This window comes from Lolium perenne, chromosome 3, assembly GCF_019359855.2.
Source record: "Lolium perenne isolate Kyuss_39 chromosome 3, Kyuss_2.0, whole genome shotgun sequence".
Classification (NCBI taxonomy): Eukaryota; Viridiplantae; Streptophyta; class Magnoliopsida; order Poales; family Poaceae; genus Lolium; species Lolium perenne.
The window spans coordinates 52,431,815-52,503,209 of record NC_067246.2 but is presented as its reverse complement, the minus strand read 5'-3'; the positions used below and the strand labels follow the sequence as shown (position 1 = coordinate 52,503,209).

The window sequence follows — 71,395 nt, the reverse complement described above, 5'->3', positions numbered from 1 at the left end:
TTTATATTTGAGTCTTGGAAGTTTTTTACTACTGTAGCAACCTCTCCTTATCTTAGTTTTATGTTTTGTTGTGCCAAGTAAAGTCTTTGATAGTAAAGTAAGTACTAGATTTGGATTACTGCGCAGTTCCAGATTTCTTTGCTGTCACGAATCTGGGTCTACCTCCCTGTAGGTAGCTCAGAAAATTAAGCCAATTTACGTGCATGATCCTCAGATATGTACGCAACTTTCATTCAATTTGAGCATTTTCATTTGAGCAAGTCTGGTGGCCTAATAAAATCCATCTTTACGGACTGTTCTGTTTTGACAGATTCTGCATTTTTATTTCGCATTGCCTCTTTTGCTATGTTGGATGAATTTTTTTGATCCACTAATGTCCAGTAGCTTTATGCAATGTCCAGAAGTGTTAAGAATGATTGTGTCACCTCTGAACATGTTAATTTTTATTGTCACTAACCCTCTAATGAGTTGTTCTAAGTTTGGTGTGGAGGAAGTTTTCAAGGATCAAGAGAGGAGTATGATGCAACATGATCAAGGAGAGTGAAAGCTCTAAGCTTGGGGATGCCCCAGTGGTTCACCCCTGCATATATCAAGAAGACTCAAGCGTCTAAGCTTGGGGATGCCCAAGGCATCCCCTTCTTCATCGACAACATTATCAGGTTCCTCCCCTGAAACTATATTTTTATTCCATCACATCTTATGTGCTTTGCTTGGAGCGTCGGTTTGTTTTTATTTTTTTGTTTTGTTTGAATAAAATGGATCCTAGCATTCACTTTATGGGAGAAAGACACGCTCCGCTGTAGCATATGGACAAGTATGTCCTTAGTTTCTACTCATAGTATTCATGGCGAAGTTTCTCCTTCGTTAAATTGTTATATGGTTGGAATTGGAAAATGATACATGTAGTAATTGCTATAAATGTCTTGGGTAATGTGATACTTGGCAATTGTTGTGCTCATGTTTAAGCTCTTGCATCATATACTTTGCACCCATTAATGAAGAAATACATAGAGCATGCTAAAATTTGGTTTGCATATTTGGTTTCTCTAAGGTCTAGATAATTTCTAGTATTGAGTTTGAACAACAAGGAAGACGGTGTAGAGTCTTATAATATTTTCAATATGTCTTTTATGTGAGTTTTGCTGCACCGGTTCATCCTTGTGTTTGTTTCAAATAAACCTTGCTAGCCTAAACCTTGTATCGAGAGGGAATACTTCTCATGCATCAAAATACTTGAGCCAACCACTATGCCATTTGTGTCCACCATACCTACCTACTACATGGTATTTTCCGCCATTCCAAAGTAAATTGCTTGAGTGCTACCTTTAAATATTTCAAAATTTATCACCTCTGATTTGTGTCAATGTTTTATAGCTCATGAGGAAGTATGTGGTGTTTATCTTTCATTCTTGTTGGGCAACTTTCACCAATGGACTAGTGGCTTCATCCGCTTATCCAATAATTTTGCAAAAAGAGCTGGCGCGGGGTTCCCAGCCCCCAATTAATCAACCTTCATTAATAATTCTCTTCACATGTTTTGCTCTGATTCGTCAGTAAGCAACTTAATTTTGCAAATAGACACTCCTTCATGGTACGTGAATGTTGGAAGGCACCCGAGGATTCGGTTAGCCATGGCTTGTGTAAGCAAAAGGTTGGGAGGAGTGTCATCCATAAATAAAACTAAAATACATGTGTAAACAAAAGAGAAGAGGGATGATCTACCTTGCTGGTAGAGATAACGTCCTTCATGGGAGCCGCTCTTTGAAGGTTTGTCTGGCAAGGGGGTTAGAGTGCCCACTACCATTCGTTGACAACAACAAACACCTCTCAAAATTTTACTTTTATGCTCTCTTTATGTTTTCAAAACCAAAGCTCTAGCACAAATATAGCAATCAATGCTTCCCTCTGCGAAGGGCCTTTCTTTTACTTTTATGTTGAGTCAGTTCACCTATTTCTCTCCATCTCAAGAAGCAAACACTTGCGTGAACTGTGCATTGATTCCTACATACTTGCATATTGCATTTGTTATATTACTCTATGTTGACAATTATCCATGAGATATACATGTTATAAGTTGAAAGCAACCGCTGAAACTTAATCTTCCTTTATGTTGCTTCAATACCCTTTACTTTGATTTATTGCTTTATGAGTTAATTCTTATGCAAGACTTATTGATGCTTGTCTTGAAAGTACTATTCATGAAAAGTCTTTGCTTTATGATTCAGTTGTTTACTCATATCATTACCATTGTTTTGATCGCTGCATTCATTACATATGCTTACAATAGTATGATCAAGGTTATGATGGCATGTCACTCCAGAAATTATCTTTGTTATCGTTTACCTGCTCGGGACGAGCAGAAACTAAGCTTGGGGATGCTGATACGTCTCCGACGTATCGATAATTTCTTATGTTCCATGCCACATTATTGATGATATCTATATGTTTTATGCATACTTTATGTCATTATTATGCGTTTTCCGGAACTAACCTATTGACGAGATGCCGAAGGGCCAGTTGCTGTTTTCTGCTGTTTTTGGTTTCAGAAATCCTAGTAAGGTAATATTCTCGGAATCGGACGAAATCAACGCCCAGGGTCCTATTTTTCCACGAAGCTTCCAGAAGTCCGAAGGGGAAACGAAGTGGGGCCACGAGGTGGGGACACAGTAGGGCGGCGCGGCCCAAGCCCTGGCCGCGCCGGCCTAGTGTGTGGCCACACCAGGACTCCACCGGCCTTGCCCTTCCGCCTACTTAAAGTCTCCGTCGCGAAAACCCTACCACGTTCGACGAAACCAGAGAAAACCTTCAAGAGCCACCGCCATCGCGAAGCCAAGATCTGGGGGACAGGAGTCTCTGTTCCGGCACGCCGCCGGGACGGGGAAGTGCCCCCGCAAGGCTTCTCCATCGACACCACCTCCATCTTCATCAACGCTGCTGTCTCCCATGAGGAGGGAGTAGTTCTCCCTCGAGGCTAAGGGCTGTACCGGTAGCTATGTGGTTAATCTCTCTCCTATGTACTTCAATACAATAATCTCATGAGCTGCCTTACATGATTGAGATTCATATGATGATGCTTGTAATCTAGATGTCATTATGCTAGTCAAGTGGATTTTTTACTTATGTGATCTCCGGAGACTCCTTGTCCCACGTGTGTAAAGGTGACAGTGTGTGCACCGTGTGGGTCTCTTAGGCTATATTTCACAGAATACTTATTCACTGTTATGAATGGCATAGTGAAGTGCTTATTTATATCTCTTTATGATTGCAATGTGTTTTGTATCACAATATATTTGTGTGCTACTCTAGTGATGTTATTAAAGTAGTTTATTCCTCCTGCACGGTGTAATGGTGACAGTGTGTGCATCGTGTAGTACTTGGCGTAGGCTTGATTGTAATCTCTTGTAGATTATGAAGTTAACTATTGCTATGATAGTATTGATGTGATCTATTCCTCCTTTCGTAGTGTGAAGGTGACAGTGTGCATGCTATGTTAGTACTTGGTTTGGTTATGTTGATCTGTTATGCACTCTAAGGTTATTTAAATATGAACATTGAATATTGTGGAGCTTGTTAACTCCGACATTGAGGGTTCGTGTAATCCTACACAGTTAGTGGTGTTCATCATCCAACAAGAGGGTGTAGAGTCTAGCATCTATTTATTTATTCTGTTATGTGATCAATGTTGAGAGTGTCCACTAGTGAAAGTATGATCCCTAGGCCTTGTTCCTAAATACTGCTATCGCTGCTTGTTTACTGTTTTACTGCATCTTTACTTCCTGCAATATTACTACCATCAACTGCACGCCAGCAAGCACTTTTCTGGCGCCGTTACTACTGCTCATATTCATTCATACCACTTGTATTTCACTATCTCTTCGCCGAACTAGTGCACCTATTAGGTGTGTTGGGGACACAAGAGACTTCTTGCTTTGTGGTTGCAGGGTTGCTTGAGAGGGATATCTTTGACCTCTTCCTCCCTGAGTTCGATAAACCTTGGGTGATCCACTTAAGGGAAACTTGCTGCTGTTCTACAAACCTCTGCTCTTGGAGGCCCAACACTGTCTACAAGAATAGAAGCACCCGTAGACATCAACGGGGAGCTTGTTTCAGTCCATAGAGTGCCTTATCAAGTCGACACAGATAACCAACACGTGTGGAGTCCTCAAAGCCAGGAGGTTGACGCATAAACACCTCCTCTTCAAGAACACCATGGAGGAAGGCATTTTGTATATCAAGCTGACGGAGATGCCATCCATGAGTGATAGCCATAGACAGCAGCAAACGGATGGTAGTAGGCTTCACCACAGGACTAAATGTATCCTCATAGTCAAGTCCATAGCGTTGCTTGAATCCTTTGGCTACTAACCGAGCCTTGTATCTGTCAATATTGCCATCAGCCTTCCTTTTTATTTTGAAGACCCATTTGCAGTCAATGATGTTGATGCCAGGACGAGGAGGTACCAAGTGCCAAGTCTGGTTACGCTGTAAAGCTAGGAACTCAGTCTCCATTGCGTCACGCCAATGCGGAGAAGAAAGAGCAACCCGGTAGTCAAGTGGTTCAGAGTGAACCATTGTTGGATCAGATGACCTGGATGTATTCCATGCAATGGTACCGTCAATGCGAACCTTTTTCTGGCGAATACCCCGCTGAAGCCGTGTAACAATGCCGAGCGGAGCAGCCGTAGGTTGAGCCGGCCCATCAGACGAAGACGATGGACCGGAAGCGGACGCCGCATCCGACGACGCAACAGAGGTAGGCGAGGGAGCCGAGCCAGGAGTAGGCGGGCCAGGCGACGACGAGCCAGAGGACGGCGAAGGAGACGGGCTAGGTGGAGCTCGATCAGCATGGGGCATGCGATCGACGTCGCCCGGTGCAGCGGCGTGATCGACGTGAGGAGAGCTCGGAGGCGAATCCACCGTATCATCCAGTAGTTCCAAGCGAGCACCACGACCCAAACCTGCACCATGATTAGCCAAAAGCAAAGTAGGATATGCAGCATCAACAAATTGGTCAGGTTGTGGTGGAGAGGTGGATGACGACGGTGGGGGAGTAGACGAGGAGATTTGAGAGAAGGGAAAGACAGTCTCGTCAAATACAACATCTCGTGATATGTAAACTCGGTTTGTGGGTATGTGGAGACACTTGTAACCCTTATGGAGAGAGCTATAGCTGAGGAACACGCATTGCTTGGAGCGAAACTGCAGCTTGCGATTATTATAGGGACGAAGGTGTGGCCAACAGGCGCAACCAAAAACCTTAAGAAAGGTATAATCAGGAAGTTCGCCGAGTAGTCGTTCTAGAGGTGTTTTCATATCAATGACACGACTAGGTAGACGATTGATGAGAAAACAAGCTGTAGTAAATGCATCACTCCAAAAACGAAAAGGTGCACTAGCATGAGCTAAAAGAGTAAGGCCAGTCTCGAAAATATGTCTATGTTTGCGTTCAGCAGTCCCGTTTTGTTGGTGAGTACCTGGGAAGGACACACGATGAGAGATGCCAATGTCAGCAAAAAACTTGTTTAAACGATGATATTCACCACCCCAGTCACTCTGAACATGTATAATTTTCCGACCAAGTAAGCATTCAACGTGTTGTTGAAACTGAAGGAAAACTTTGAAGACATCAGATTTATGTTTTAACAGGTAGAGCCAGGTAAACCGACTGTAAGCATCAACAAAACTCACATAAAACTGATGACCACTAACAGAAGTTTGGGCAGGACCCCACACATCGGAATATATAATCTCAAGTGGAGCAGTGGTTACACGAGTAGATAAAGAAAATGGCAACTGGTGACTTTTGCCTTGCTGACAGGCATCACAAACTACAGCTCTATTAACTGACATAGATGGAAGTTCATGGTGATGTAAAATATGCTGAACAATGGGAATAGCTGGGTGTCCTAGACGCGAGTGCCACTGATCTCGTGACACCCTGAGACTGCTGAAGACTTGCTTTATGGTTGACACATCAAGATTATAGAGGCCTCCACGACATCCCCCTCTAAGAAGAACCTCCCTGGAAGCCCGATCCTTAATAAAAAAATACCAAGGATGGAATTCAAAGAAAACGTTATTATCATAAGCAAAACGTTTAACGGCAAGGAGATTGCGAGTAACAGATGGGACATGGAGGACATCTTTAAGTTGTAAGGATTGTGTAGGTGTAGGAATTAGAGATTGACCAATATGTGTAATGCGCATACCTGTACCATTGGCAGTTTGGACATTGTCCTTGCCATGATATTGTTCCTTCACGGTGAGGTTGTTGAGGTCGTTGGTGAGGTGGTCCGTCGCTGCCATGTCTGCGTACTAGGTTGGGTCGATGGGGTATGTCGGTGTAGAGTGTGTCGGTGCAGAGCTCGTGTGTGTAGCGGAGAACGCAGCAAGTTGACGTTCCTTGTCGCGTCCATCATTGCCGGCACCGAGATAGTTCTTGTCATATCGCTTGAAGCAGCGAGATGCAACATGTCCAGCCTTGGTGCAGATTTGGCAGATGGGGCGAGAGCCACCTGTACTCGGAGGGCGTCCTTTACCTTGTGAACGACCGCCTCCGTTCTGTGTAGGAGGAGGGGCGGTATAGGACGACTGATGCTGCTATTGCTGGTGACCAGGAGGACGACTACCACCAGGACGAGCAGAGTAGTTGGCATGGTGATTTTCGAGGGTAACATCTGCGCGGCGTGCTTCAACGCGCTGTTCAGTATTTAGCAGCTGCGCGTACACATCGCGGATTGGCAGAGGATCATGAACAGGACGGGCACCGATGCGATCCGCCAGGGCATCATAATCGCTGTCCAAGCCAGCAACCAGGAAGGTATTGATCTCGTCAGGGCGTAGAGGCTGTCCGATGGAGGACAGTATATCCGTCAGGGACTTGATCTTGTTGAAGTATGCAGTCGCGTTTGGGAAGTCGTGCTTCTTGATCTTGCTCAGCTCGGTGCGGATAGCCATGACACGAGCCGTGGACTGCGATGCAAAGCTGGCCTCTAGGGTTTCCCACGCCTGTTGCGACGAAGGGACAAGCATCACCATACCGAGCACCCCCTCGGTAAGAGAGGAGACGATTGCGGACAGGATCGCCTGATCCTGCTGATGCCATGCGGCAAACTGAGGATTGGCGATGGTAGGGGTAGCAGCAGCCTCCGCCTCCATCGGATTAGCGATCTCGGCGGCGGGACAAGGGAGACTGCCATCCACGAAACTGAACAGCAGATTGCTACGCAGGATTGGATCCACCTGGGTGCGCCAATAGAGGTAATTGTCCCCTGTGAGGCGGATCGTGATCTTGTTGTCGAGGCTGATCGGCGACGGTGGAATTCTCGAGGCCATGGCCACCCCTCTGCTTGTCAATCCGCTAGCGGTGGACTTCTGCGAGGTAGTGAGGGAGGCGTTTGGGCCAGAGATCGAATTGCCGGAGGTAAACGACATCGATCTAGGGTAGGATGATGCGGAAGACGCGAGGGATCTACCTTCGCTCTGATACCATGAAAACTAGGGTAAACGTATGTGTGTAGGGTAAGAACCGTGCGTCTCATAGGGGCCGGTATGGTATTATATATAGGGGGTACAAGTACAAGCATACATGTATACGGTTTAGTTTATACAGTACCAAACCGTATATACAAGTTAGGGTATTAGACTAAATACATTGTTTATCAATGGCCTCCCATGGAGGTGCTGGCAGCCCAGCCGCGGGATTGGGCGGCGGGGACTCGCCGCCGCGTCCGCCCGTATTCCGCACGGGGGGGGGGGGGGGGGGGGCAAAGCTGCAAATTAACATAATTTTTTTCTTTGGACACCAAATTATATGAGCAACAACAAGATAGAATTAGTAGTATTTTCAGGAACCTATATAACTAGATTGATTTGTCCACAAAATGCATTTCTAGCAGCAATATATGCATAAACTACTCCTTTCCTCCAAAACAAAAGAACTAGATGATAGGAGATCATCTACAAACAAAAGAACTAGCATAGGATAATGATAGAATTACATAGTGTTGTAGTTAATCAGTACAAGCTACAGGTCAGATCTTCGTTTCTTTACGCCCGTGAAATGCTCAAGTATATCCTCGTAGCTGTATTTTTCAGCAATTTCCCTTTCTATGTTGACTAGCAAACTGTTGGCAAGAAACTTGTCCTCCATCTTATTGCGCAACCTTGTCTTAACAATCTTCAAAGCGGAAAATGCCCGTTCAGCACTTGCTGTAGAAACCGAGAGAGTCACAAGCAATCGCAACAATCTATCAATCAAATTGTAGATAGAATGTCGCCCACTCTCAACGAGGCAGCGACATAGCTTCGTTAATGTTGATACATTTTTCAACTCCTTGTCATTAGAAGCATCCACAACAAAGTGTTTGAGTTGTTGCTCTAGGCCATATATTTCTTGTTGAGTGAAATCAGCTGGGTAATATTTCTTTACCATCTCACAGATATATCATCAGCCTTGAAAGATTTAAATTTATTTGTAGGGATCAAAGTAGCACTAGTGGACATAAGATCCATTACCTTCTCATTGAACCATAATTCTAGTTCCTGGAGCTGAGTATCAATTGTTGAACGGAATACTTCCATTCAAAAATAATGCTCCTTAGTGAAACAATCAGGTTGGCGACCAGCACGACTACCGCGTAGAATATAAGTTTCCTCCAAATCCGGAATTTCAATGGAATGGTTTGCACAAAACTCAACAACTCGAAAAAAAGGCTTCCCAACCATCATCTGATCTCATCTCATCAAGGTGAACCTTTGTTGAGAAAACTAGGCGCATGGCATTTACAATGTCTTGTGACTTCTTTTGCAAAGCTTGGCCAAGATCCTCTGCAATCTCCAGTATTTCTTGCATCAAACATAAGACAAGTATGAACTCAAAAGAGGACAAGTAGATGAAAGAGGTATCCCCATCTGCACGGATTGAGCCAGCTGATCCATCCGAAGCTATTTTCTGAAGCACTGTACTTACTGCATTAAACATGCTCTTTAGGCTAGATATTGAACCCAAGTGTGAACCCCATCTTGTGTCACCGGAGCGTTTTAGTGCACGGATCTGGTTCGCACCTTGGCCAGTTTCAATGTCATCAATAGCCAGTACCCGAGCTAGCTCATTCAACTGAGCATCATGAAGCTCATCATGACGCTTCGCGGAAGAGTCAACGGTGTTAACAATAAATAGAAGTTTCTGGAAAAACTGAGCCACATGAATAACTTCCTTGGATGTACCAACTAGCGCAAGTTGCAAACGATGAGCATAGCAATGGACATAATATGTATATGGGCATTCTCTAAGAAAAAGAGCTTGCAATCCATTAAACTCTCCCCTCATATTACTAGCCCCATCATACCCCTGGCCACGAAGGTTTTGAACATCAAAAGCATTTGCAGATAACATAGAGCTCAGTACCTCTTTAAGTGTTGTAGCTTTGGTGCTTCTCACATGTATAAAGTCAAAGAACCGCTCTTGCAGTGAACTTCTCATTTACCTATTTTCATATTTGATGAGTTTTGAAAATATCTGGTGGGTATCATGCTACTGCAGTTCTAAAAATTTCATGTTATATTTATCTTAAACTCAAACAATATTCATAATTTAGTTGCAATTTCTCCAATTCTTATAAAAATATCTTTAAATAACCTCTATTTTTGTTGGATAGTGTACTAATTTTTTTATATTTCTCACAACTAAGAAGTGACTATATCCGAGATAGCCGTAAATTAGTAACTTAAATATCGTAAACATGTATGTGTCTTTTTGGTTCAGGCGAATTTTGTAGGAATTTTGGAATGTTCTATTTTTTATTGGGCTTGTTTGGGTTGTAGGATTGAAACCAATAGTGATTTTTTTTCCTATGGGCTACTTCTTGTGCAATTCGGTAATAAACCTCGCATATATTTTTCGTGTTCAATTGACAACTATTTTGTCTACTTATTTCTTCATAGAAAGTATTGTATTTTTTTTGTATTATCCATTCCCACGTTTTCAGTTATTGTAGGATGGAGCGTTGCTATGGCGTTCAATTCCGATATATATTTTTCTATTCATGTGTTTTCTAAATCATGCGAACCAAAAATGCCCCGAGAGTCCATTTATGCACACAAAGAAATCATGACTCATCCTAGATACTATTTTTGTGGATTTTTTTTAGATTTATGTAGATATCTCTGATGAACACCGTTTCCTAGAAATATCAAGATATTTGGCAAGTCATGTTCTCTTTGTTATCCGAGAAAGGTGCACCTCACGAATTCATTGTTCTGTCTAAATCTATGTCGACAGAGGATTTTCATGCCTTAGTTAATATCTGAAAAGCGCTATTTTACTTTAGAAAAGGGCATGCGTATCTTGGCTAATTAAATAAGAAAGTGGTTCAAACAATGTTTGTATGTGACACAGAATCTAACTATGGTTCCCGTGACATCGATTTTCACATAATTGTATATCGTTAGAGTAATTATTGGTAAAAAAGACTTGTCTTAACCAATCAAATACATGATATTTTTATATACTGCAATGATCGACTGTGCAATAATTACTAATCCGTCGCTAACAACCATCAAGCTTAAGATTGAGTTTCATGCAAATATATAATATAAAGTTAAAAGAATGGTTCTGATTATCGACTAAAATAATTATTTTTGAACCAATCAAGAAACAGAAATATCACTCTGAAAGAAAATGTTTACCGTCTCCAGTTCATTGGTAGTTTGGTACCATGTACACACATTGCTGCAACACCGTCGGAATGTAGCATTTGAGTGAGGGCTAGTCGGTGCATTTTTGCTTATCCGGCCTCAGATTGCCCATGGGAATTGAATGGCATCAGGAGTGCATGGGCTGATGGACGAGACGCATCGAAATGTTGTATGGCCCCAACCACATCTCGTTTCCTAAATGCATAAGCTAGGGCTCCCTTGTTTACTTACATGGGCTCCCTGGCTTGACCTGCATCCTGACCACCGATCAGGTTACCCTACTAGCTAGCGAGTAGCAATCCAAACGAAGCTTCCTCGACGGGCGACCATGGTTGTTTTCTGTCGTCAGAAATCGCATCACGACCCTGCCTTTCTCAGCGTCTTGCGTTGATAATCCTGAAACCTGATGATCCGCATCTAATCGAAGGACGGCGCTGTTTCTTCAGGAACCATTCTTCAGTCCTGACGAGACGTGCAGCTGCTCTTCTCTTCAGCTTAGCTAGTACTGCAGCCCGCGTCAAACATCGCCGACGCTAGCGACCGAGGCAAGCTACACGATGACGTTGCCGACCATCGATCGTCCTAGGAGCAGCCAACCGTGTTGTTCGTTTGACTTGTACAGAGGTCCGGCACATCATGCTGAGATACATATCCTTGTATATCCGGATGTGTATCTTCTGTAGTTATGTATAGCGATACATATTTTTGTATTGATTATTGGGCTCGCCTCCTTCCTTGTATAGTCGAGGACGTGGCCTATATATGTAACGATATGCACCCAATTAATATATTGTGAGTTGCATCCCTCTCTACATGGTATCAGACTCCTACCGTTCCTAACCTAGCCGTCACGCCCCTCTCTCTCCCTGCGCGCGCTGCCCCACCCTCCAACCCTAGCGCCGCCGCCCTTGTGCCGCCGCCGCATGTGCCCCTCCTCACGCCGCGCCGCCGCCGCACCTGCAGCCGCCGCCGCGCCTCCCTCCCCAACCCCGCGCCGTCGCCATCCCCCGCGCGCGCGTCATCATGTCGTCGGTCTCCAACGGCAGCAACCCCTTCGCCTACAACCCATGGACGGGGCTCATCCACGGCTACAACATGCCGGTGCCGCGCCCGCCGACTCACCAGGTGCACTTCACCGCGACACCGCCCTACGCCCCGGCCTTCACCGCCACGCCGCCGTCCTACGCCCCGGCCTACGACGCCGCGCCCGCACCTGGCTCTTACGCCGGTGGTGGCAACTGGTTTATGGACACGGGCGCCTCGTCTCACATGGCCGCTCACCCTGGTAACCTTTCCCATTCCTTTCCCACTTCCACCGAGTCTCGCATCATTGTCGGTAACGGCGCTGGTCTTCCTATTTCTCACCTTGGTTCTGCTAATTTTCCATCTACTTCTAAACCACTGTCTCTCAATAATGTCCTTGTGTCTTCCCAGCTTATTCAGAATTTAGTCTCTGTTAAAACTCTTTCTCGTGACAACTCTGTGACTGTTGAATTTGATGCTTTTGGTTTTTCTGTTAAGGACGCCCGCACCCGGATGGTCCTCCATCGATGTGAGAGCCCCGGCGATTTGTATCCGGTGATGTCACCTTCCACCCCCGGCACCGCACCTCGTGCTCTCTCCGCAGGCGTTGATCTTTGGCATGCTCGTCTTGGACATCCCAGTGCCAACACGCTTCACCAAATAATGAGGGGTTTTTCGTTTTCATCTACTAAACAGTCTTCACATAGTTGTGAAGCGTGTCGGCTTGGTAAACACGTTCGTCTTCCTTTTAGTCAGTCTTCCACTGTTGCGTCTTTTCCTTTTGAGTTAATTCATAGTGATGTATGGACCTCTCCAATTCTGAGTAATTCTGGTCTTCTTTATTACCTAGTTATTCTTGATGATTTTTCTCATTTTGTGTGGACGTTTCCCCTCCGTAAAAAGTCCGATGTCGCCACCACTCTCACAGCCTTCTACGCCTATGTTTCCACCCAGTTCGGTCGCCCCATCCACGCCCTACAAACTGACAACGGAAAAGAGTTTGACAATGTCGCCGTCCGCACCCTACTCTCCTCTCACGGCACTATTTTCCGTCTAACCTGTCCATACACGTCCCAACAAAACGGCCGCGCCGAGCGTATCCTCCGCACCCTCAACGACTGCGTCCGCGCACTCCTATTCCACAGCCATGTTCCCCCACCTTTTGGCATGACGCCTTAGCCACCGCCACCCTCCTTGTCAACATTCGTCCGTGTCGTCCCCGTTGGAACTATGCACCTCATCACCTCCTTTACGGTTCCCCTCCATCCTACGACGGTCTTCGGATTTTCGGTTGTCGTTGTTATCCTAGTATCGCCGCCACCACTCCTCATAAACTCGCCCCTCGTTCCGTTCCGTGTGTTTTCCTCGGTTACCCGGCTAACACCAAAGGATACCGCTGCTATGATCCGGTTTCTCACCGTGTCATCACTTCCCGGCACATGTACTTTGATGAGCATCGCTTTCCTTTTGCACAGAGACAGGTGGTCGCCACTCCTCCTTCGACTACTGATGGTTCCCGGCGTCGACCCCCTGCAGGTCCGCCGGCTGCAGTGCCCTCGAGCTCGGACTCGGGCAATGCCTCGTCGTTCTCCGCCGCGCCCTTGAGCTCTGCCTCGGGCGCTGCCTCGCCACCCTCTGGGTCACCCTCGAGCCATGTCTCGGGTTACCCCACGCCGACACCCGCGCCGACACATGCGCCGACGCCCGCCTCGACGCCGCCTGCGTCGCCCTCGATCCTCAGCTCGGGCGCCGCGCCATCTTCGCCGGGCGACGCCCCTTCGCCGGGTTCATCCGCCTCGACACCGCTTGCGTCGCCCTCGAGCCTCAGCTCAGGCGCCACACCGTCCTCGCCGGGCGACGCCTCGCCTCCGGCTTCGCCGCCGCCTCCTCCGCCGCCGACCACGGGGCCCCTCACATGCGCCCGTGCAGGGATTCGCGTCCCGAGCACGCGGTACCCCTCGGACGAGTACGTCTGCACCTCGTCGACTTCCGCGCCTTCAGCATCCACGCCATTGCCCCTACCCGCCTCTGCCCGGGCTGCTCTCCGCGACCCGCAGTGGCTTGCGGCCATGCAGGACGAGTTCGACGCCCTGCAGCGGAACCAGACATGGACGCTTGTTCCCCGACCCCCTCACGCCAACATCATCACCGGGAAGTGGGTCTTCAAGCACAAGTTCCATCCGGACGGTACTCTTGACCGTCACAAGGCGCGGTGGGTGGTTCGTGGCTTTCGCCAGCGTGCCGGCGTCAACTTCACCGACACCTTCGCCCCGGTTGTCAAGCCCGGGACGATCCGCACCGTCCTTCAGCTCGCGGTCTCCCGTGCGTGGCCCGTGCACCAGATGGACGTCTCCAACGCCTTTCTTCACGGTCATCTCGAGGAGCAGGTCTTCTGCCAGCAGCCCACGGGTTTCATCGACAGCGCCCACCTCGACCATGTGTGCCTGCTCTCGCGCTCGTTATACGGGCTCAAGCAGGCCCCACGCGCCTGGTACCAGCACATCGCAGCGTTTCTTCACCAACTCGGCTTCCGCTCCACCCGCTCCGATGCCTCGCTGTTTGTGTACAACAATGGTGCCACCACCGCGTACCTGCTGCTCTACGTCGACGACATCATCTTGACGGCCAGCTCCACGGACCTCCTGCGACAGATCACCGAGCGTCTTCGCGCTGAGTTTGCCCTCAAGGACTTGGGGCCCCTGCACTACTTCCTCGGCATCGAGGTCGTACGTCGCACCGACGGCTTCTTCCTTCATCAGCACAAGTACGCCCACGAGCTCCTGGACCGCGCCGGTATGCTTAATTGCAAACCCGCGGCCACACCTGTCGACACGAAGTCCAAGCTCTCCGCCACGGATGGTTCGTTGGCCACGGATGCGTCATTTTATCGCTCCATCGTCGGTGCCCTGCAGTACCTCACCTTGACCCGCCCCGAGCTGCAGTATGCTGTCCAGAAGGTGTGCCTTCACATGCATGCTCCGCGGGATCCTCATTGGGCTGCGGTCAAGCGGATCCTCCGCTACATTCATGACACCATGGACTTCGGCCTCTCCCTCCACGCCTCCACCGCCACGGACATCGTCGCCTACTCGGACGCCGATTGGGCAGGCTGCCCCGACACGCGTCGCTCCACGTCTGGCTACTGCGTCTACTTCGGACCTTCGCTCATCTCCTGGTCGTCTAAGTGACAACCCACTGTCTCTCGCTCCAGCGCCGAAGCGGAGTACCGGGCTGTTGCTAACGCGGTTGCCGAGGTCTCTTGGCTGCGGCAACTCCTCGTTGAGCTCTCATGCCCTGTTGCCAAAGCCACCGTGGTCTATTGCGACAATGTCTCCGCCGTCTACCTCTCCGCCAACCCGGTCCACCATCGCCGCACCAAGCATATTGAGCTGGACATCCACTTTGTTCGGGAACAGGTGGCCCTTGGACACATTCGAGTACTTCATGTGCCCACCTCCCAACAATTTGCGGATATCATGACCAAGGGTCTCCCTACGGCATCATTTGAGGAGTTCCGGTCCAGTCTATGCGTTCGACCAGGTGACGCTTCGACTGCGGGGAGGGGGGGGGGGGGGGGGTGTTGAGATACATATCCTTGTATATCCGGATGTGTATCTTCTGTAGTTATGTATAGCGATACATATCTTTGTATTGATTACTAGGAAAAGTGCCCGTGCGTTGCACAGGATCAAACTAAATGGAACATGAGAGGTTTGAAGTATCTGGATTTTTGGTTGTACAATTGTTTTAGATGTATGTTGTTTTCATCTAAATTTCAGCTCTCTCAAATATCCCACTACACAACAATCCAGACAAACTTCTATACCTAATATATTAATATTAATAGGAGGGAACTTTCTTCTCATATTGCTCCGTTATAATAAAAATAAAAATCCATCTCATCTACATTAGGCATAGAAAACGAAAGAATTTTTTTACATTTACACTGTTGGTATTATCACCATGAAGATGCATAGTGCTCTCTGATTGCACTCATGAATCCTCCAGTTTATATTAGGATGTTGCAAGTTTGTCTAAATTTAGATATACATAAACACTAAATTGCAACATCTTTTTATGAAGATAGAGGTAGTATCATTTTTCCACATTTTAATGGAATATAATTTTTCGAGATTATTACAAACATAGAACATGTCAAGAATTTTTAGTACTGTGTATGCTCATTAAGGCATTACTGCGCAATGCGCAGCCGCAGCCAATCTAGACAACATGAACCAATACGTAGGCAATAGCAGCTGTTATTTGTGTACTCCATTGTATTTACCGTACGTCATCACCTTCTCAAGTTCTAGTCCTGTAAAACGAATAGCAGAGAAAGGGGGACAGAGACGAAGCGTGCAGGGCATAAAAGGCTTGTAGGTTGCGGCCTTGGGGGTCGGAGATCGCTATAGAGGAGACGACCGCGGCCACGCGTGGCTACTCCTGGTCGGCTGGTCCTCCTCTTACCTCCCCGGCCCCCTTCACGCCGGCAGGGACGCCACCCCGGTGCTTCCACTCGCCGACCGGAAAAACTCATCCCTTGCAAAAATGACCTGTTCCACGACGAGTTCCCCGTCAGAAGAGGCTGGTTCCTTTACTTGCAATTTCCTCGCTCTCTTGATGAACGATGTGAATTTCATGCAATTTGTCTAACAGTTTATCCTTCAAAGTGTCGGCCTTGGCTTGCTCCGCTGCTCGGTAGTTTTGTTAGCTTCCAGTGAGGCACCTTGGGCGGAACATCCGGCGGAACTTTGAGCTGGGGTTTCGATTTCGATTTGGATGGAGGAAATCGAGGGACTGGAGTCCTAAACTTCCGGCGGAACTTGGAGCTGGGGTGATTTTGATTTCGATCAAGGGAATCGAGGGGCTGAAGTCCTTTATAGGAGAGAGCCCGATCCCCCATGGTCGCCTGGTCGAGCACAGTCCGCGCCGGACCAGTGTTTGCCTGAGGAGTCCCGTGCCGGAGCGTTCTTGTGCGTCAGCGGAGAAGTGGAACTGTTTGAAGCACACAGTGGGCCTGGCCACCAGCCGATGGGCCATAGGGCTTGACCGACTCAACCCGACGGGCCTTGACTCACCTACCTAGTGGCTGAAGCTCGACTCAATATTACAAACGAATCGTTTTTGTCACTTCGGGGTGGCAGCTGATGTAATTTAGACCAAATCTCAGGGGTAAATTTTGACGGACCAACAAGAAGCCTTATTTTCTTTATTATTAGGTATATAGATTGGGCCCGCCTCCTTCCTTGTATAGTCGAGGACGTGGCCTATATATGTAACGCCATATGCACCCGATCAATATATTGTGAGTTGCATCCCTCTCTGCACATCACAACCGTGCATGCCCCATCGCCACAAAACGTGATATGTTGCCGGGTATGTGTCAGGTCTATTGCATGAGCAATACGCTTTTGCTGGTCCTCAGTTGACCGATAATTAATTTAGAGCTTTACTCCAGCTTAGAGTATTGTGATTCATTTGTCTTAACAGTTGTAAGTGGATTGCAACTGATTTTTAATTGCAAGACTGGGTTGCAATGGAGAAAAAGTGTCCCCTAGCGGTAAGGCTGCTCAATTTATCGCGTGAGTCGTGATAGCTCGGAGTTGCAAGTAGGTGAAACTACCTGAGAACAAAGCTAATTCTCGATCAACCGAAAACTAATAGCTCCCCAAACAATAAGAGTACAATTCTCATATGACATTTATTTAGATTCATCACAACTAGCGGCTGTGACAGCGCAGCGCCTGTGAATTGGTTTGTGGGAACAGTTCTTAGATGTCGCGATGGAGTATCTTACATGGTCGCCGCCCGCCACTAGTGTCCATATGGCAGACTCTGAAGTTAATGTCGACATAGCAATGAAGCAATGGTTGCAAAATAGAGATGGGGGCGCACAAATAGTGAGAGAGGAGACTTACTAAGATCGATCCACTCATGTGATTGGTCTTTCTTCTCCTATAGGCCCTAGCCGCCAAATGGCACAACAAAATGGGAGTGAACCAGGCTAAGGGGAATCTTTAGGTAAACCCAATATGTCATCATGAGAAGAAGATAACTTGACCCTGAGCTAGCAATACAAACTGAAAACATAAATGGAAACATGCACGATGCCTCGTTTACCAAATTCTATCTATATACTATACAGCTATACTAGGTGCAACCCATTTGCAGAAAGACAGACAAAGCCATCATTGCTCGTGCCCTCCCGATTCATGGTCCACGTCAACAGTGACCCAGACCGGTGTGTGTCGGTCGCATCCACAACGTCAGTGACACAACAAAGGTTCATTTGGCAATTGTATGTTCAATTTAGATTTCTGAATGAAGCCGGGAATGCAATTTAATTATTAAATGCAGGTGCTTGAGATCTTGCCTGATGATTTGTCTGTCTCAGTTGGTGATGATGTAGAAATTGTAGATAACAATGGCCGTTGGGCATGGTTGGAATGATGGTGATGGCCTCCGGAGAGTTCTTCGGACACAGCCACTGACATGTACACATATCTCCGTCTCTACATCTTGAGATCCACTGCGGTTGTTGGCCTGCTTAATAGGCATAAAATGGATGGTGACACATGCAGTCTACTGGCGAGTAAAAAAATTAGTAGACTTAGTACATTATTGGAACTTGTGTGATTAATTTTGCTTCTTCTCTGCATCATCGTCCTTAGAGTATTACTAGCGAAGGCAGGCGCGGCGGCACGCCGCGCCCTTGCTGTAGCCAATAAATGAAAATTCTTTTGTAAGCGTGATTGGTTATTGCCGCCGCGCCCTTGCTGTGGCCAATAAATGAAAATTGCCCTTGCTGTGGCCAATAAATGAAAATTCTTTTGTAAGCGTGATTGGTTATTTTGGAACTGGTGGAACATGTTTTACTGGCCGGTAGAGTTGGGAAAGATGGTTTAAGTTCCGTGAGATGCTATGGGCATATTTTCTATAGCAAGGCATTGGTACAATTTGCATATAGGTCGAAATAGTTGCAGAGCTGACTGTGAACACTTCAGAGATGGAAAGTGACGGACAACATGGAAGCAGATAGTAGATGGTCATATAATGAACATGGTTTCACCAAGATGGTCCGATTAACAGAATTCAAATTCTAGTGGTGGTAATGCAGTCACCTTGCTGCTGAACCTTGTATGGCCCGTGGAGCAAAAGCAAGTAACTCCATCAATATGACATTCAGGAACACCATGATGCTAATCTTGGTATGGCACAGGGAGCAAAAGCAAATAACTTCAATGGCACGTAGCCACATATTGATGTCTAGGAAGACAAAATCAAATAGCTTGATGTTGACTAATTATACCAACAGGAGTTGCAATCCATTGCTTCGATGAAGTGGCTCACGGGATGTGGCCGATTTCTTAGATATAGGATATACATTTTAAGATTTCTGCAATTATTTTGTGTATAAGAGGACCACTTTTTTTCTGAAAAAAAAAAGTTGTTCACTTTTACCTATCATAGACTGTTAGAGAACATTCGACCACAACATGAAGCGGCACATGTTAGAAGTAAAGTTGGCTTTTCACCCTACTCCGAAGTCTAAACCGTAGTACATTGCATATTGTACCTTCATTGAGGAAAGAGTTCAGAGGCACAACACATCTAAACTTAAATAACTTCATTCAGTTAAACAACCAGTAGTATTTACAATGAAAATATGTAGCATCTAACTTGAACAAACAAAGTGCTTCAATAATCTCCAGCCATCAGTGCTCTCCACAAGAAAGCAACACTTAAACTTCTCGCGTAATTGACCGATTTCTGATACCTATTGACTAATATTCATCAGCGAATGCGACACCCTGCACATCTCAACCTACCTACAGTATAATCATGGTGTGGTAACACAGTCGCTAGCATCTACAACTAAGACTAAGCTGCTTATTTCGGATTCAGTTGCCCAAGAAATTTATGCACCAAGGTCCAGATAGAAAAGCTGCTTAGTCTTACTTATTGAGTAATTACAAATGGGGGTAGCAAACTAAAGACCAAGAAATCTCACCAATAGCAGCGCATGGCACACACATGCAAATGGTCTCTGATGACGGCAATGGCAAGGCCGGCCAACAGTATGTCCCAGTCTCCTTTTATAAGTTTTATCAGCTTGCAAGATAATTTCTTCCAAGAAGATAAAAACTGCAATGAATAGGGAGTGTTGTTGCCTGAATTGCTGGTGTTGTTATCTCCCATAGTCTTGATGACCCATTGCAACCTACTACAGAAAGGGCAGAATAGTTCAGAGTAAAATGTTCCTATGCACTGTTAGAAGAAAAACCATTCTAGGTTATAAGATAAGAGGTTAATAGCTGGGAGAAGGAAGCAAAGAAGCATGCGGAGCAGGCTATTTTATCAGGTGCAATAGATGGTCTGCTGGTGCAATGAAGGTATTTTAACTATCTGATGGACCCCACAAAATGAGAAAGTTACTGAAAAATGAAAGTTCCGAATCCATACCACTTACAGCTAGCATGCATTCATGATTCTCTACATATAAGAAGCGTGCATCTTCTGTGATGGCAGAATAGTGCAAGTACCCATTTTAAGCATAAGCACCAGGCTAGCTCTGGGGACTTATATGGGCATAACCAAATCCAGTATTTATTTGTCTTGTTAGCACAACAAAACAGCAAGTTCTAAATCTGCAAACTTACTGGACTGAAAACTTCATAACAAACATGTTTTGTATAGCTCATATATAATTTCTGTAAATATATCTAGTAGCTCGGCAGTGAGTGGGTACATGTATCAACCTAAACTACCCAAATATTTAGAAGTTGCAGTTAGTTCGTGTATTCTAGAAATGGTTATTTATTCAGCAGGAGAGGAATTTTCAGAAATGCTATATCCATACAATGATAAGAATTAATCAGTTGGATAACAAACTTATTTTTCATAATTCACATCTAATTCTGTAAATCTAGTAGGTGGGCTATTAGTGCATACATGTATCAACCTAAATAACCTAAATAGTTAGAAGTTACAGCTTGTGTAGTGTAAAAACGGTTACTTATTAAGTTCGGGAGGAAATTGCTAATGCAAACAGCCGTAGTTATGTGGTCAACTAAGTATATACAACTGATAAGGTTCCTGGGAACCCGAAGACTTCGCAAAGTTCAATAATCCCAGTTAATCAATTACTCATGCAGAGAAGGAACCTAGGCACAGGCAACAAACCAAATAGGAATGCAGTGCAATCAAACCATTCACAATGCACTTCCCCAATATTCATAGAAAGATTCAATATTTGAAATTACTCATGTCCTAAATGGAAAGGCATACTAACACAACCTATATAGAGAAGAAACTTGAGCAAAGGAAATACAATAAGTAGAAACGGGTGTGCCATTTGCACATTTCTTTTCTACCAAAAGTACCAATAGTTTCAAAGATAAAACGACACTAATCCTTCTCAGGAGAACATGTGGTTTCATGTATTTTTTTATGACATAATAAACCACATGAATATAAATTATGAGTGCCTAACCTTTGTATTAGAATATCATTGGCATCTTTTGAGAGATTTCTTGTACTTTCCATCTTGCAGTGTATTTGCAAATGCCAACTATACTTCATCTTGCCATTGAAACACAATCAAATGCTAATTAGAAAGGAAAACGGGATTACAAAGAGAGCATAAACTCAAATAGAATCAAAGCTTGACCTCTTTTGCACCAATGGCTTCCTTTTGCGGAAGAAAATATCGCACTTCTAGAGAGGAAGAAAACATTGGCATGGTCAATTTCACTGATACTATCATAATACTGAACCAAGAATATAGCTACCATTTATGATATGTCTCTCCAATCTACTTCACTAAAACTACAAATGGAGAGCCAAACGCCCAAACCTAATGTCCATACAACAACATTGAAAAATCATTAAACAATGCATAGAAAAGGAGAATAGAGGCAGTCTTCAAGATCCAAGGAGAAAATAAACGAAGTAACCAAGATCCAAGCAGACCAATGAGAACATTTTGCAAGCTAAGTTCTTATTTTCTGAATTTTTGAGGATACACATCAGAAGCATTCGCAAAAAAAATCAATAAGAAACGGAAACAGCGAGTTCAGTACAGAAATGAGCATCTTGGGACATGTACAGTAAAGAGTTGATTGACTAATGAAATAAATAAAATTATGCCATCATTGTATGACTCCCTGCTGCTTCATAGCATCCTGAGAATTTCTCAGAACTAAGAGTGATTGGAAGTGCATTGTCTTGTCAAATAAACAATACTTCAGTAAACTAAGATCAAAAGGTCATTTTTCTTTGGCAAATCCATTTCTTCCTATAAAATTCTACAAACCTTCTGCTTACACATCAAAGTACAGAAATCTGCGTAAAAATGGATATGGTAACTACCTCTGTATCAGTCCCTTTTTGCATATCAATATTGTTCCTGCATAGAGCTTATCGGGAGTCAGGCCAAGACAAAAAAAATCAACCTAAGAGATAGAAATACTTCTTATCGTTCCTTCTTTTCAGACATGTATGAGAGCTCACTTTTGCATGAGTTAGAAATGGTGTTTTAACCACATATGCTTCAGAAAATCCATGGCGCAAAACAACCAAGATGGGTGTCTCACAGCTCTAATAGGAACAGTATGTGATGATAATCAATAGTTATTGCAGCATTGCCATTCAACCCCTCAAAATTTTAATTAGCAGATCACCATTTGCAGATCTAAAGTTACCAACTTCATGATATAGCAGATTTTCCCTTATCAAAACCAGTAAAGGTTACGTGCTTACAGTACTATAGCCTCTTGCTTTTTTTATTTTATAGAGTGGTAAGTTAGTGCTGTTCTAAGGAAGTGGTAGCTGTTCCAGTACACAAAGAAGGGAGATTTGTGTAACCCGAGCTCTTTGATCAAGACGGTGTGGCCAAAGTCGATCCTTTGAGATAAAAGTCATGTATAGTGAACTGCCTGGAAGGTTTCATGTTTGTACATCTGTTTGATCGCAACCACGAGATTATGGTAGATAGCATAGATAATTGTTTACCTGTGAGACGACTTGCATGACATCGCCCTGGGCAGCCCCGTTGTTCGCGGGGTGGATCCAAAGCCTACTTGCTGCCCTGGGAGGATGGGATCCCTTGAGGCTTGGACTCGTTCTCGGCCATCCACCTAATGGAGAAATCCTCCTTGCTGGTCGCCGATACCTCCAGCTCTTCCTTGGTCTACATGTCCTGGGTGGACCTGGACATGGTCGGCTGCCTCCCCGAGTCGACTCCGGCGTTACCAGCTTGAGGGCAAGGTCGGAGAAGCCGCCGCCGCCGCCATGCTCCTGTACCGCTGCTGTTGAGAAGAGTCGTACATCCATCGGGAAGACGACGACAACCTAAAAAAATGCACCTGGTTTGAACGAAGGAACTAAAACCGAATGTCACTCAAACTTAGGAGTAACTGAAATATACACTGTTGGCTCGGAAGCTTCATGTCAGCAGGTCAACTTCATAAAAGGCTCATCCCAGCACGTCAAACAGATCAGCAAATATAAATTATCATAAAAGGAGTTGGCTGACATAACTAAATAGGAGGTTCCTCTTCAGTAGCAAAAGAATGTTTGCTGCGAACAGTTTAAATTCAACTTGAGAAGTACAGAAGCTGTAAAAAGAAAATAAATGTAGATGTACTCACAGCCCTAGAGCAACGACGGTTTCTGGAACATCTTCAAGTAGTCAACGGCCAGGTCGCTGTAAACCTGTGTCATGTTGGATATATGGTCAGAGCAATGCAACAGTCATATACTTACTTTTACTACAGATGAATTAGTAAAAGCGGATGTTTCCACAATTTCACATGATCATACAAGGTAAACATAGTAGATTTATTATAACAAGGTAATGACAAACGATCCCAAAAAACCGATGTCCTGGTCGGATCAGCCAACTATGGACAGAGTTAAAGTAAACCAATTTTCGGCAGGCAAGAAACACGACTCTTCTCATCCTTCGCAGTTGGTAGTAGTATAGGACATGTAAATAGAAACCACGTAACCGAGATTACCACCCAATGATGAGAGGGTCGTCCGCAGACGTCGGCCTCATCCCGCTCGACGAAGCCAAATACAAAGCCGGGAATCTCCAGGCTGCCACCACTGCTAAATACAACGCTGGACATAGGCGAGAGAACCTCACTTGGTGCACATAACCATGGAGCTCTGGCTCCTCCGTTAGGGAGCTCGGCGGCTAGCTCGGGATCGCCCCTTTCTCAGAAGCACGCCACGCCACTGTTGACCATGAGAACCATGTGCGGGGAGGCTGCAAAGGTGGAGATCGCGACCGCCACACTAAGATCCTCCTAGATCACCGTCTCTGCGCACACAAACGAAATCAGACGGCAACCAAGGACATGGCAAACAAAAAAAATAGGCTGTGAGGTGAGCGTCGGTGCACCAAAGGAGGCGTGCTGGGCAGTCGCACGCCCAGATTTGGCCCAGGCGCCGGTGCGCCACACGAGTCGGCATCCAGAAGGGCGATAGGGCAGGGGCTAAGCCGGCCTCGACAGCCGCCACACCGCCCCGTCCCCTACCACAGAGACCGCCGCCGCTGCAGCCCGCTCGAATCCGGCATCGGGAGCCTCTTCCCGGTCAGCCACGACGTGGGAATTAGGGGGGTGCCGGCGACGGTGGCGCGGTGAAAGCAGTGAGGCGCGGGGCGCCCAGCGGTAGGGACGATTTGGGGCGTGGTGGCGTCGGCGTGTCGTGCTTCCGCGCTGGGGCAGGAGGCTGCGCCGGATTGTTTCTGCGCTAGGCGGTGCAGGTTGGCCATAGGGGGCCTGCCGGCGACGGAGTTGACCATGCCACCGGCGGGCTCGGGTTTCGCCTGCCCGTGGTGAAGTCAGCCCGTTCTTGACGGGATCCCCACGAGGCAAGGAGGTGGCGCCTGGTAAGTGGTCGTGTCGGCGGTGAAGAAGGCGACACGAGGGGAGGAGACGGCCGAGGATGAGGATGGTGCGGGTGCCGGCGCAGAAGTTGTCGGGGGGAGGAAGTAGGAGGAGTGGTGGTGGTGGGGATTTGGTGGGGTGAGAGAGTGATGGGGCGTGTGCTTGGTGGATTTCATCGAGACCCGACCAGACCACCGGGGAGAGCAGGAAGAGATATCCCGCAAGCAAACCACTGTCGGCCATGAGGCGCGCCGCCCCGGTAGCCACGCCCGGAATCCTGAGCTCGCGCACCTCTCCCCTTCTTTCCCGGAAGTTCCGGCCATGGCTGGCGGCGGTGGGGAGCTGGGGAAATTGACGGCCCAGCCGGCGGCGGAAGAGGCCTTGGGTAGACGACGGGGATGGGGATCAGGAGAAGAAGATCCAAGGTAGGTGATGCACGGAGAAATCCACAGCAGAGGAGCCGGCGGTTTCTCGCACGACGGAAGCTTTTTTTTTTTTGAGATGACGGAAGCTTTCTCGAGTGAACATAGATCGAAAGTCAAAGCGGTGCCGACAATACTCTATATTAAAACTGATGCTGGCCTACCGTAAACAGCAAAAGTCACATGATAAGTGACCAAAAAACGTAATAGCAATCTCACCGCGCAAGCAGCTGCGCGAGCCACATAACCCATAAAATTGCTAGAGAGCACCAAAGTTGTACACAGCAAAATTCAATGAAAACTAAACAACCCAAATAGCATACGTGTCATCTCCATATTAATTCCCAGCAAGTCTCAAAATTATGAGAAAAAAGATGTTTGTTGCCATTTAATATAGTAGTTATTAGAGCTGCAGCCTGAAGATCCGGGCGTGTGGTTTGTCAACTCCTGCACAAAGCAGATGGTTTGTTTTCTATATTTTCACATCTCGCCCAAGGCATAAAAAGAAGAAAACAATCAATGCAACAGATATGAGGGTCTGCAGGTGTGGCTAAGCTTTTGTTATCAGCAGACAGATGTAGCCTCCTTGCAGAGTTACAGTGTACTCAAGAACATGACTTCCCAGCGGGAGCAGCCTGGCCAGAGTTAGTCGACGTCCCGTATTAACTCGACTGGCTGCTCCCGGTGGGAGGAACATGAATTCCCAGTGGTGTGAATTCATCTGAACAACAGCACGGTACATCCTGTTATGAATTTTCACAAGTCAGAACCACACATGGCCAGTGTTACAAGTGGGTCACTCAGTTTATGCAGCTAAGCAGAAAATAATTTAGCCTGTTCGGACGAATGATCAGAGCCCTGGTAGTATCACTAACATTCTCCACTTGATAATTTATCTTCAGTTAGTGGTGACAAAACTGAGCATCATGCTGTCACTTGGTAGGAAACGCTTCAGGGAATAGTTTCCATGTGCTATTCATGACTCCACAGCACCATCCTGATCAACATGTTCATGCAAATCATCTGGTCGAGGAACTTCAGAAAGGCTAATGCTGTCGGAGTTTGTGAATGTGCACAAAGCTTTCCAGATCGGGACCAAGATTTTGACCGGTGGATGCAGTTTCTGCAGATTAAGCTCTCTCAGGCCACAAGTTCCTAACATTTGCACTTCAAAATCATCTGAAAGCAGGCGAGATTTACCTTGAAAACAAGCATGAGCTCATCCTCATCGCATAAAAGCACCGCCAAGCTCCAGTAACATGTAACAGGGGTCACACACTCATTCAGCAGCGACTTTAGGAGCTTGCTGACGGGCACAAATTGGCGATGCACTCTTCCACTATGAAAGATAACATAGATGTCAAAGAGATAAAAGAATGAAGAGACCTCTAATATTTCTACCTTATACCATATATAATAAAACAATGGAAAGGGCAAGCATAAGATGGTCACTTCTAGTTAACCTCAGAACTACTTTATCCATTGCACATCTTGTCACTAACTAGTACTGACAGGAAATAAGTGCTAATTTTAGTAGGTATCCAAAGCCTTTAACTTCATATATCTTATTGCAGTTGATGATGTGCTCTTGCAATGTCATATAATCTTCAAGAGGAGCAAATTCTGAGAACAAGAGTGAAAACTCGACCCGTCAAATTTTCATACCTCCAGAAGTGTTGTTCTAGCTGAATGCCAAAAGCTGGCATGATCATCAATGACTCTGCAGAAAATTGAATATAGTGCTGAATAAGGAGCATGAAGTTTCACATGTATATAAGCATTTTTTTCAAGCCGATGGTGATAAACAAGAGTATCCTTTTTTGTGCAACTTTAAGGCGAAAGTTACTATAATTGAAAAAATATAGAAAGAATGCAGAACAACCTCAGCGCCCACCTTTCTTCACAGGCTTGTATTGCAACCATTTAGCAATAATAGCAGAAAATGAAGCAATCCAAAAAGAACCGAGGCATAAAGTATCCTGAAACATTTAAGCTTGGCAATGAAAATGGGAAGTCTTGCCTTGTTTCAAAAACAAAAAAATCATAAATGTTATGGTTCCTTCACTACCAGAATCTGAAACAATGGCATTAAGAGCATCCCCACTCGTCTCCCCGGGAAGCCCCCCACGACCACTTTTTTTCATCCGGACGGCGAAAAACGGCCCAGTCAGGCCCCCGGTTCCTCGTTTTGATCCGGATTTGGGCTTATTTCGTCCGGACTCCCCACGCCAACCCCGGTTCCCCGGGGTCTTCTCGGGGGCTCCGGATGGAGCGAATCACGCACGCTGGGCCACTGTCAGTGAATGATAGAGAATAAACACGGTCTCCTCACCCACCTCTCTCTCTCCCATCCTTTCTCTCTCCCCGACCACGCCCTGGCTCTCCCGCCCCTCCGGCCACCGGCCAAGCCGACCCACCGCCCCACCCTCCCGACCCTCCGGCCACGCCGCCCCTCACGCCACTCCGCCTTCGTCCACGCCATCGGCGGCAGGCGCCCGGTCCCCGTTGGTCTCTTCCCGCTGCCAGGCGTCGAGGCCGGGCCTCTTCCATCCGCGCCGCCGGCCACGCCCGCACGCCGCCGCGCCCCGAGCGAGGCCGTCCCAGCTCGCTGCCGCACCACCAGCGGCCGCCCGCTCTCCTCACTTGGTCGGCGCCGTTCTTCTCGCTCGGCTGGCCCCCGCACACCCACCTGCTCACGTCCTGAGCGAGGCGAGGCCGTGGCGCCCTCGAGCCCGTGGAGGCGCAGTAGGTCGAGGCCAAGCGGGGCCAGCGCGGGCGAAGTCGTGGCCGGGCTGGTCATGGCTGGCCGGCGGAGGCGAGGTGCATCGAGGCCAGCGAGACCAGCGTGGGCGAGGTCGTAGCCGGCATGGTCCATGGTCGAACACCTCATGAGAAGCTCGGCGTGGGGTGCACATGGCTGGAAGTTTGTTGCCCCCCACGGCAAAAATTGATCCAATCCGGAGCTAATTTCGTCCGGAATTTAGCCTGGGGGCCTCCAACGGCGGGAGATGCTCTAATCATCCTCAACATGGAATGTGTAATATTTTTTTATCTTGTAGACTGTGGAGGAACCTAACATATATCTATCGGCATCTTGATCCGCATTGCTAAGATTCTAAGAAGTTCATGGAAATAAATTGACATCTACCAACCAGAGCACCCGAGTGGAATAGTGGATAATTTGTCACAGTTGGATTTTTCCATTTTCGGAATGAACTTGTGAGAGAAGTACCTTCGACAACAAGACATGACAAACATTTCCCAGAAGGAGTGCTGCACTGATACAGGAAAATAGCACCCTGAACACGCTCTTCTCAACAAATACATCATGGATATCGGCTCCTCCCTCACAGTGATGGGTGTACCTGTACACGCCGGTAGAAACTCCCTGCGCTTTCTGCTCCATGGTCTCAGCTCATCAAAACCAACCCGATCCAAGATTCTCACAGGGACCGCACCACCTACAGAGCCTGACAAACCAAACACTGAAGAAAATTGCAGTCAAAATTTCGTGTGCATAATAAAACTGAATATTTACCAATCGAGCAACCCCCACCGTGAGGAGGCAAGAAGATTTCACATCTCCTACATGGTGTCCACTACCACAAGCATCATCAGCAAAATGCCTCACTAGGCGGAGGTTTAACTTGCGAAGATAGATGGAGATTTGATCAGAAGCCCTGTTTTACTTTAACAATGGAAATGATCATTGCCACATTTTAGATTGTCATTGATCATATATGCCCCTTTTTTTATCATATACTAGGGATTATCATTTTGGAATTTGTGAGCCCAATACTATCACGCGGAATGGACGCTATTGCCCCTGTGGCGATTTTGAAAATCTAGCCCGACCGATCTCGTTCCTTTCACCGGCGGCAGCTAGTCGGGCCTGACCTAACGAGCACGAGCAAGATGGACTGGGGAGGTGCACTGGTGTGGCGGTGGAGGGGGCAGGAGAAACAAACGGGACAGAGGAATTGATCACATGGCAGCCTGGTCGCCGGAGTGGCGCCGCGCCGGCCAAGCGTCTTGCCGGAGTGCTCCCGTCAGCGGAGTAGGCCCATCACCCCCAGGGCCCAGGCGCCGGTCGCCGCTTTTGTGATCTGGTCTCCAGTCAAACAGGTGAGTAGCACGGGGATGGGTTCGGTCGATGCTGGGTTCAGTCCAGTAGAGACTAGAGAGGCAAGAGCGTCATTTCCCGCGGAGAAAAGGGCTCAGAAAATCAAGTACTCCTGTTATCGAGTAAAAACTAAAATTGATGATATGTCAATCAGACCCTGTTATCAAGATTACATGTTTACAACAATCTAATACAAAAAAATCGTCTGCATCCCAAATTGGAGATTTACACACAGTACCCAATGGTTTCCGCCCCACTCTACATCAGCTGTTACAACATGATGAAAATGTCGAGGTACAACATTGATGAAGCTATTGTTCTGGTCGAAAATCTCAGGAGATCGAATCAAACAAGCTCTGTCTTGAGCTCTTCATGGTCACAGGTCACGGCTGACTGTCTCACCATTTCCTCATGGGCTTCTCCTTCCTCCATTCCCATGGCTTCTCGGGGTTCGGCAGCGCCCACAGTCCCAGCCCGCTCGCTCGCGCCTGGCTCTCCCACTGACATAAATTTCAGTTCGTCAAGTCCTTTTCAGGTGTATATATGGTTGGAGAAATGTTCAGAGGGTGCTCTACTGCTCTCCAGTGATTCAATCAAATGAACCGAGGCTGTCAGGTGTGTCATACTGCTTACCTTTGCGAGCTCTGGCCGTCGGTCATAGGCAGTGTAGTGCCATGTGAGCCCTTTCTTCAGCATGTGTTCCTGTTCCAAAAGCAAGATGAGAAATTAGTTCTTTCTTAATCAGAATGTCACAAAGTATAGTTAACAAGGTTATAAAGTAGGTTGTTTTTAGATGAGGCAATTCAGAATTTTCTTGCAGAACTTTAACATCAAATATGTACCTAAAAATTATTTTCTTCTTAGTCAGAGTGTCGCGAAGTATTACTAACAAGCTTATAAGTATGTATTGTCAGTGGCATAATTAAATATCAAAAACATGTTTCGCTGATTCATACGCCATTTTCCAGTCTTGATACATTCCATTTCTTGCACTGTAAAGACGCAATTGCAAGACTAGATGTCTTTTAAAAGAAGAAACCAGGATCAGAAGAGAATTCAATACTTCTATTGGTCATATCGAGTATACAGACTTCAGTACGGATAATCCAATGTGATAATAATAAGACTTTGAGATTCGAAAAAAAAAGTATCACTTGGTACCTGCACGAAGACCCCATTGCACTCAATATCTCCAACCAGTCGACCGTACCGGTCTGTATCATATACGGAAATCTTTAAGGTTCTTCCCTGCACGAGCTTCACTAGCTCCTCTTTTGCCTCTTTACCATAAGACATCGAGTTCTCTGGTGCATCGATCCCTCTGCATTGCATTGTTTCGTTCCATATTATCTCAACGCAGTACAAATTGAACAAAGCCCTCGAATATCGATTGAGCACAAGAAGCTGACAAACCTTAGCCTGATCCGATACTTCTTTGCAAGAACCTGCTCACCACTCAGGTTAGGAACTTGCCTGCAATTGGAAGTCATAAAAAGTTTCAGAAGCTGACACCATGCGCCAGCAGACAGTTCATTGATGTTAATTTGAAGTGACCTATATCCAGCATCCACTATGATCTTCTGAAGCGCGTCGGCCTTCTGGTAATTCTTGGTCGTCCGCGCCTTGATCCGCTCCGCCGCAGCTTCCTGAACTTCACGGGGCACATTTCCGGACCCATGAGGGTTAGCCATGTCAACATACACGGTGATCGTGTCACCGTCAGCCACAGCCTTTGCTTCCACCTAGGAAACTAGACAGACTTGTCAGCCATTCATTCGCCTTTCCTGGACAACGCTAAAGGAAATCTCAAGACAGCAAGGCCTTACAGGGAGTGTGTGCAGCTCATACTTCACACCTCGAGGTTTGCTCGTGGTAGTGCTCCAAAAGGAACCAAGATACGACTCCTGCAATCACCGAACAAGGCATCGAATTAGGGAAGGATTCATGCTTCACATGCTGAATCTGCTCAATGCTGCTTACAGGCACTGGCAAGGTTCAGCAACCAATCGAATCGTGCAGAAACTTCTTCGCGAGTAACAAATCCGATGAGAAGATTGCTAGTCCAGACATATGTAGTAATCATTGCTTCATGCGTAAGAACTCGGTGGTGCTATTTTCACTAGCGATGTCTAGTTCTGAAAGTAAGCAATATATACCTTTGGGGACAGGGCGCGGCGAGCGTTCGCGATGAGGACAATGGCGCCGATGGAGCAGCACAGCACCTGCAGCGGAGAAAGGGATGCGCGCTTCCTGGCGACGCCGCCATGGGCATGGACTCCCCTCTCGCGGCGACGCCCGTGGCTGTGCGTGGCGTACATGCCAGCAGGCGCTTGAGGAGATGGAACCTTCGGGGCTCGGGCGCCGAGCCGGTCCTGGGGGACGCCGCGACTGCCCCTGCGCCTCGGAGACGGCAAGGGAGGCTCGCCGGCGCCGGGCAAGGAGCGTGGGGATGCTGCGGCGCGGCGGCGGCTTCGGCCCAACTGGGCGTTACGGGTCGTGTGAACAGTGCACACTCTATTTGTCAGACGTTCAGCTCGAGAAAACATCAAATGGAACCCAGCTTCGTGTTGCCTGCTTTTTGAAAACCTCATGTTTTCACTAGAAAAGTTTTCCAAAAAAAGCATACAAGTATATATAGATGTTTACCATGTAAGTAGAATTTTCATTGAATTATGTGGTCAGTCATATGCGCCCTACATATAAGAGACTCCAAAAGTGAATTTTGTAAATGACTACTTAGAGCCCTATTTTTCTCATTTTCGTAAAACCAAAATACAGCATATTTTCTATGGCAATTTTGCACGTTCGTAGAAATTGTGTCCATATACCTCTCCAAAAGAATTAGGTCTTTTGAAACTTGTAAATACAAGCACAGAAATAAGTATTCATGGGGCACGGGGACGATACTGGGATTTCAAGGGACCAAGGCAAACCAGAACACGGTGCCCCTTTATACAAATTCATATTATTATGTCTTTAAAGAAATAAAAACCAAACACTCAAAATAAATGCTTAAGTGTTTAATAAGTATTCATGTATTTGCATAAAAAGGTTAGAGACGAAAGCACAAAATAAATAAATCACACTACAAAAGGGTTGAAAAATAGAAATAAATTAGGAAGGTAAACTAGAAAGGAACAAAGGTACAATGAAATAGACGAAATAAAGAAAAGGAAAAAAATAGAAACGACCTAGCATCATCACGCATCAGGTGACGATACCCCACTTGCACGCTATAAGCGGCAAACAGGGTTTGCCCATATTGCTCGCTACAAGCAATACTTTGCGGTCAAAGTCCGTACGCCCAGCATTTCAGAAGGAAGAGTTCATGAGCTTACTAGACATGTTCTTTTCCCCTGTCACATTCCTTTGCATCATTCATAGGCCCATGAAAGGTGAGATCTTCGCCGGCTCCGTGGAGAAAATCCTAAAGCATGGCGTGTTTCTCAAATCTGGACCAAGAAGGTGAGCGACTATGAGTACATTGGGGCCGAGAACCAGAAATTCATGAATGAACACTTGAAGCTGGAAAAATACACCGCCGTGTGTTTCAAGGTCATGGGGTTCCGCTGGATGGAAAAATGTAGTAGTAGCATTTGTTGAAGTTATAGGCGTCAGTGAACCAGACCTTCATTTCCCATTGTTCAAGTTACTAGCCTGAGCAGAAAAAGGACTGTCCAGAACAATAGCAAAATCCATTTGTTCTTACAGAAAGAACTATATAAACATCACTCGTGCAACAAATAACAGCACAGTGTCGCGAGGCTAAAGTTAAGCACACAAATATACGACATGGTATCTTCAGAACGCTAATTGTTGATTATTACACATAATTAGTGAGTTGCAGCTAACTGGACTCAACAAAATAAAGGACATGTGGTATTTTCGCCGATAAGATCATCGGTTGTCGTTGGCTTGAGAAGTGTGACAGTGGTCGTTGGCTTGAGAACTGTGACCAGGGTAGCAGGGCAGGCAGCGTTGTTCACAAGGTAACCACTGGTGCAGCCTAAGAGCACCCTGCAAGTTCAGAGATACAAAAGATTAGCACCTTATTAGGGTTATGCAAAAAATGTGCCTCAGACAATATATACCCTTATGTTGTGGAGTGATCACCTCCTTCTGCCCGGCTACAGTGTTGAGCATGTCCAATGTTCAGCATCAGGGTTCACTCTGTATTACTTTGCAATTGTAGGGTCAGAGAATTCCGAGAGGGGAATTAAAGCTGAGAGAGAGAACAAACCAAGCAATTAGGATACTAAGCCGTTGGCTGGTTTCAGTTATAAACCAGACTTAGATATATGTAAATTCGTACAATTCGCTGTGTTTGGTGGTGTTTGCAACTTTTGAGCTATATATGTTACTCCCTTTGGCCCCCTTTTAATTGACAAAGCGAGTATAAGTAAACCTAGAGGCTAAAACGGAGATTCACACCAACAAAGATGGGCCAGAGGGAATAGCAGAAATTTGTTTATCCATATGTCTGGTTGCAGTAGTCATTCTCGGGAAATTTGGCCATTAGCCTGCCGAAGTCTATTACTTAACTTTGTTGGGAACTGTTAGACATGTATCTTATGCGGGAAACAATTTTTTCAATAGCCGATCAACTGTTAACATTTTCTCAAGCTTTTCATCTCAAAATGACACCTCCAAATGCATCGTGGGGTGTACAAAACATGAGAAGATCTGCACGATTGGACAGCATATGAATGTCTTCAAAGTGAATACGTACGGGTCCATCTGTTTCTCATTCTTTTCATCTTCCGTGAACAAAATCGTCTAGACAGCATATGATGTCTTCAATTGTGATTCTCGGAGTTAAAGAAAAATGATATCATCATAATGTTCAGCACCCAGCCTAATACAGTAATACCCACACCCTCTCCCCACCCTAACAACCATGTCTCCAGGTTTTCTATGTTTGGAATATTACCTGCTTGGTGGTTTTAGAAAAAAAGAATAGCACTTCATATTTATATTGCCAAAGTATCATTTCCAAGAAAATACACATTGTATTTACGATAGAACACTCATTTGTTTAATAATCAGCGAACTGTTCCCCCTTCTCATAACTTCGAATAATCAAAACCTAGTCTGTAGTTTTTGCACGTGATAGGTCCCATCTGGACACCACTGATTTCAGTATCAGATGAGTAATAGAAGTAAATATACCAGTATGCAAATGGCATATTCCAGAACTTTGTCATGACAACATAAGTGCACAGAATTTCTAACTCCCGACATACTTGCACCGATCATAAAATATTCATGGAGATAAGACTACAGATAGTTAGATAGTTATGGACCAGCATAGCAAAAGTGAACATCCTAAAAGCTTCAGGACACAACATGTCCAAACCAGCACAGAAACAAAAACAGAATGGGATGCTGATTTAACACGACGACATCCTTAACTTTGCATCTGAGTGATCTGACAGCACACTTATCGGTACTCATAGCAACTAAGCCCAACACTTAGCAAGATTCTGCAATATCGAGCTCCCAGGCTCCCCAAACAGAGATTGTATGCTTGACCTGATGTCAGAAACTACTCGCCATATATATACCAAAACAATACTGAAGCTATGCTTGAGCGCCTGAGGTATAGACGTGCTATGCCTTAACCCTCTTTTTGAGCTCAGCAGTAATTGATGGGAATTTCAGAACTAGCAATGCATAACCATCGGTGAACATGGCCTCTTTGAAATTTTCCTCCACCGCAAAGAAGTCGATGCACTTTTTCTTCAACTCGTGGCAGTTGTGGGTTTCGGCGGAAGCTAAGATAGTTGCAACAGTATCTGCCGACACTTTAGCCCGTAGATTCTCGGCACAAATAAACTTTAGTCGGTCAAGTGCATACCGATCAGCCGCAGCGAGTAGATTCTGAAACATCTCAACAGAAGAATCCTCGGGCTCAGCTTCTGCAGGCAATTCATCCGTGTATATGAACCGAAGCATAGCTTTGAATGTTGCAGGTGTGATGTCGTGCAACGTGATGGATGACATTGTAGCCTCAGCCATGGAACCGAACAGCTCTGCTCTGAAGACCGGTGAGCGGGCAGCAAGCACTACCCGGTGAGCAGGGAATTTCTCGCCGTCGACGGTGAATGACACATCTGTCCCATCAGTATTATCTAGTAGGCGGCCAAGATGAATCCCGATGTCTGAAGGCGGGACCAGGACCGGAATAGCACTGCCATCCATGACCATGATCGTGCATGCGAATGTGATGTGTCCCTCTTTTAAGAAACGTTTCTCCACATCACTAAGCTTCATGAACTGATACCATCCCCATGAGTCGTCGTCGTCCTCACTGATTCCGAAGGTTTTACACGTCCTTCGTATGTCCGATGGTTTGCCGTCCCTGCCCATCATGGAGACCTCGAAGTTGGCCCTGGCGCTTCTGGATTTGGTAGCGTGAACGAGGAAGATGGAAATATACTCGCCCTTGTCGGCTTCCCTGTCCCCATGCGGGAAGAAGTCAATCACCCAGAGGTGTCCTCCGGCGGAGAAGACGTCGGAGTGGACAGCCTTGCCGATGGGAAACTGCTTGGTCTGCTCGTAGTCAATTCTGAACTGGACACAAGAGCTTACAATGGTGGTCCGCGCCTCTGGCTCTGTCATCTTGGCTCGCTTGCTCACTGAACATTTTTAAAGAAAATGTAAGAACAAATCAGCGAAAACAAATTTGAGCTAAGCGAATGAATCAATCCGGCGAATCGAACAAGAGCACAAGAGGGCACTCACTGGCTTGCCCGCTGCCGGGGGTGGCGGCGGTTGGCCTGAAGGTGGTGGCGATTAGTGTTGAGGATCCGCCCGCAGCCCCTCCGACCTCCCCGCACCCGTCTCGGAATCCCCGCCGTACGCCGTGCGTCCGCCTGAGCTGCCCTCGCGCTGCTCGTCGGCTGCAACAGTGGCCGCCGCCTCTAGCAGGGAAACCCTTGAGCTCACAACTGTTCTTTGCGGGCTTCCTTCACGGGTGGTTCTTGTATGGACTATGGGCCGCACGTACGAATACATCGACTGATCCCCGCTCCCGCTTCTTGGCCACATAGACACGGGTACTCACAAGCAAAAAAAAAAAAAAAAAAAGGAAATCAAGGTAGTTTTTTTCTTTAAAAATTGACTGGAAAAGTATTAAAAATACTTACTTCATCCGTCAATAATTACACTGCATTCTGGGTTTGGCCAAAATCAAATATTATACAGTTTGACCAATCATTATAGATAAAAATGTCAGCATCTGTAACATTTATAGCTACAATATATATAATACAAAAATATAATAATTCGAACAATATTTATTATGTACTCTAGACATTGATATTTTTTCGTATATGTTTAGTCAAAATTTAGAAAGTTTGAATTGACTAAACTTAGAATTCAGGGTAATTCCGGACAGAAGAAGTACTGCTAGTAAATAGAGTAGATAGAAAGTTTATGTATGCATACCATATTAGTACCATGTAACCACTCACTAATTGTTCTTTCAATTTTTCCCTTGCTCGACTCCAATATGTTCAACTGTGCATTGTGCAAAACAGAGTTTTCTACCCAACCTAAAGACGCCAAAACCAAATACATGGGCCTCCTTGATGCCAAAAAAAAAAAAAAAAAAAACTCCTACTACACTTATGGGCATACCCGTTAAACACTACTCCCTCTCTCACAGTTTATTAGGCGTACGCGTATCTCTAGATCGCAAATTTAATCAAGTTAGCATTACGTATATGTTATAAAAATTATATCATTAGAAAGTTTAGATGTTCTATTTTCTAATGATATAATTTTTATATTATATAATTTAAATTATATAGGTTAAATTAGCAATCTAGAGATACGGGGAAGGAGAAGGAGGGAGTAGTAGGATTGTGTGAGCATCAAAGGTCAAGACGGACAAGGACATAAAACACCCGACTCTACACCTAGTCGCCCACGCGATCTAGGTGCCCTATAACTTTTAGGTCACTAGTTTTGGATGACCTATTAAATATCATCTGTTGGAGATGCTTTTATTAACTTTTGCAATGAACATCTACAAAAAAAAAACCTGACCAGAACAGTAGCAAAATCCATTTCATCTTACAGAACGCAAATAATGTTGCTAAGCTGAAGATAAACACACAAATAGAGAATGGATTTGGTGATCCGGTGAATACGTATGCATGTGTTCGTTACCGTTGGATGCATATTATCACCGTTAGATCGGCTAACAGCCACTAACGTCCGTTTGTGTTGTTGCCAGGTCCTCCTCCACAGCCCGCAGCACCGCACTCACATCATCAGATAAAACCAAAATCTCTGGCTAACAGATTGCGGTGGAAAGAGGCAAGGGGGCTGTTGGAGAGCGTTGACCTTGCCCGTACAACGCCCTCGCAACTCTCCTCGTTGCTTCTCCGCCGGCAGCCATAGGAGCCCCCTACTCCACCACTGCGCGTCGCCGACGACCGCCGCACATCGGCTACCGGCCGGAGCTCGTCCGTCGGGACGCACCTCTCTGCTCGCGCGGCGCCGTCTACCGTCGACCGCCGCACATCGGTTACCGGCTCGAAGCTCGTCCGCCGAACCGCACCTCTCTGCTCGCGCGGCGCCGTCCGGCATGGACGTCGGCGGCAACCGGGTCCGGCTGTGAGAGGCGCCGAGATGCCGACAATGCAGACTACGCTGGTAGCCCTGCAGTCGCAGCCATCCATGGGCGAATCTCGATGGACGCCAGCTAAATATGGGCGCGGTGGTGATGACGAAGTACAGAGCCAGAGTTCCATGGTGCGGCCAACCTCATGCTAAGGCGGTGGAGATGGAGGAGGAGAAGAGGAACAGGTCGGGCTGGGCAGAGGAGCGGTCGGGGGCACATCCCCGGAGAGGAGCCAAGGCGGGGAGGGGGACACTTAGGCTGGCAGCAGGAGAGCCACAGTGAACAACCCGGACTTGCGTGATGCAGAGGATCGAGAAAGAGATGATGTGCGGGAGTTGTCACGAGCGAGGAGATAACGTGGGGATGTCGCAGTTTTTTGATCGATCGTTTTGTTTGATCGGACGGAGCGCGATCCGGAGGTTGGATGCAAGGCAGCCTCCGACTGATATAGATCATTTCCTTTTTCGAAGTGGGCCACATGGGCACATGCTGCTGTCGCCTGGTAGCAAAGCACAGGACAAACGAAAAGTTAGATTTGCGGCAGCGCCGGTCACCATAGAAAGGACAAAGGTGTTCTGTGTTGGCGTGAGGTGATACCACTGATTGAGTTTTATCTTACAGACAAACAACGAACGCATGGCAGTCAGTCACCGCGTGCTCATCTATACACCGCGTGCTTCATTCACACACAAATATAGGACATGGTATCTTTAGAACACTAATTATTGATTATTACACATAAAACTCTGCATGGTTCGGTGAGTTGCACCTAAAACACATGTGTCTCGTATTTTCGTCGAGAAGATCATGCATTGGTGGTCGCTGGCTTGACAAATGTACCGGGGCAGGCAGCGTTGTTCATGAGATAACCTCTGACGCTGCCTAAACGCACCCTGCAATTCAGAGATGCAAAAGACTGTAGTATGATCATGCAAAAAAATGTGCCTCAAACAATATATACCTTGATGGTGTGGAGTGATCACCTCCTTCTGCCTTTGAGCGTGTTGAATGTCTCAGCATCAGGCTTCACGGCTTCACCCTATATTTCTTTGCAATTGTTTTTTTTTTAATGGGAGCATTGCCTTGGCCTCTGGAGTTTGCATCGAAATGGTGGGTTGTGCGCACAACCTTTTTATTTGCAATTGGATTTTTGATCCAAAACCTAGGTCAAAGAAGAAGACGAGACTGAAGGGTTGGAGAGTTCTGATAGGGGATTAAATCTCTTAGAGAGAACCAGACTTAGATATATGTATAAACTCGTACTATTATTACAACTTTTGAGCTATAGATGGTAGAAGAATTTGTCTATGGATATGTCTGGTTATAGTAGTTATTTTAAGGAAATTTTTCCATTAGCCTATCGAACTACATTACTTAACTTGGTTGTGACCTGTTAGACATGTAATGTGGGAAACTATCAACTGTTTCTGAAGCAATCATATCAAAATGACACCTCCAAATGCATCACAGAGTACACAACATGAGAAATTCGCTTGATTGCACAGCACATGCATGTTTCTTCAAAGTGAACACGTACGGGTCCAACGATTTCTCATTCTCAGAATCTTTTATCTTTCTGCTTGAACGAAATGGTCGTGAAAATATTGAACCATTCCCAGGGATTCTCTATGGTGCTCAGACACAAGTCAATAGAGCAACTGTGATTCTCGGAGTTCAAGAAAAAAGATCATCATCACAATGTTCAGAACCCATCCTAGTACCCACCCTTCTCCCCATCCTAACAACTCGTGTTTCTAGGTTTTCTTTGTTTGGAATATTACTTGTTTGATGGTTTAAGAATTTTCAGTTAATGAAAAGAATAGCACTTGTTTGTTGGTTATATTGCCGAAGTATCATTTCCAAGAAAACATCATCATATTAATGATAGGACACCCATTTGCTTACCAGTTAGCGAACAGCTCCACCTTCTTGCAACTTTAAAAAAATCAAAAAACCAAGTCTGTATTTTTTGCACATGATAGGTCCCAGCTGGACATCAATGATTTCATATATGAATCGAGTAATAGAAGTACACAGACCAGTATGCAAAAGGCAGGTAAAATTCCAGAACTTTGCCATGACAACATAAACGCACACATTTTCCTGACCTCTGATTTGCTTGCACATCATAAAAGTACCCAATGGAGCTAAGGCTACAGATATTTAGATATTTACGGACCAGCATAGCAAAAGTGAACATCCTAAAAGCTTCAGGACAGACATGTCTAAACCAGCACAGAAGCAAAAAAAACGCGACGTGACGCTGATTTAACACAATGTCCCTAACTATGCATCTGAGTTCTCTGAGAGCACACTTATTGGTCGGTACTCGGCTACTCATAGCATCTGAGCGCCCAGGCTCCCTGCTCAGCAAACATAGATTGTATGCTTGATCTGATGTCAGAGACTACTTGTCATATGTATACCAAAAAAACACCGTACTGGAGCTATGCTTGAACGCCTGAAGTATAGACGTGTTATGCCCTAACCCTCCTTTTGAGCTCAGCAGTAATTGATGGGAATTTCAAAACTAACAATGCATAACCTTCAGTGAACATGGCCTCCTTGAAATTTTCCTCCACTGCAAAGAAGTCAATGCACTTGTTCTTCAACTCGTGACAATTGTGGGTTTTGGCGCAAGCTAAGATAGTTGCAACTGTATCTACCGACACTTTTTCCCATAGCTTCTGGGCACAAATAACTTTTTTTTTTGATGGTCACCGGGGGGGACAAAGTCCCCACCTGAATTTTGTATATATTGCTTGGCCCCAAGGCCATAAGAGTTCGCACAGGGGGAGTTTTTCAGATAAAGGAGGTACAGGGGAAAGAGAACATCAGACAGAGGTGATGTTCTCAGTTAGGCAGCCAAGCCAAGCTGCCTCAGCGAGTTCTTGATCCCCAGGTAGTCTAGCTCGCCAGAAACGAGCCTCACTCCGACAGAGATGTAGCAGCAGCGGGAGGCAGGGTTGCTGCTCACGGAAGACGACGGCATTCCTATGTTTCCATAGGTTCCACAAGCACAGCAGGGTGAACGTCGAGGCAGAGTCTGTTTTCGCTACCTTGCCTCGCTCAAACACCACAGTGTTGCAACCTTCCGGGACCCTCTCTGCTGCCGTGGCTGCGGCAAGTCCGGCCACCGCCTCTCCGAGTGCACCATGCCGCACCCCTCGCCCACCATCCGCCCACGCTCCGCTCCACCCACCCCAGCTGCACCTCCCTCGCCGCGCCCCACCATGCCTTTTCCCTCCGCCCTGGGCTCGCCAAGCCTGCGCTCACCGCCGCACTCCCTCACACCGCTTCGCATGCAGCCCTTCTCTCCTGTTGGCGTGCGCCGGGGCTCTGGCTCTTCGTCTGGCCTGGCCGCTGCCGATGAGGACTTGGCTGCCCTCCCTGGCACACCTCCGCCGCTCCGCGACATCCAGGCCTACCCCGCTGACCCGCCTCACGCAAGCCATGTTGCTCCTCTGGTGGCGGGGCACCGTCGCATCGGATCCGCGGCCTCGACTGTGGCTCCCGCTGCCTCCCCTGCGGACCCCTCGTCGATGTACACCGGCAGCGAGCACTCCTCCGGTAGTGGGGACGGCTCCAGGCGCAGCGAGCTATCTCTGCCGGCCTCCTCTGACCGCCCTGAACTCGTGAAGATCTACATGCCTCCTGGTGACCTTGAGGCTGCGCGTCGGCTCGCCGTTGTCTGGCTGGACCCGCCGCAGGGCTTCTTCAACAACTCGCAGTCCATCACTGTGGCCCTGATGCGCGCGCTGCCGCGTGGGATTCCCTTCGAGCTGGTGCACTCTGGCCTCGGAGCATGCTACGTGCGTTTCCGCACGCATGCTGCGCGGGAGGCAGCGATGGAGCTGCCCGCCATCATGCACGAAGACGTGCGGATCACCCTCGAGCGCGAGGAGGAGGCGCAGCGCGTCCCACTGAAAAGGCGAAGTGTGTGCTCTGCTTTGGGCCTCGCCGCCAGGTGCTGAGCATGTCACTCCTGCGGGGGTGGCGGCGCTGTTCGCAAGCTTTGGTGATGTGTTGGAAATCGACCAGACATGCTTCAGTGGGAGCGACATGTCCTGTGTTAAAGTCGTGGCTCGATGCGAGAGTGCCCAATTGGTTCCCTGTGATGTCTTGCCTGAGAGGGGACCGTGGCCCTCCCGTTTGGTTCGGGTTGAGATCTTGGATCAGTGGTCTGTTGAGAGATCCTACATCGATGGTGTGTACCAGCGGTTCTTCGCCTCACCACCGCCGCCGTCGCCTTTCTGCTATGGGCGGTCCCCCGTCTTTGGGCGTCCTATCTATGGAGCGCCCGCGACAACGCCTCGGTCAGCTGCTGGGTTAGGCATGCCTGCTTTTGGCGGCCATGAGCGCCAACTCCTCCTCACTGCTCCTGTTGAGCCTCTTGCTGCGCCGCCGCCATCTCCCGCCTCCTCCGTGGGCGATGTCTCAGCTTGGTCCTCTGCGGTCACATCTGCTGGTTGGACCTGCTCCGTGGCCTCCTCGCTGACCTCTGCCTCTGGGTCACCGTCGCGCGGGAAAAGCACCGTGGTGATCACTGAGTTGCCTGACCCGAGCCCGGTGCCTGCGACCGCTGCAACACCCAGGGCTGATGCTGACACTGAAGAAGAAGCCTGGACTGCTGTTGTTGAATCTGCTCACCATCGCCGCAAGGCGCGGGGCAAGGCCAAACGAGCCGGGGATGCAACCAGGATGAGCAAACGCATCGCAGCGCAAGGTGATGGCATGCATGTCAACGCGCTAACCAAAGCGGTCAAGCACCGGGAACTCACTAAGATGCTCAAGGGCTGCTCCATCAAGCTACAGGCGCAAGTGTCAAAGAACAAGTTGATTCAGAAGCTGATCGCTCCTTTGGGAATGAAGCCTATGTCCGCGCTGAAGGCTGCTGCGTTTGGAAAGGATGGTCTGGTGCCTGTTGGTGCTGATGATTAGAACCCTTCTCCCACACTGCAACGTAGCGCGCTGTGCCTCCCGCGTCTGTGTCTCCCTGTTCTCTCCACCTAGTTCTCCTTCCCTGTTAATGAATTGGTGCGGCGCTGTTCGCTGCACCTCCGCTGTCATGTTTATCTGTACTCTGTTGTTCATCTTGTCTAATGGATAGTGTCGGTTTCAAAAAATTCCCCTTCGTCTCCTGGAACACGCGTGGTTTGGGAGATGAGGAAAAATGTGTTGTGGTCCGTGATAACCTCTCGCTTGCCTGCCCGGTTGTCGCCTGTATTCAAGAAACTAAACTGGCTTCTCTGGACCCGTTTAAAGCGCGGTCCTTTCTTCCTCCAAACCTCTCTGTTTTTGAGGTCGTCGACACCGATGGCTCGTGTGGTGGCATTGCCACTGCCTGGGACCCTCGTTTCCTCGCCCTCGCCAGCTCCACCCGCCTCACGTACAGCCTCACCACTTGCTTCACCTCCACCTCCACTGACATCTCTTTCACAATCACAAACGTCTACGCCCCCTCTGACCACACCCTCACGCAATGTTTTGTTGATGAAATGATCACCCTTCAGGATCAGGTTAGCGGCCCATGGCTGATCGTCGGCGACTTCAATCTAATCAGATATCCAAATGAGAAGAATAACGACAACTTCGATCGCGGCCTTGCTGCCGCCTTCAATGCAATGATACATGTCTTGTCCTGGTTCGAGCTTCCTCTCCTCGACCACCTCTTTACTTGGACGAATGGCCAGGCTGAGCCTGTCCTTGCTCGGCTTGATCGCACTTTCTTCAACAACGAATGGAACATGATCTTCCCTGACTCCTCCCTCGCCTCGCTCCCCCGCCCCACCTCAGACCATCATCCTCTGCTTGTCACGGCTTCTACCACTATCCCCAACCCCTCGCATTTTCGCTTTGAGAACTCCTGGCTCCTTGACCCTCTTTTCCTCCCCACCACCCTTGCCCACTGGACCAATGGGTTGCCCGCCCGCGATGCTGCTCTCGACCTTGCCGCCAACATCAAGCGGTTCCGGTCTGCCGCCAAGGTTTGGAAAAAGGAGCACCGTTTCATCCCACGCCTTGAAAACAACTGCCGTTTTATAATCTCGCTAATGGATTTCCATGAGGAATCTCGTGTGCTGACAGGTGCTGAAGTGGCTTTGCGCGACGAGGCCCGAGATCACCTTGCCTTGTCTGTGTGCCGTGCGGCGGTGCATTGGAAGCAAAGGGGGAAATTTAGAGCTATCAAGGAGGGGGACGAGAACACCCGCTACTTCCATGCCAGAGCCTCGCAACGTTACAGGAGGAATCAGATCCGCGAGCTGGAGGTTGACGGCGAGGTCATCATTGATCATTCTGCGAAGGCGGGTGCTCTTCATAGCTTCTACTCCAACCTGTTGGGCCGCGCCCGCCCCGCACGCTGGGCCTTCGACCTTGTCCGCCTCTACCATGGTGCCAAGGTGGTGGATGGGCCGGCCCTCACGGCGCCTTTCGAGCTGAAGGAGATCAAGGCTGCTATCGATGGGATGGATCAGACCAGCGCCCCTGGGCCGGACGGCCTCGGCCCAAGTTTCTACAGAGCCGCGTGGCCCACGATTCAAACTGGTATGCTGCGTCTGTTTGGCGCCGTCCATGCTCGGAACGCAAACCTGGGCGCGATCAACCGTGCGCATGTGGTCTTGCTGCCCAAGGCTGATGGTATCCTTGCCCCTGGGTCCTTCAGACCCGTCTCACTGCAAAACTCCTCCATCAAGACGATTTGCAAGGCTCTTACCAGTAGGCTCCAAGCTCAGATTGGATCCCTTGTGGATGAAAATCAGTCGGGTTTTCTGTCTGGAAGAAGCATCTCTGAAAACTTTGTCTTTGCTACGGAGCTGGTCCAGTGCTGCTTCAAGCGGTTGGCTCCCTCCCTTATCCTCAAGCTGGATTTCTCTAAGGCTTTCGACTCAATTGATTGGGAGAGTCTCCGAGCTATTATGTTAGCGCGTGGTTTTCCCGCTGGTGTGATTGGATGGACATGATCCTGGCCACCTCCAAGTCTGCTATTTTGCTAAATGGTGTCCCTGGGCCATGGATTGATTGCAAGCGAGGCCTAAGGCAGGGCGACCCGCTCTCTCCGTACCTTTTCTTGTTGGTTGCGGATGTGCTGCAGCAGCTTATCCGGCAGGACCCACTCTTGTGCCACCCCATCGTTGATGGTGCTCCCTGTCAGGTACTGCAGTATGCCGATGACACTCTCATCATTATGCGTGCTGACCTGCCTGCTGCGGTGCGGCTCAAGGAGCTGCTGGATCAGTTTGCAGATGCGACTGGTTTGACGATCAACTTCCACAAAAGCACCCTGGTCCCTATGCACGTCCCTGAGGCTGATTTGGTGGAGATCCAAGCTGCTCTCGGCTATCGGGTCGAAGGTTTTCCTCAGACTTATCTTGGCTTGCCCCTCTCCTGCGAGAAGCTCACCATGCTCCACTTCGCGCTTTTGATTGCCAAAGTGGACAAGTGCCTATCCGGATGGTGTGCTCTGCTGCTCTCCAGTGGTGGGCGGGTGGTGCTGCTCAATGCCGTGCTCGATGCCCTCCCCACCTTTGCCATGGGGGCCCTCGACCTGCCGCCCGCCTTACTCCGCGCCATTGACGCGCTCCGCCGGGCTTTCCTCTGGAACGTGCCGGGGCGCGCGACCGGCGCCAAATGCCTCGTCGCCTGGGACGCGGTGTGCCGTCCCAAGAGGGAGGGTGGCCTTGGGATCAAGTGCCTCGCCGCGAAAAATGAGTGCCTGCAGCTCAAGCTTGTGCACCGTCTTCATTGGAAGCACCTCCAGGCGCTCATGCCGCTATACCGGAGCATTTCGGTGGCCAAGGTGGGAGACGGGCAGCGGGTGCTGTTCTGGTTGGACAACTGGATTGGTGGTGAGGCCATTGGCAGCCGATGGCCCATTCTCCTCTCGCATGCTCTGCGTCGGGACGCCACGGTCAGCTCCGTGATCGCCGTCGGCGTTCGTCAGTCGCTGGTCCCGAGGCTGACCGCCGCCGCCGAGCGCCTGCTCCCGGCCCTCCTCGCCCTGGTGGGTGAGGTCGCGCTCTCGGAGGCGACCGACATGCGCGAGCTGGTGCGCTGCCGCAAGAAGGCTGGTGGCCTGGATGCCTCGGTGTTGTACCGGCTGCGCACCTGGGGCGGCGTCGACGACCCCGCCCACGACTTTATGTGGAAGAACTTTGCGCCCTCCAAGGTGCGGTTCTTCGCCTGGTTGCTGTCCAAAGGGCGGGTGCAGTCACGGGCGTCGCTGCTGCACAAGAACATGCTGGCGGTCGCTGAAGCCGGCTGCCCCATTTGCCATGCTCCTCTGGAGACGGCGAACCACATCTTTTTCGAGTGCCCCTTCGCGCGGCGGTTCTGGGGTGCTGTGGGCTTTCAATTCCCCGACACTGCTGATGTCAAGCTCCTCCACGAGTACGCCGCTCATGCTGCGGTGCCTCCGGACTCTGCCTCGACGTTCACCCTGCTGTGCTTGTGGAACCTGTGGAAACATAGGAATGCCGTCGTCTTCCGTGAGCAGCAACCCTGCCTCCCGCTGCTGCTACATCTCTGTCGGAGTGAGGCTCGTTTCTGGCGAGCTAGACTACCTGGGGATCAAGAACTCGCTGAGGCAGCTTGGCTTGGCTGCCTAACTGAGAACATCACCTCTGTCTGATGTTCTCTTTCCCTTGTACCTCCTTTATCTGAAAAACTCCCCCTGTACAAACTCTTATGGCCTTGGGGCCAAGCAATATATACAAAATTCAGGTGGGGACTTTGTCCCCCCCGGTGACCATCAAAAAAAAAAGTTCCTTAATACTCATGATTCCAGGTCTTTCTCAATTTAATCACGCATGGCTAGCTCACTATCAACTCAATTCTTACTATTCATGTTATTATGATTATCTATCTACTGTGTTTGTTCTTCCATGTGTGTGCATGCGTGTGTGGTTCAGGGGCTGCTTCAAGGTGTACACAAATTAAGCTTCTGCTGCATCAGCAATCACTAACCTATGTGACACATCCAGTTTGAATGAATTCTGTAAACGTGATAGCATAGTTCTATTGCCTACTCTGTAAAGATGTATAATTTTATGGGCTTCTCCGTAACTTTATAGTGGTTTATCTTTTCCCCGTTTAATATTTTTTTCACTGCAGATAGAGATATTGCAGATTATGTAATCATTAATTGTCTATTAGCTGAAACTTTAGGTATAATGTAATTATTTTGCAATTGTAATATCTAAATTGTATTTTTTTGCTTAACCATTTTGGTGTATGTTTTTTTCTTACTTAACTAATGAATGTTGATAAGAATGCAATTATTTACCATCCCATTTATTGATAAATATTACATGGTAATAAATATTCTGAATTGCTAACTGTTGTCATTCTTTAAATGATGCTGACTTCTACCTATTGTTGTTGCCCGGTAGGAGTTTGCAGATGAAGCATCTGTAGTTGATCACTAGATTTTACCAAAGGACAGTAGGAGGTGGCATCTTTCCAAGCATTAAATGGATCATTACTGAGAAATGAAAAAGTGTTTTTATGGGGAATTTCCAGAGGCTAATATGTGGCATTGCCCTCTACAGGACACTATCCGGACACTCACGTAAAGTTTGTGGTATGAGTTAGTCTATTATTACTACGAACCACACCAGACCCAAATTCACGCTCCATATGCAGATGAATTTCATCAAATCAAAATTTATGTTTATTGAGTCAGCTATAAGAACACATTCAAATAATTTGCAGCACCAACCTAATATTTCACCAGAGCTCATATTCTCCCTAGGAAAAAAACTGATTCTATTGGAAACAGACTGAGTGGTTACACTACAGGCCACGAATTCAAATCAAATGGTTTTTAATTTTCTTTAAACTCTAAATTCAAAATTTAATGTTTAGATAATTTGTAGTTGCCTACTATAAGATTTGTTTATAACATCGTAGAAGGCTGAGAATATATTCAATAGACTTGTCGATCATTTGACCTAAGGTAACGCCAGGATATCATCGTGGAAGACTGAGAATTTATTTAATAGACATGTCGATCATTTGACCTAAGGTAACGACAGATGTGCAAGACATGAACCCAGACTAGAAAAGATATTGCTACAGACCAAGCAACGAGAGTAAACACATTACCACAAAAAAGCCACCTGCTCCATTCCCTGCATCAACAACTATGTGTAGTCCCAACAGTGGTTTCTCTGGACAAAATGCAAGCATCAGAAGCTCATTTTAAATAATTGTTTTGTGATCAATCATTTTACAGTTCTATCAGATCTATCTTGCACATAGCCAATAATCATATATATCTGAACACAAGTAGAATTTGAAATACATGAACCAGTACTTTTCTGTTGATTGTGGAGCATGTAAAAAGGTATATGAATAGTAGAAATTGACATGGTGGACACCAGGAGTGAAGGAGACTGCATCCAACAAATGTGGGTTGTACAGGTAGCCTAATAAGTTTCTACTGAACAAATAAAACTTATATTGGATGATAATAAATAAAGAATATAAATTCATAAGTTGATACGACAACTGAAGGCAACTAGGACCAAACAAAAATAAAAAGGAACATGAAAATCATCTGCAAAATAAATTTTTATTGAGCATATCAAATTTATATACGAAATAATAACAATGAGAAATAAATAGATGGCAGACATAACATCATATATGTAAAGCAAAGTCAATTTAGTATAATAAATTGTCTAGTAAATCGAAATGCGGTATAAAGTTATCATATGATGAACACCTTTGTTTCCAGCAGATTTACGAATTGCTTGGACAAGATCGGAAGCATAAAGTGACATGTAGTCCACTTGAGTCACGACACCAGTCTGTTCTTGTTTGTCACCATGTGCAGATTCCTCGTATACTCTAGAAGCACGCTCCAGTATATCTTTGATATCATCCTTATTTAGACCACCATCACTCGTAAAAAACTTGAAACCATTCCGATTGTAGGGTAGATGGCTCGCTGTAGAGAAGAACCAGACAGAAATTTAGTGAGCCTATATAGTTCCCAGAGCTGTGAGAAATGAGAAGTAGAAATGATCTATATAATCAAGCGCAAGTTGCACAATATTGCTGTCAGAATGAGCACACATGCACATTTGATATACAATCAGAACATATAGGTTCCACTGAAGAAAAAGATAAATCACACACAATTTTCTGTGATTCTACACATGCCGTGGTGTCTAAATGTCACAATGAAGTTGACAATTTGAAGAGATATGGTGCAGCTCTAAAAAAAGTACATCTTTAGGTTAAGCTAGCTCACTGGATGGTTTTAGTTGTCTAGTTTGACAGCCAAGTGATTTCCATAGTTGGCTTGCAAGTCATGGTCTTATCTTTGATGCACTGTAGCTAAAAGGCTCTAAGTCAATGCTGAAAAGAGCAGCGACGAGTTAGCTGACCTTCCCAAGGTAGAGGAGTGGGGACGTTCACCGTGGCTTGTCTACGGACTCTGGTTGTCCAGAGGTGCGAATCCTTGACCAAGGTTGATGGTTTCTACTTATCATGATGTTGATATTTGTATTGAATAGTATTATTTCGATGTGTGAAGGGAGTCGATCTCGAGGAAGACCATCAGGAACTCGGCGGAGAGGCTTTGAGTTCAAGGCCAAGGTGTCCAAACTCATGGACATCATCATGAAATTACTCTACAGAAACAAGGACATCTTCCGGAGGGAGCTCATATCTGGTGCATCTGATGTATGTATGTTTGGCATTTAGTTTTGGCACCCTCTATTTAGGTTGCATTTTTGGTGCTAGAAACTAAAGGGTGGTATCTTCTATGTTGTATGCTTTGGATAAGATTAGGTTCCTTGCCCTCACTGATAAGGATGTTTTCGGTGAAGGTGATGTTGTTAATCTTGAAATCCAGGTGCAATGGCTAGCAAAGCCGAGACTCTTTTCTGATTGTCTTTTCTTTGCTTTTAGAGATGATGGGCTTAAAGGAATCTTATGTGAGCAAATGCAGAACAAGTTGGATAGGGAGGAAAAGATTCTCTCCATTCGAGATAGGGGTGTTGGTATGGCAAAGGAAGATCTGATTAAGAACCCTGAAACCGTTGCAAAATCTGGAACTTCAGGTGCTCGTCTTTTCTACTTAGTGCCGAGCCTTGAGATTATTTGAAATATCCAACACATATAGATGGTACCCTTGAAAATTTCTAGCACTTTATGCAGCTTCCGTGGGAAAGATGCAGACTGGAGGTGACCTCAATCTCATTGGGCAGTTTGTTGTTGCTTTCTACTCAGTATACTTGGTTGCTTAGTATGTTGAAGTTGTCAGCAAGCACAATGATAACAAACAGTAAGGCACCACTGTCCTTGTCTTTATGTCGTGTTTTTGTTCATCCCTTACCTTTCGCTTTGCAATTTTCTTGATTATGTTATGATTTTGTATTTTCTCTAATAGATATGTGTGGAGTCAAGATTTATGTTTTGCCGTACCCTCACGGTAGGCCTCCATCTCTATTTATATTAGCATATCGGTATACAACAGATTACAATCAATCCGATCCTAAGATTGTGGGATATGCTAGCTAACCTATCTTGGGGATCAAGGCAGCTACATGTACAATACATAGTATATACGTTTACATTCCCCCTCAATCTTAACCGGTGCTAGTAAGGTTCAGATTGTGAGACAGCCGCTCAAGCATGTGTCGTGTGACTGGTTTCGTGAAGCCATCAGCCACTTGATCACGGGAAGAGATAAATCGAACATCAAGAGTTCCCAAGGCCACCTTCTCTCGAACAAAATGAAAATCCACCTCAATATGCTTGGTGCGTGCATGGAACACTGGATTTGCGGTAAGATAAGTCGCGCCAAGGTTATCACACCATAATATCGGTGCCCTTGGTTGTGGGACATGAATCTCTTTTAGCAATGACTGAATCCATGTAACCTCAGCAGCACCATTTGCCAGCGCCTTATACTCAGCCTCGGTACTAGATCTCGAGACTGTTGGTTGTTTCCTCGAACTCCATGAAACAAGTGTGGGACCAAAGAAAACAGCGAACCCTCCAGTAGAGCGTCGATCATCAGGGCTACCGGCCCAATCAGCATCCGTGAAGACACTCAATAATGTAGATGGAGATCTTCGGATGCTAAGTCCAGTGGTGGTTGTACCTCGAATATACCGCAGAATGCGTTTCACGGCCTCCCAATGTTGATCAGTGGGGTTGGATAGAAATTGACACACTTTATTGACCGCAAATGAAATATCCGGTCGTGTGAGAGTGAGGTACTGTAGTCCACCTACAATGCTGCGATATCTGAATGCATCATCTCCATTTAATGGCGTTCCCAATGTACTAGAGAGTTTATCGGTGACTGACATAGGTGTAGAAACTGCTTTACACTTCTCCATGTGAGCACGATGTAGCAGATCCTCGGCATACTTGTGCTGAGATAAGGTCATCCCCCCTGAAGTGTATGCAGCCTCAAGACCAAGAAAATACCGAAGTGTACCAAGATCCTTAATGGGGAAGGAACTAGATAAATTACGCAGCAGATGGTCCACAACCGAAGAGCTTGAGCCAGCAATAACAATGTCATCGACATAGACGAGCATAAGAATAGTGACTCCATCATGATGATAGATGAACAAGGATGTGTCTGCCACCGAAGGAATAAAACCCAATTGCTGAAGTTTGTCACTAAGGCGGGAGTACCAAGCCCGAGGAGATTGTTTGAGACCATACAATGACTTCTGAAGTTTGCACACAAACTGAGGATAGCGAGGGTCTTCAAAACCGGGCGGCTGATGCATAAAAACATCCTCTTCAAGGAAACCGTGTAAGAAAGCATTGCTCACATCTATCTGACGAAGGGTCCATCCACGGGAAATAGCAAGTGAAAGCACAATGCGGACAGTGGCAGCTTTAACAACTGGGCTGAAAGTTTCATGAAAGTCGATTCCAGACTGTTGTGTGAAACCTCGTGCAACCAATCGTGCCTTGTACTTGTCGAGAGACCCATCAGAGTGTTGTTTGACCTTGAAAATCCACTTGCAGGACACAATGTTTGTACGTGCTGGCCGTGGAACAAGAATCCATGTCTTGTTGTCTTGCAATGCTCGAAATTCCGCCTCCATGGCAGTGCGCCATGCAGGGTCAGCGATGGCATCACGGTGAGATGCGGGCATGGCGAAGAAAGCACGGCGCATGGGGTTATAGCGCACCGTGCCGTCCGTATACTGTCGAGGACGATGAATACCATGACGAAGACGAGTGACGACGCCGGCAGGAGGCGCTGGAGGTGGCGATGCAGTATCATCAGGCGAGGCGGCAGCAGTATCCTGCTGATGTTCCGCGTCAAGCGAGACGCAGTCATGTGCCGGATCGGGGGCTGCTTCATGCGGCCCATGTGGAGGAGATGGCGCGGTCGGAGCAGCACGGGGTGCGAGGCCATGCACCCTGGGTACGTCAATCATGGACGTAGTCTGGACGTCAATCGGAGACGAGCGAGCGACCTCAGCTGGAGCTCCTGTAGTATTTCCTGCAGCTGAAGCTCCTTCAGTACTTCCTGCACTCAACACGTTAGAGCCTAACAGAGACAGGTTATAATTCCGCATAGGTGCATCCTGTACTACTGGCTCGGTCAAGGGAAAAATGGTTGGATTAATTAGAAGATCAAGATTAGGACGAGATCCGGATGCAAAAGGAAAAACTTTTTCACGACGTCACGCGATATATAAATGCGACCAGTTGAACGTTCAAGACACTTGTATCCTTTATGAAAAGAACTATAGCCAAGGAAGACACATAACTTGGATCGATACGCAAGTTTGTGGGCATTATATTTACGGAGGTTAGGCCAACATGCACACCCGAAGACTGTAGAAAGGTGTAGTCAGGCTGGATTTTGAGAAGATGGAATAATGGTGTTTGGTTAGCTATGACTCGACTAGGCATGCGATTTATGAGGTAACAAGCCGTGAGAAAAGCTTCGTCCCAATATCGAAGAGGAAGAGAGGAGTGTGCTAAAAGAGCCAAACCTGTCTCAACAAGGTGGCGGTGTTTACGTTCAGCAATTCCATTTTGTTGGGATGTATGGGGACACGACACACGATGGGAGATGCCTGTGCGCTGAAAATATGCATGAAGTCGATGATACTCGCCACCCCAATCCGATTGAATTGATCGAATTTTGGAGTTGAGAAGACGCTCTACATGAGCTTGAAAACGATAAAACACCTGTTCAACATCAGACTTATGTTTGATAAGATAAATCCAAGTGAAGCGGCTAAAATCATCAACAAATGATACATAATATTTATAGCCACCAGATGAGGCAATAGCAGGACCCCAAACATCACTATGAATGAGCTCAAGAGGATATGTGGTTATTCGAGATGATAAAGTATATGGTAATTGATGACTTTTTGCACGTTGACACGCATCACAAACGAAAGACTCAGAAACGACACCACTTGAAAATTTATTTGACCTAACAATCGACTCGACGACATTATTGGAGGGATGTCCGGCCTAAACGTTGATGCCATTGATCGGAGGAGACGCGAACACCAGAGTAGGCTTGACGGAAGGATGAAGGCGAAGCTCGATCAAGCGGAATAGGGTAGAGTCCACCACGACTCCTACCGTGGCCTTGTCTGGTGTTCTCCTCGTGGCCTTGTCCTTAACAAGAAAATAGTCACGGTGAAACTCAACAAAAACATAGTTGTCGGAAACAAGGCGATAAACAGATAACAAATTTTTGCTTATTTGTGGAACGTGAAGGACATTATTTAGAGCAAGATTATTATTTGAGCCAGGAAGTAAGGAGCGACCAATGTGCGAAATTTTCAAACCTGATCCATTGACGACTTGAACGTGATCGCGCCCATGATAGCGCTCATGCATAGTCATACGGTCGAGCTCGGAGGTGAGGTGATCGGTGGCCCCTGTGTCCATGTACCAATGGGGGTCCCCGCTAGAAGAGCTGGCTCCATAGCCACCGTAGTAGCCGCCATAGTGAGAGCCACCACCCTGCTGATAGCCTCCATGTCCATAGCCACCATGTCCGTGATGATAGCCACCGTGGCCAGCATGATAGCCGGCGTGATAGCCAGCATGATTCCCGCCACCATGGTAGCCACCATGGCCGGGAGCGGGGTCGCTGGCCTGGAATGCATGGTTGAAGCGCTCGCGGCATCGCAGCGCCTCGTGCCCAGGCTTGTCGCATACCTGGCACCTAGTGTGGAAGCGATTTCCTCCATTGCCACGCCCGCGGCCACCACCGCGATTGGCATAGCCACCGCCTCGATTGGGATAGCCACCGCCGCGATTGGCATAGCCACCGCCACCACGATTACCGCGGTAGCCGCCGCCATTGTTGTTGGTGTTGCGCTGGTTGTTGGTGTTGTTGGAGCCGGTGCGGGCGACGTTGTTGGCGGAGGAGGAGAAGTCATCACGAGAATTTGCACGCATATTCTGACGTGCCTCATAGCTCAACAGAAACGAGTAGAAATCTGTGAGAGTTACCGGAGTGTTGATGACGGTGAGCGAGGCCATGAGCGCGTCGTAGTCCTCGCCGAGGCCAGCTATGATGTAGCTGATGATCTCGTCATCCTCCAGAGGATGCCCAACACTTGCCATGGTGTCGGCATAGCCCTTCATCTTGGCGAAGTATTCAGCGACCGTCATGTCGCGTTTCTTCTCGCTCGCGAGCTGCGCGCGTATGTTGTTGATGCAGGCGCGGTTGGTGGCGGAGAACATGGCGTGCAGTGAAGTCCAGAGCTCGTGCGCGGAGGTCGGAGTTGTCATCTGCCCGAGTACCTCTTCTGTCATGTTGGAGAGGAGGGCGCCGAGGACTTGCTGGTCTTGCAGGAACCAGCGCTGGAACGCCGGATTGGACACCTGGCGAGCGGCGTCGCCAGCACCTTCAGTGATCATCCGGCTTGGAGCTGGGATGGATCCATCAAGGTACCCAAAAACATTAGCTCCCGTCAGAACGGGAACGACCTGGGTCTTCCACAGCCTGAAGTTTGTGCGGGAGAGGCGCACGGTAATGAGGCCGCTGAATGTCGCGGCAGCCGGGATGGTAGCAGTAGGGGCTGAGACGAGGGAGCCGGCAGAGCTTGAGACGATCGCACCGGAGGTGGTATCCGCTAGTCCGCTGGACGTCATGGCAGATGAGATGTGGCGGCGTGATGAAAGAAGAGATGGGAATGGCTCTGATACCAAGTCAAGATTTATGTTTTGCCGTACCCTCACGGTAGGCCTCCATCTCTATTTATATTAGCATATCGGTATACAACAGATTACAATCAATCCGATCCTAAGATCGTGGGATATGCTAGCTAACCTATCTTGGGGATCAAGGCAGCTACATGTACAATACATAGTATATACGTTTACATGTGGGAGTCCAAAGCTGATGGGTCATTCGCATTCTTGGAGGATACATGGATTGAACCCCTCAGCCGTGGAACTTAGATCAAATTACATATCCACGGTGAGGCTAATCAGTACCTGGAGGGAGAAAAGCTAAAGGTATCACCGTATTAGCATTTTTTATGTTGTTATTATGGTTCAACATTTGATATGTGCACACAGTACTTGTAAACTGGCTTATGGTTTCTTTACTTGAAGCGCAGCGGATCTTAATACTTGTAGACTGGCATATAGTATCTTTACTTGAAGCGCAGTGGATCTCAATCACACTTTTACATTAAAGGCTCTATTGACACCGCACTGTGATAGCTTTTGAAACCAGTTAATTGTCTCTAGTTTTTGAGTACCTAGCAAAATATTATTATAGGAACTGTTTGCTAGAATTACTGCAGCTCCCTATATAACTAGATTCCACAACACAGTGCAGCATATCACATCTCACGGAAATTTGCCTGATCAGCCTGCTAAAACTACGGTTTGTGGGTGGATTAAGCTTTTTTTTTTGGCTTGAAGCATATGCTGATCAGGAAATTCTATAATTGCAGGAGCTTTACCATGAAATGCACGCGCTGGATATATTTGAGCATTATTTTCAAAAAAGGTAATTGCATGAAGAGGAGTTCCTACCAGCAACTCAACGAGGTAAAACCGGAAGAGGAGTTGTACTCCAAATTTTAGTTCAGTACATGGTAAATATTCCTGTTACATGCCTAAATATGACCTGCTATATGCTAGAACTGGTGTGATCTGGAATTAAAAATTACTTGGCACTCTTCGATAACTGAGGATATACTAAACAAACATCTGCAATGCTATGCTCTATGTTTTGATTGCACCTGTAACGTCCTTACATGGGCAATATATGGTTCTTGAACTGGAAAATTAGTAACCTGCCTATGTCTAGTGTCCATAAGTGGTAGAATTTATCTCAGGAAAGAGTAGTGACAATACCAGGGATTTGGCTTGTTTGATATTACTTGTTTGGTATAAGTTATTCACTCATTGAACCCAAAATTTTGGCGAACTGCCAAGAAATAAACTGGTTTCCTTTTTGTCTAATAATATTTTTGAACCAGAACTTAGATTGTTGTCTGTTTGAATGCTTTGCTTTCCCTTATCTGTCATTTGGCTTGCTTAATTACATGATATTTCGTTTGTCTGGTGGCCTAACGTTCTGCTGCTTCCGTGTCGTATGGATGTAAATTGAAAGAATCCTCCGAAATTGTTGTTGCTAAAACTGGTCTGCTGACCATCATGTTTTTGTTGTTTTAGGATACTATGGAGGACTATGCATGCTTCTGTGGTGCCGCTGCTGCTGCCGTGCTGGCCACATGTGGCCCGTGTGTGATTTATTGTTGAAATAACTTGTAGTGTTGAGCGGTATTGTACCTTGTACGTCCATTTTTTTGCAGGGTTGTAAGACTTTTTGATTTATTGTTCTGGCTTGTTGTGGAAAAGAAGCTACCCTAGGCGTTGTAGATTTGCAAGCAAGCCTATATATGTATGCTGGCTTGTTCTTGCACTAGCTGGTGCTGCATGTTTTCATCTATCCTAAATATTTCATACAGATAACATCTATCAGTACGAGTGTAAACTTAGATGTCTATCTGTAATTTAAGGTTGTGGTTAAAACCATGCTCAGGCTGATGGAAAGATTGTGTCATGTACTAGCTGATGTAATTTTCATGTGTTCATGGAGAGTTGTGCTGTTTGCACTTGATTCTTCTTTTATTATCCATTTGTTTTTGCTCTGATCAAAATGTCTGGAAAAATGGAGAACTTGCAGTCAAAATTTTGTAAGACTAGGTTGAGTGATCCTGTATACCGCCATGTGGCTAGGAATGGAGTACTAGTTGGTGTGCTTGCAACTAGGTAGCTAATAATTTATTGATTTCACCGGGAGCAATCTTGCATTGGGCTTAGTGGCGACGAAGCAAAGCAAGGGTTTGGCGAGATGAAGCTATAGTAGACTTTGACGAGTTGATTTGATTGTGCGAGCGAGACCTTTGCCAACAAGAATGGCTCCTAGTCATGTTTGTCGATGATGTCGTCGCTTGTGTAAGAGGAAGACGGCGTGGCTTAGACTAGATGGTGGCCAAGTCCTAATATTGCTTTTTGTAGTGCTTAGATGTGGCAATTAATTAAGAGTTCCCTTGTTTATATGGTGTTCATCCTAGGAAGTTGTTACAACCGGAAATAGGCATGGGAGAGATACCTAGATGACCTTGCTGAAAATGCTAGTTTGTTGTTCATATGGAGAGCTTCTTTTGGAATACATAGATGGCCTTGCTGATACTCCCCTCCGTTCCTAATGAGAAGGCGTAAATTATTTTGTTATTTTTCCTCATAAAAGAAGGTGCAGTTGATGCCGGGTTGCCAAGTATGCCTAAACTACCGAAACTGCCCCTCCTCTCCACTAGGTCTTCTCCTAGAAAATCACAAACAAATAACCCTTGCGTTTGATTTCCGAGTAGCAAACTAACTGCATGTCGCTCAAACCGTATACTAGATGAAAAAGATTCCTCACTTCGTCGTGCCGCTTGAGGTTCAGCATGGTGCTGCGGGCAGCTTTGATGCCCTGGGCGAGCGCGCCGGACGCATTATCGGCGGCAGCCTGCTGTGATGTTGTACGAGCTCGATGGCCTGCATGGTGCTGCAAGCGGGTTTGACGTCTTGTGCGAGCGCGGCGGCCTTTCCTATGGTGCTGCACAAGCGTACTGTGTTGCGGGGAGCGTGTAGTCATGGAAGAGGATGGGTGAGAGAGAGAGGGCCACGACACGATCGAGAGAGATACGAGTAGTCTGGAAAACTAACAAAAGAGAAATTAAAGTGAGAGTTAATTGCTTGCATGTAAACAACAAAACTAACAAGTGGTAAGTTTGTACGAAAATGCTTCACACACGACAATTTTCGTCCGATGTGTGTACGATACTCCTTCCACCAGTGCCAATTAATTCCCCAGTGGCTAAGTCCAGCCCAAACTCAACAATACTGCCAAGCGGTTCCTGAATCTCGATCTAAAGCAATTTAGTTTATTCTTGCCACGATTGCCGATTGATCAGTCCGCCATGGAAGAGAAAAATGCTACAGAGCGCTACAATGAGAATCTTAGGCGTCTCCAACGGGGCGACGCAAACGGTCGCTCAAGTCCGTTTGTGTCCGCCCGGATCGAAAATGAATGCGTCTAGAACACGCTCCAGCGGGGCGATACATAGTGACCAGGTCGTCCGCAGCGACGCAAACCCGGCGCATATTTGCGTCTGGAATTCGCGGACGCCCCAAGTGACCGCTCGCTTCTCCACCGGGCCGACCTGGCAACGAACCAGTATAGAGGGTATCGCTTTCGCGGTCAGCGCTTCAGCGTCTGCGCCGCAGCCTTCGCACTCAATGTCGCGACTGCCTCTTCTGCGCGCGCACTGGCGCCACCTTCAATGGCGCGGCCGGCCTTAAAAGTCGACTGGCATCGTTCCTGCTATCGCCCACACCTCCACTCCACCACCACATGCCTGGCGGCTGGCGGCCGAGCTACCTCCGAGTGCTCGTCCCGCCCGTGCCTACGCGCGAGCCATATAGGAGCGTCGAGATCCGGCGCAGGCGGCGGGATCGATGCGGAGGTCGCGGTACCTGCCACCGGACCTCCGCTTTGATCCCGCCTACGCCATCGACTCCGACAGCTGGCGCACCTATCGCGAGTCTGAGAATGATCCGAGGAGGAAGGCGGGCTTCCTGGTGACATAGACTTCCCCTTTGACCGTCCATCGCCGCCTCGTCGTCGAACACGGCAAGCGCTGGCGCGACGACAACGATGACAACGGGGACCACGAAGAGGACTATAGCGAGGCGCTGGCATACCACAACGAGGAGGCCAAGGACGACAGCGATGACTATGTCGCGTGCATTTTCCAAGAATGGCAGTTGGCCATGGCGAAGGGCCGGAAGTTCGAGTACTCGGACAACATGACGCACGACGTTATCGTGAGGCGCATACATTCTTAGGGTTTTTATTTTCCTTTCTTTTACTATGTAAATTATAAGTTAGTTTTTCATGTTATAAAAATGCAAAATCGAAAAAAATGCGTCGTGCCGCTGGAGCCACACCGACGCAAACGGACGTGAGGACGCTCTGGATGAGCCAGAGATCAGAGGAGGAAGAAAGTGAGAGCTTATTTGAGATTTTTTTTAATCTTCATGGGAGAATAGACTTGGTATTTTTCTTCCATCCCCAGTAGTAGTGCGCCCAAAGCCAAATCGCTAGTCGCCCTGCCTGTGGTAAGTCCGATCGTACAGGAATCGGACGAAATTTATCGTACGTATAGCAGGACTCAAGTTTGTATTCTCGTGCTGAGGGAATACTAGTTCTGTTGTTAGTATGGAGAGTTTTTCGGAGTACTACGTACAAAGCAGTTATGAGAGGGAGGAGAGTCAGTGCCATGCAGTTATTAATAGCAGAAATAAATCATAGCCATACGCTAGCTCATTACTCCTGTTTCCTCGTTTGTTTCTCTTCCTTTTGGTTTCCTCTTTGCCATGTCAGCATTCCGTGTTGCTTGTCATCTTAGTCGTCCATCCATCGCCGCTTTCCCAAGAAGCAACAATTTTACTTGATTTTCCACCCGCTCTTCTACTCCCTCCAGCTATGTCTCTCCTTTATAAGTATAAGACCATGGCCGGCCTGCCACGCGTCGGCTAGCGCGTGACATGTGACTTAGACTTTGACTTTATCGAGGAGAGGAGGGGAGGCTGCCAAGATGCCCCGGAGGAGGCTGCTGTGGCGACTTGGTTGTAGGCGAGTGTGGTTACTGGCTGTCGGCGATGGAGATTTCCCCTGTCCATGTACTCCTTCTGTACCAGTGCCATGGTCGGCCGCTTCATCGGCCATGGCACTTTGGATGAGGTGAAGACTTGGCCATGGTGTTCCAAAGGCGAAACGATAGTGCCATGGTCGGAGAGCCATTCTAGCAGGTGACCCATCATGGTCACTCTGCTTATCTTCTTTTCACATATCTATGAGATCGATTGTTTTTTTTCTTGGTGAGGCATACACCGTTTGGCCGATCAACTGGTTCATGTTTTATGCCGAGATAAATTGATTCATCTGATATATGCTCTTGTGTGATTCCCGTGGAGCGGGATCCATCTAGGTGTTTTTGATTTACTAGCTCCAACCAGTCGACCGGTAGCGGTCAGTATCGTATACGGAAATTTTTTAGGTTCTTCCGTGAACCAGCTTCACTAGCTCCTCTTTTGCCTCTTTGCCCTGTAGCCACGCAGAGAAATCATACAGCCAAGCAAGACCAGAATGATATATTTGGCATGCCGCTTCAACTCTGCAGATGCAGTCTTGAATCTTCTCTTCTCACCAACTAAACATCAAATGAACTTTGGTGAGGTTTCAGTTATCAGAGATGCACTCTTAGTTCTAGATTTAGTTCATTTTCATGTTCTATCACTTAATGAGTTTTTAGTTTCTAGGGTTGTAGTCTTCAAAAGACCTATGTCGGATGCCATTTTTGGTTGTTGGGATTACCCGAAGTTGTCGGGTTCAACTCATTTTGAATGCATATACTCCCGATGGAAGTGAAGGACGAAGTAATGTTCGTTAAGTGTTTACCACTTGAACATGTATTCGAAACTGATCAAGGCACCGTCCGTGGCAATGAACGCCGCGCCCAGGCCCGTCGAGCTGATCAAGCTCGAGGAGAGCAGCGACGATGACCTCTACCGGCCGACGCCGCCACGCGCCGACGACCCTTCCAGGATGTTCAGAACGGCTATGCTCGCCGCCACTGCTAGGTCACCGTCGGGATGCACCCTCAATCTCGTCCCCTCATTCGATCACTGACACACCAGAAATACCGCCGAGGCCAATGCCGAACGTACATGCTGATTCCAATGCCGAACATGCATGCACGCTGCTGTGGGCACGGCCACGCCGCCCCGCTATGCTGGACGCCACATACCACCGCGAGGTCTTTCCCTTTGCCACCACACTCTTCTAGCACCCATCTATACACGCCAGAAAGGAGAGACACTAGTTTTCTCTACATTGCTCGCGTTCATGTCTGACACGGTCAGTCAAAGTTTTGAGATAGTCGTCGATGTCGTCGACCATTTCTTCTCTTCTTTGCATGGTTAAACGCGTCTAGTTCATATCTATCTAATGCGTCTGGAGGAGAGTGATGAACAAAAGGAGTAAGAATGGATTAGCTACCCATGCCTACCTTCTACTGAGAGTAACTCTTTATCCCTTACATTATTTGATTGTCCCACATGCTTACCAAAGGAGGATGAATGTTATGTTCCTGTGGATTCTCTTGAAATATCTACTATGAGTAAAAGTTGTGATAATAATTATGCTCCTGTTATCTATGATAATCCATCCTATTTTGATAAATCTTATGATAATCCTTTATATGTGCCTAATTTTGAAATGCATGGTACTAAAGAGTTTTGCTTAGAAAATGTTTATGATAAAGCTCTAGATGATGGTCCTATATTGGTTGATAAAAATTATGTGCTTGTAGATTATGAAATGCTTTATGTGATAGTTAAGTGTGACATCTATCAACGAGTCAAAGCAGAACATCAGCGACCCGCGGGATCGCTGCAGCCATTACAGATCCCTGAATGGAAGTGGGACTCTGTAGGAATGGACTTTATCACCGGATTGCCCAAGTCCAGTAGAGGAAATGATTCTATTTGGGTAGTAGTCGATAGATTAACCAAGGTAGCCCATTTCATCCCCGTCAAGACCACCTACCAAGGCCCAAAGCTAGAAGAGTTATACATCTCCAGAATAGTCAGCCTGCTTGGAACACCAAAGTCAATTGTATCAGATAGAGGATCTCAATTCACCTCAAGATTCTGGCAGAAAGTACATAAAGGACTAGGAACCCGGCTGAATTTCAACACAGCGTATCACCCGCAGACTGATGGACAAACGGAAAGAGTCAACCAGATACTTGAAGATATGTTGAGAGCATGTGTGCTAGAATATGCATCTAAGTGGGAAGACTGCCTGCCTTATGCAGAATTCTCATACAACAACAACTATCAAGCCAGCTTACAAATGGCCCCCTTTGAAGCCCTGTACGGAAGGAAGTGTCGTACCCCTCTGAACTGGTCGGAAGTCGGAGATAGTCAAATCTTTGGACCCGATATTCTCCGAGAAGCTGAAGAGAAGGTTCACAAGATCCGTGAATACCTCAAGACCGCCCAGTCAAGACAGAAGAGTTATGCCGACAAGAGACGCCGAGAAATGACCTTCAATATCGGAGACTTTGTGTATCTCAAAGTCTCACCCCTCAAACGAATGCAGAGATTCTAACTTAGAGGAAAACTTGCACCTAGATATGTTGGACCCTTCAAAGTTCTGAGTCGCCGAGGAGAAGTATCTTATCAACTGGAACTACCAGAAGAAATGTCCGCTGTGCATAATGTGTTTCACATATCACTACTTCGGAAATGTTTGGAAGTGCCGGAGAAGACGGAGGTGTTCAAGAACATCGATCACAGATCAGTGGATATCAATGGAGCAAGTTCCTGAAGAAGCTTTCAGAACCACCCGCACCAGGAGTATCAAGTTCCTGAAGGTTCAATGGAGCGACCATACCGAAGAAGAAGCCACTTGGGAGCGAGAAGACTGCATGAGGACTGAATTCCCAGATCTCTTTAGTACCTAGTTTTCTTTAAGATCTCGGGACGAGATCTTTTGTAAGGGGGAAGGGTTTGTAACATCCCAAGTTTTCCAATCAATAAAGGCAAAGAATTCAATTGCTCAAAATTTGGAACTAACAAAAACTTTTATTTTGAATAGTGTGCTATGCATAGTTCTCATGTTTAAATTCTTGTGTTATCACCATGATGTGTGTTTACCACCATTGACATTGTGCTAAACCCTAAACCCTCATAGAGGGAATCAAAGAAAAGAAAAAAAGAAAAGAGAAAAGAAAAAAATACAAATACTCACACACATATGCTTATGGCCAATTTTGAAAATCTTGAACCTAGGCCAATTTGACTTGTGCCAATGGTTGGATAATGTTAATAACCACTTAAGAACATCTTTGGAATCAAAGAAACTCAAATCAAATCAAATTTGAATTCAAAATGAGCTCACATATGATAATGGTCAAAACTGCAAATTATAACATGACACTCACTTTGAGCCTCTGTATTAAGAGATTTTTAAACCAAACAACCTCAGCTATTTGCACCTCATCCAAGACCTCATCAAGGTGAACAACTTTGGTAAAGAACACCCCTGCAAATTCTTTCTAGATTTCAAATTACCATCAAGCAAAGTAGCAACATTCAAACAGATTCTAGATTGTGCTCGTTTTGAAATTTTGCAAATCAACTCCATTTTGCACCCCACCACCACCATTGTGTCTCTTTTATTATATGAATCAAATCCACCCGAAATCATTGAAAAAATTGAAAATTCTTCTCATGCGGCCATATGATCGAACACCTTGTGTGCAAATTCTGGCCAACACAAGACATGCTATTATCTGCTGGATTTTGGCACAAACCATCAAGCTTTGGTCATCAATTGTACTCCCCTTGTCACATCCCTGTTTTGCTAAACCCTAATTAGGAGTTGTTTGTGCATTCATGAGCATCATTTAGAATGCATTAAAAAAATGCATTTTAAATAAAGTGGAAACCCTAACGTGTGCAATTTCCTCTCCGTTTAGAATCCTCTCAAAATGTTTCAAACCAAACAGTTGGACCCTCAAATATAATTAGAAGGGCCACTAAGTATTTTACATAAAGTCTAGAGTTATTTTTGAACTCCAAAAGGTTGCAAAAATGCCAAAATCTAATTGATTTAAACCCTGTTTTAAAATTTCTAGAGAATCTCCAAAATGTTAGGGGGTTTTGGGCAAAACGCCCTTGTCTTCTTCCTCAGCCACGCAGGCAGCTGCGTGCCTTGCGCAGGGAGGCCGACGCCGGCCACCTCCTGCTCGCCCCGCGGATGAGGATGATGTCCTGGAGAGCCTCCTGCACGCCTCCCCCTCGTCCCTATCTCTTTTCCCCCTCGCGCGCCTCCTTCCTCTCTCTCTCTCTGCAGCGCGCCCGAAACCCTAGCTCCGGCCGCTCGCCGTCGCCGCCGTTTCGCGCCTCCCCGTGCTCGGCCGACGCCGCCAGGAGCTCCGCCTCGATGCCCTCTTCCTCCTCCGCTATGCAGCACACGCCGGGGAGCTCCCAATCGCCCGAATCGGCCGGAGCCCGTGCCGCCAGTCGCCGCCGTTCGCCGGCGATTCCGGCCACCTCCGGCGACGCCGTCAAGCTCCACGTGCTCATGGTGAGCTTGCGGTCCTCCTGGTACCCGCCGCTCCCCCTATCTCGCCGCGTAGCGCGCCGGGGACGTGCGCCTGCCCCGGCCTCCGCGCGATCTCGTCGGAGCTGCCCCTCCGGCGACCATTGGAGGGCGGCGCCGCCCTCTTCTGGTTCGCAAGGACGCCGCACGTCGAACGCGCCCCTCCACGTGGCCCCTGGCGCCCTGCAGCGCCGTCCCCGTGGTCGACCTGGCCGGCCAGGCCATGGATGACGTCGCGCTGACATCATTATGACGTCAGCCGGCCTTTTCTTTTTCTATTTTCCGTTATTTTCTGTTTTAATTATTTATATGACATGTGGGGTCCGCCTGTCAGGATTTTAATCATTTCTAAAATATTAAAATGCTGACAGTGGGTCCAACTTGTCATACTTTTATTATTTTCCAAAAATTCCAGAAATTGATTAAATCTTGTTTAATTCATAAGTAATTCATTTTAAATCAGAAAAATATGTATATAATATATCAAAATGTTCAGAAAAACATTCTCTACAAGTTTAGATGAAATTCATGCATCATTGCAACAATTAAAACTACATAAGTAGTGAAACCCTAATTAACCCCTCTCATATGTCGGGGTCCGATGCCGGAACCCCTTTAATCTGATGATGCACCTAGGGCTTACTCCATTCCATTAACATGACATGTCATCATTATTGTATGCGCATTGCATCGATGCCATGTATTGATTGTTATTTCTCTCTTCCTAGTATTTGCTTCTTCGCGATCGATAGAGCACGAGTATGAGACGATGAAGATCAACAACACCGATGATCAATTCCTATCCTCCGACGAACAAGTCAAGTACAAGTTTATCAAAGATCCACTTCGGTTTGTCAGGGACAAAGGCAAGCCCTAGCCTGGTTCATATATGTTTTTGAAATGCTTTTACTTCCGGTTCCTACATATTGCACACGATTCAACTGTCTTTTACCGATAGGTAGAGTTATCCTATCTATTGCATGTTCCACCCTTGTAGCCTAAAAATCCCTAGTCCACTGCTCCTAGCATAACTAGGTTTGGTATGTGTGCATCGCTAGAGCCTTTATATCTTTATGCTTAGCCATGCTTAGTTTGTTACGCTTTTTACTCCGGTCTTCGGACTGGAGCCATACAATGAAATGAATCTAGCATGACAGGTTAACGTGGTAAGTGTAGAGATGTTGTTAAACATGATTAAAGGCTCAGACGAGAGGCCACATTGGGATGTGGTGGGTTGTTTCGTTTCTGCTGACCCTAGGAACCGAGTTCTTGCCTCTTGAACCAAGACTGAGCGTACAACCACACGAGGCCCTATTATGGTACTCTCTCGACTCACTAACTTGCCTAGTAGATTCCATGAGTCACATAGTTTGCGCGTTACCTGGTCATATGCATTGCATTTTGCTTGGGGGTAAAGGTACATAACAGGCAGGTAAGCGTGGTCGTGGTGGCTGGGGGTTGCGGCCTCTGGGGAAACCCACCTCGGTACACATCGTTAAGGACCGACTTCGGGACTTGAACCGTTACGGCGGAACAATCCTTAGTGCGTGACTCATGGTCTCGGCGACAACAAGGTAAAGGTCGTGGTCAGCCACCCTCTGCCGGCTTTCCAAGGAAGAGAGCTTATGATCTGGCATTAAGAGTCGGCTGGTACCTGTGGGTAAAGTTGTACACCCCCTGCAGGGTTATGAATCTTTTTGAAAAGCCGTGTCCACGGTTACGGACAACTTGGGAAAGGACGTGGAGATCATAGAGAACTTTAACCTAATCGTAAAACTTGGCAATCAATGTGTGTTACGGATACCTTCTCCGGGTGTTGAGGGGGTGATCCGAGGATAGTGGTTCGAGATGATGAAGTTTGGTGGATACAAAAGGATGATCAATGGAGATAGAGATGTCGCTCTCTTATACCTTTTAAAACGTTCTGAGTAGTCGAACTTCTTCTCCCTCTTGTTTAACAAAGGAAAACTGGCTTTACGCAAAAGAAGCTCCACAGAAAGCCCGCATACACGCTTTGCTAAAAGGTTGTACTAAGTCTTGCTGAGTCCCTGTACTCAGCTTTGCATGCTTTTGTTTCAGAAGAAGTCACTCCAACAGATGGTGGTTTCTAGTCGACATCGACGAGTAGCTTGGGGTTCCCAGGTGGCAGCCTCGAATCTATGGGCTGGGACGTCGCCGTTATGCTCCTGGCCTCTTAGGCCATTTAATATCTTGCTATGTCTAATAGCATAACTTCGCTTCCGTTGATTGATATTTGCCAGGTCAGTGACATCTGCTTGTAATACTTTGGTTCTTCGCTCAGTTATGAGCTTGTATTACTTTTTGAGTCGTAGAGTCACTGTTGTGTTACCGATTCTCTCACTGTAGTCTCTCGAGCTCTAGGTTAGGCTTATGTCAGACGAAGATCTGGTATTTGTCTAACCCTGATCCCGGGGGTGCCACACCCCTGCACCTCTTGCATCATGCCAAGCACCAGAGACAAGGTTTGGAACAAGAAATCATCACCATTTTGACCAAACCTGACCATGCCGTGGCATGACACCATCCGACCATGCTACTCTCCTCTCCCTTCACTTCAGCCGTGCACCACCATGTCCTGGAGCTTCTCCATCATGCCCTGGTCACGATCATGCAAGCCCTTGGCCAGTAGATGCATTGCAACGGCCTGAACACAACGTGCCCATGACGCACCGACTCGCCAGCGCGCGCATGCGCACGTCTCTGGACGCGCCAGAGCATCGACGCCCCACATCACTCTCGTCCCCCCTTGCTCTCTCCTCGCGCCAGCAGCTCCGCCATGACACAAGCAACACGCCAGACACGCCCATTGGACCGTGGGAACGCTATAGACGATGCCACCGTCGCCGACGTCCACCGTAGTATCGTGAGCTCCTGTCAAGCTCACGAGCACGTCACGGCCTTGTTTTCACCGCAATCAAGCCCGGCGTGACCGCACTGACAGCGCCAACACGCCTGCATCATCGCCCAACCCCCTGCACCCCTGTAGTGATATCGCCATGGACGACCTCATCTCGGCGCCAGCACCTCGCCCAGCCGCTATAAAAGGAGGCCTTTCCTCCCAATTACTTCACACCATCAGCATTCTCTCCTCTCAGAACCCCTCCTCGACCATCTCCACGTCCACATTGACCACCATAGCTAGCCAATTTCATCGTCGGAGCCCGTGGAGCCGCCGCAGAAGCCGCCGGAGCTAGGAGCCACCTCTGGAGACACCACTTGTACCTGGAGCCTCGCCGTCGTCCACAACGCCGCCGCAACACCTCTCCGACGATCGCTGCACCGTCGATGAGCCTCCGACCCCCTACCCTCGCCGCGCCAGTATCCTCCTCTCGACGTCGACGACGATGCACCCGAGCCGTTGGATCATGATCTAATCGTGTGTCCCAGAAAGAAACCTACCGCTTCGCTGTTTAAGTGACACTGACGTGTGGACCCCACCGTCAGGCGGCCTTCTCGCGCTGGACTCGAAGTGGGCCGGCCCAATTTCTTTTCTCTCTGCAGCCCAAGTTCTTTCCCGCGCGAGCCCAAACCGTTTGAATTCAAATAATTCGATTTAATTCAAATTCCTTACTGATGCCATGTTCAAAATTAAATAGAATCAAATCTACTGAACCAAATTTGATGAATTTTATATATTTGGAAAGCTTATGAAATTCCCTAAACAACTAGACGGGCGTTGCGGTGATCGGCGAGCCCAACGCGACTTGAAGTGGTTGGTGAGCCCAGCGGCGCCTGAGGTGGAGGCGCGGCGGCGGTACACGAAGTAGGCGAGGAAGACCCGGCGGCGTGACGAAGACCATGCGCGGACGGAGGTGACCCGCGCCGAAGGGGTGTGATACGTCCAAAACGTATCTACTTTCCCGAACACTTTTGCTATTGTTTTGCCTCTAATTTGTGTATTTTGGATACAACTAACGCGGACTAACGTTGCTTTCAGCAGAATTGCCCTGGTGTCCTATTTTTGTGCAGAAACTCAACTTTCAGGAAAATCCCCAGGAATAATTGCAATGGGCCTATTTTCACAGAAGATTGACGGAGCCAGAAGATGAGACGGAGGGGGGCCACGAGGAGCCCACACCACCAGGCGGCGGGGTGGGCCCCTGGGCCGCGCCGGCCTATGGTGGCGGCACCTCGGTGATGTCTACGCACGCTTCTTTTCTTGTAGACAGAGTTGGGCCTCCAAGAGCAGAGGTTTGTAGAACAGCAACAAGTTTCTCTTAAGTGAATCACCCAAGGTTTATCGAACTTAGGGAGGTAGAGGTCAAAGATATCCCTCTCAAGCAACCCTGCAATTACGATACAAGAAGTCTCTTGTGTCCCCAACACACCTAATACACTTGTCAGATGTATAGGTGCACTAGTTCGGCGAAGAGATAGTAAAATGCAAGTGATATGGATGAATATGAGTAGTAGTTGCAATCTGAAATAAATATGGCAGCAAGTAAACATGCGGTAAAACAGTAAATAAACGGAGATTCGATATTCGGAAACAAGGCATAGGGATCCTACTTTCACTAGTGGACACTCTCAACAATGATCACATAATAAAACTACTCTACACTCTCTTGTTGGATAACAAACACCATTCATTGTGTAGGGCTATAAAAGCACACCTCAAGCCGGAGTAAACAAGCTCCACAACATCCGGAGTTCATATTTAAGTAACCTCTAGAGTGCATAATAGACCGTTGCAATTTAGACCGAGTACTAACATAGCATGCGCACTGTCAACATTACATCATGGAGGAGGAATAGAATACTTTAATAACATCACTAGAGTAGCACATAGATTAATAGTGATACAAAGCTCATCATATGGATCTCAATCATGTAAGGCAGCTCATGAGATCATTGTATTGAAGTACATGGGAGAGAGATGAACCACATAGCTACCGGTAGAGCCCTCAGCCTCGGGAGAGAATTACTCCCTCCTCATCATGGGAGACAGCGACGGTGATGGAGATGGCGGTGGAGATGGCTTCCGGGGGCACTTCCCCGTCCCGGCGGCGTGCCGGAACAGAGACTTCTGTCCCCCGAACTTGACTTCGCGATGGCGGCGGCTCTGGAAGGTTTTCCGTATCGTGGCTTATTCTTTTAGGGTTTTCACGACGGAGGCTTTAAGTAGGCGGAAGGGCAACCTCGGAGGGGTCCTGGGGGACCCACACACTAGGGGGGCGCCCCCCCTTGGCCGCGCCGCCATGTGGGGTGGGGCCCCCTTGGCTCCCCTCTGGTCCCTCTTCGGTGCTCTGGAAGCTTCCGGGAAAAATAAAATATTGGGCGTTGATTTCGTCCGATTCCGAGAATATTTCCTTTGTAGGATTTCTGAAACCAAAAACAGCAGAAACCAACAACTGGCTCTTCGGCATCTCGTTAATAGGTTAGTGCCGGAAAATGCGTATAAATGATGTAAAGTGTGTATAAAACATGTGAGTATCATCATAAAAGTAGCATGGAACATAAGAAATTATAGATACGTTTGAGACGTATCAAGCATCCCCAAGCTTAGTTCCTACTCGCCCTCGAGTAGGTAAACGATAACAAGGATAATTTCTGAAGTGACATGCTATCATAATCTTGATCAATACTATTGTAAAGCATATGAGATGAATGAAGTGATTCGAAGCAATGGTAAAGACAATGAATAAACAACTGAATCATATAGCAAAGACTTTTCATGAATAGTGCTTTCAAGACAAGCATCAATAAGACTTGCATAGGAGTTAACTCATAAAGCAATAAATTTTTAGTAGAAAGCTTTGAAGCAACACAAAGGAAGATATAAGTTTCAGCAGTTACTTTCAACTTCAACATGTTTATCTCATGGATAATTGCCAACACAAAGTAATATGATGAATGCAAATAAGCAAGTATGTAAGAATCAATGCACACGGTTGACACAAGTGTTTGCTTCTAAGATAGAAGGAAATAGGTAAACTGACTCAACATAAAGTAAAAGAAAGGCCCTTCGCAGAGGGAAGCATGGATTACTATTTTTGTGCTAGAGCTTTTATTTTGAAAACATGGAAACGATTTTGTCAACGGTAGTAATAATTCATATGTGTTATGCATAAGATATCCTATAAGTTGCAAGCCTCATGCATAGTATACCAATAGTGCCCGCACCTTGTCCTAATTAGCTTGGATTTACATGGATTATCATTGCATAACATATGTTTCAACCAAGTGTCACAAAGGGGTACCTCTATGCCGCCTGTACAAAGGTCTAAGGAGAAAGCTCGTATTGGATTTCTCGCTTTTGATTATTCTCAACTTAGACATCCATACCGGGACAAAATAGACAACAGATAATGGACTCCTCTTTAATGCATAAGCATTCAACAACAGATAATATTCTCATAAGAGATTGAGGATTGATGTCCAAACTGAAACTTCCACCATGCATCATGGCTTTAGTTAGCGGCCCAATGTTCTTCTCTAACAATATGCATACTCAAACCATTTGATCATGATAAATCACCCTTACTTCAGACAAGACGAACATGCATAGCAACCCACATGATATTCAACAAAGGTGAAATAGTTGATGGAGTCCCCAGGAACATGGTTATCGCTCAACAAGCAACTTATAAGAAATAAGATACATAAGTACATATTCAATACCACAATAGTTTTAAAGCTATTTTTCCCATGAGCTATATATTGCAAAGAAAAAGAATGGAATTTAAAGGTAGCACTCAAGCAATTTACTTTGGAATGGCAGAGAAATACCATGTAGTAGGTAGGTATGGTGGACACAAATGGCATAGTTTTTGGCTCAAGGATTTGGATGCACGAGAAGTAATCCCTCTCAATACAAGGCTTAGGCTAGCAAGGTTGTCTGAAGCAAACACAAGTATGAACCGG

General features: G+C 47.0%; 4 protein-coding genes, 1 long non-coding RNA gene and 1 pseudogene across 8 annotated transcripts; 1 reads left to right on the top strand and 5 right to left on the bottom strand.

Moving 5' to 3' along the window:
- Window positions 1-6,600: 6,600 nt before the first annotated feature.
- LOC139837879 (uncharacterized) lies at window positions 6,601-7,335 on the bottom strand. Its single transcript, XM_071827186.1, has one exon. The coding sequence runs from the start codon at window positions 7,333-7,335 to the stop codon at window positions 6,601-6,603; it is 735 nt and encodes a 244-aa protein (XP_071683287.1).
- Window positions 7,336-19,314: 11,979 nt separating this feature from the next.
- LOC127341264 (uncharacterized) lies at window positions 19,315-25,140 on the bottom strand. Of its 4 annotated transcripts, none has more exons than XR_011754899.1 (5): window positions 23,873-25,140; window positions 23,150-23,436; window positions 22,735-23,073; window positions 21,215-22,129; window positions 19,315-19,945 (listed from the first exon to the last, which is right to left on the bottom strand). It is a non-coding gene; the product is annotated as an uncharacterized lncRNA (long non-coding RNA). The 4 variants fall into 4 exon arrangements; XR_011754901.1 differs by having other exon boundaries at window positions 22,735-23,436; window positions 23,873-24,049; window positions 24,131-25,140; XR_011754900.1 differs by having other exon boundaries at window positions 21,215-22,139; window positions 22,735-23,436.
- A 618-nt stretch (window positions 25,141-25,758) lies between these two features.
- Window positions 25,759-28,548, bottom strand: LOC127341268 (uncharacterized). Its single transcript, XM_051367071.2, has 5 exons — window positions 28,275-28,548; window positions 26,937-27,021; window positions 26,708-26,762; window positions 26,243-26,381; window positions 25,759-26,165 (listed from the first exon to the last, which is right to left on the bottom strand). The coding sequence occupies exons 1-5, from the start codon at window positions 28,446-28,448 to the stop codon at window positions 26,019-26,021; spliced, it is 600 nt and encodes a 199-aa protein (XP_051223031.2). The 5' UTR covers window positions 28,449-28,548; the 3' UTR covers window positions 25,759-26,018.
- Window positions 28,549-29,424: 876 nt separating this feature from the next.
- Window positions 29,425-31,671, bottom strand: LOC127341267 (probable staphylococcal-like nuclease CAN1). Its single transcript, XM_051367070.2, has 7 exons — window positions 31,322-31,671; window positions 30,992-31,069; window positions 30,720-30,907; window positions 30,579-30,638; window positions 30,327-30,486; window positions 29,799-29,867; window positions 29,425-29,665 (listed from the first exon to the last, which is right to left on the bottom strand). Exons 1-7 carry the CDS (start codon window positions 31,481-31,483, stop codon window positions 29,564-29,566), a joined length of 819 nt encoding a protein of 272 aa, XP_051223030.1. The 5' UTR covers window positions 31,484-31,671; the 3' UTR covers window positions 29,425-29,563.
- Window positions 31,672-34,386: 2,715 nt separating this feature from the next.
- On the bottom strand, window positions 34,387-36,149 carry LOC127341266 (BTB/POZ and MATH domain-containing protein 2-like). Its single transcript, XM_051367069.2, has 2 exons — window positions 35,910-36,149; window positions 34,387-35,803 (listed from the first exon to the last, which is right to left on the bottom strand). Coding segments are annotated over exons 1-2 (1,029 nt in total). The 5' UTR covers window positions 35,911-36,149; the 3' UTR covers window positions 34,387-34,775.
- A 12,659-nt stretch (window positions 36,150-48,808) lies between these two features.
- On the top strand, window positions 48,809-56,533 carry LOC127339247 (endoplasmin homolog; annotated as a pseudogene).
- The last annotated feature ends 14,862 nt before the right edge of the window (window positions 56,534-71,395 follow it).

Coding starts and splice junctions, on each gene's coding strand:
- LOC139837879 (XM_071827186.1), bottom strand. CDS start 7,335: ATGGCCTCGAGAATTCCACCGTCGCCGATCAGCCTCGACAACAAGATC.
- LOC127341268 (XM_051367071.2), bottom strand. CDS start 28,448: ATGGAGCAGAAAGCGCAGGGAGTTTCTACCGGCGTGTACAGGTACACC. Junction 26,382..26,707: donor CTAGAACAACACTTCTGGAG/GTATGAAAATTT, acceptor TATCTTTCATAG/TGGAAGAGTGCATCGCCAAT. Junction 26,166..26,242: donor AGCTCATGCTTGTTTTCAAG/GTAAATCTCGCC, acceptor CTTAATCTGCAG/AAACTGCATCCACCGGTCAA.
- LOC127341267 (XM_051367070.2), bottom strand. CDS start 31,483: ATGTACGCCACGCACAGCCACGGGCGTCGCCGCGAGAGGGGAGTCCAT. Junction 30,908..30,991: donor ATGAGCTGCACACACTCCCT/GTAAGGCCTTGC, acceptor CTAGTTTCCTAG/GTGGAAGCAAAGGCTGTGGC. Junction 30,487..30,578: donor AAGTATCGGATCAGGCTAAG/GTTTGTCAGCTT, acceptor AATGCAATGCAG/AGGGATCGATGCACCAGAGA.